The sequence below is a fragment of the Anolis sagrei genome, chromosome 3, assembly GCF_037176765.1.
Source record: "Anolis sagrei isolate rAnoSag1 chromosome 3, rAnoSag1.mat, whole genome shotgun sequence".
Classification (NCBI taxonomy): domain Eukaryota; kingdom Metazoa; phylum Chordata; class Lepidosauria; order Squamata; family Dactyloidae; genus Anolis; species Anolis sagrei.
The window spans coordinates 7,851,084-7,923,172 of NC_090023.1; the positions used below are offsets into that span (position 1 = coordinate 7,851,084).

General features: G+C 44.1%; 1 protein-coding gene across 1 annotated transcript; it reads left to right on the forward strand.

The window, feature by feature from the left end:
• Window positions 1-2,363: 2,363 nt before the first annotated feature.
• MOGAT2 (monoacylglycerol O-acyltransferase 2) lies at window positions 2,364-52,786 on the forward strand. The gene is made up of 6 exons (XM_067466213.1): window positions 2,364-2,463; window positions 15,096-15,274; window positions 45,882-46,086; window positions 47,894-48,068; window positions 48,781-48,980; window positions 51,567-52,786. The coding sequence occupies exons 1-6, from the start codon at window positions 2,364-2,366 to the stop codon at window positions 51,719-51,721; spliced, it is 1,014 nt and encodes a 337-aa protein (XP_067322314.1). The 3' UTR covers window positions 51,722-52,786.
• The last annotated feature ends 19,303 nt before the right edge of the window (window positions 52,787-72,089 follow it).

The following is a 72,089-nucleotide window of genomic DNA, read 5'->3' on the forward strand; positions in this document are numbered from 1 at the left end:
CTGAATTTTGAGACCTTCTTCAGCCATCTGCATCTTCCCCCTCTAATTTTTCGCCTCCTCTTACCTCTCTCACCAGCGTTTCTCTTTCCTCGACTCCATTGTCCATCATCCATCATGAGCCTCAATCTGAATTTAAGATGGTGATGGGGAGTCCAAGAACTGAATGGAGGAAGAGGTGAGTTTGCAGATGGCACCAAATTGGGAAAGATAGCTGATACTTCAGAGGACAGGATCGGAATCCAAAATTATCTGAACAGATTGGAAACCTGGGACAAAATTAACAAAATAAATGTCAGCAAGGACAAATATATAGTATGACACTTAGGCAATAAAAATGATATGCACAGATACAGGATGGGTAACACTCAGCTTGGAAACAATTCATGGGAAGGAGTCTTATTAGACCACAAGCTGAACATGAGCCAACAGAATGCTGCATGCAGCAGCTAAAAAAGCAAACGAGATTCCAACTGTATCGATAGGAGCATAGTGTCCAAGTAGAGACAGAAGTAACTTTTGACTATCTTGGTGTCCCTTTTCTGGATTCATTCCAACTTGTCAACATCCTTCTGAAACAGTGGTGCCCAGAACCAGGCGTCACAGAAACAGGCACTCCACTTTGGCAGGAAAAACGAAATGCAAAGATACAGAATGGGGGACAATGCCTGGCTTGAGAGCAGTACGTGTGAAAAAGATTTTGGAGTCCTCATGGACAACAAGTTAAACATGAGCCAGGAATGTGATGTGGTGGCAAAAAAAGCCAATGGGATTTTGGCCTGCATCAATAGGAGCCGAGTGTCTAGGTCCAGGGAAGTCATGCTACCCCTCTATTCTGCTTTGGTTAGACCACACCTGGAAGATTGTGTCCAATTCTGGGCACCACAATTCAAGAGAGATATTGACAAGCTGGAATGTGTCCAGAGGAGGGTGACTAAAATGATCAAGGGTCTGGAGAACAAGCCCTATGAGGAGCGGCTTAAGGAGCTGGGCATGTTTAGCCTGAAGAAGAGAAGGCTGAGAGGAGACATGATAGTCATGTATAAATATGTGAGAGAAAGTCATAGGGAGGAGGGAGCAAGCTTGTTTTCTGCTTCCCTGGAGACTAGGTCGCAATGGAACAATGGCTTCAAACTACAAGAAAGGAGATTCCACCTGAACATGAGGAAGAACTTCCTGACTGTGAGAGCCGTTCAGCAGTGGAACTCTCTGCCCCAGAGTGTGGTGGAGGCTCCTTCTTTGGAAGCTTTTAAACAGAGGCTGGATGGCCATCTGTCTGGGGTGATTGTAATGCAATATTCCTGCTTCTTGGCAGAATGGGGTTGGACTGGATGGCCCATGAGGTCTCTTCCAACTCTTTGATTCTATGATTCTATGATTCCACAAATTGGAAGACTACACTATGTAACAACCTTTGAAAGATTTTCTGTTGCTGATTTGAAAGCATTGTTTCCTATTTAATTGTGTGGTACTTACTTTGAAAGTAGTTGCTATACTTCATAAACGTTGTTTTTGTGGCTGCCACAAAGCAGGTGGAATTGACTGATACTCGATGAGATATTTATTGAAAAAGTATAGCAAACTGTACTGCAAGAAGGCAATGTTTCCCGGTTTTGAACTTCAGCTCCAAGATTGTCCTTCTGCTTGATGTCTGGGAGATCCAGGGAGTTGCAGTCCAAAGCCAGGGTCCTTTTGCATGGTAATGCACACACACACATGCCCATATTCTGCACATTAAAAAGGGGAGAGGCTTCCTCCAAACTGCATTGCGCCCTAATCTCACCTTGCCCAATGCTGCTCCTTTAATGCTGCGTCAACACTACAAAGGGCAGAGACTTTGCCCCTTTTGACTTTCTTCCCTTGGAAAGCGTCTTTGGCCTTTTGATTTTTCCAGCCACAGAACACTCAGGGATCAAGATGAAGATCGCATTCGCTCCCCGCTCGGTGCCTTTACAGAGAAGGCTGCAGACGGCTTCTGTGGCTCAATGGGTCTTCAGCTTCCTTGCCTTAGGTAAAAAAAGAGAGAGATCTTTTCAATTTTCTTAAGAACTGCCAACTTCCTGATGGTGGCAGGTGGCAAGGGAGGGGAAGGACAGAAGGCTTTGTTGAAATGGTTCCCACAATGTCTTCCATGGCAAGTGGCAAGGGATGGGTAACACCTGGCTTGAAATAAAGGGGACTTAGGAGTCTTTAAGCTGCACAGGAGTCAACAGTCTGATGAGGCACCTAAAAAAGCCAATGTAATTCTAAGCTTCATCAATAGGAGAATAGTGTCAAGATCAATGGAAGGAATAGTCCCACTCTTGTCTGTCATGGTCAGATCTCACCTGAAATATTTTGTCCAAGTTCTGGGCACCTCAAGAGATATGGGCAAGTTGGGCAAGTTAGAATGGATCCAGAGAATGGTGACCAAAATGGTCAAAGGTCTGAAAGCCAAGCTCTCTGAAGAGTGGTTGAGGAATCTGGGTATGTTTAGCTTGGAGAAAAGAAGAGGAGAGGGACATGATAGCTATGTTTAAATGTTCGACAGAGTGTCCCATTGAGGAGAATGGGGTAAGGTTGTTTTCTGCTGCTCTGGAGACAAGGACACAATGGAGCCATAGATTCAAATTTCAGGAAAAGAGACTCCATGTAAACATTAGAAAGACCTTCCTGGTGTTTAGAGCTGCTTGACTGTGGGATATGCTGCCTGGGAGCCTGGTGGAGTCTCCTACTTTAGAGGTTTTAAAACAGAGTCTGGGTGGCCATCTGCCAGGAATGCTTTAATTCTGTCCTTCCAAATGTATTAGTCCAATTGCTAACTGGAGTTGGAAGCACACCACCTTGTGTCTGCATTTTGAGATCTTATTGTGTTTGAGATCTTCTGGGGAGGCCCTTCTCTGTCTCTAACCATCCTGACAGATGCCTCTATTGGATACATAGAAGAGGGCCTTTTTCATGGTTGCTCCCAGGCTCTGGAAATCACTTTCCAGGGAGATTAGACTGGCACCTTTCTTACTATCCCTTTGCAAGTCTCTTTATTTATTAGTGAGTCTTTGAGGACCAGAAGAAAGGGCCTTCCATGCACTGTGCTTGGATCAAACCTGGATTCTCAGAAGCCAAGATGAATCAAGTGAGGCTGTTGTACTTTGTCCATATTGTGAGAAAACATGAATCACTAGGAGAAAAAGCAATGATGCTTGGTTAGATAGAGGCAGTAGGCAAAGAGGGAGACGGCATGGATGGATTTCCATCAAGGAAGCCATGGCCTTGCACTTGTTGGTCTTGAGTGGAAATCATCTATTGGACAGATGGCAAGCTATTTCACCTCAGCAGACTAAAAGCCAAAACCAAGGTTACAACAACATCTGTTATTGAACTCCAATATGGTGATGACAATTTCATCTGTCCACATTCAGAAGAAGACCTACAAGCCACTCTAAACAACTTCACAGAAGCATACAAGAAGCTCGGCCTCTCATTCAACATCGAGAAAACCAAAGTGCTCTTCGAGCAGTCACCAGCCAATCCTTCTCCAATGCCAGAGATACAGCTTTATGGTGTCACATTAGAAAATGTTGACCATTTCTGCTCCCTCCCATCTTTTCACAAAAGTCAACATTGACACTGAAATACAACACCGCCTGAGCTCTGCGAGTGCAGCATTTTTCCAAACGAAGCAGAGAGTGTTTGAGGACCGGGACATCCGTAGGGAGACTAAGGTACTTGTTTCCAAAGCTATTGTCCTCCCAACCCTGCTATATGCCTGCGAGACATGGACTATCTACAGATGTCACATGCAACTCCTAGAATGATTCCATCAGTGTTGCCTCGGAAAAATCCTGGGAAGACAAGTGGACAAATGTCAGCGTGCTGGAAGAAGCGAAGACCACCAGCACTGAAGCAATTGTCCTCCGCCATCAACTCAAGTTCCTCCAACAGGATATTACAACTTCTGGAGGAAATATACTATAGAATCTCCTGGAAGAATTCCTATTTTAGGGTAAATGAAACCATAAGAACCAGTCCTGTGGGTATAGAGGTCACAAGGCATGCTTCTGGTACAGAGCTAAGAAAGAGCTGCAGCTCTATTTGCTTTTGGTTTGAGGCTGGTCACAAAATATTGCACATGGAGGTGAATTCTGTGCCTGGCAGCCAGTAGCTGAGCAGATATTGGATCTGGGCCCAGACAGCTGGATGCCCAGAATAGTATGGATCCTGATGGCAGAAAGAACTGTGTGCGAAGCTGTGGCTCGACAGAGCAAAAGAAGCATTCTGGCTCATGCAGACAACTCAAGGGGGAAAACCGTTTGCAGTTGCCAAGGTGACGGCGTAACTCTTGGGAAAGGAAATCAGGCTGTAGGAAGCTCAAGGCATGGCTGGCAAACATCTGAGCACAGTGTTGGAGACAAAGGGATTCAGGAGAAAACGGGAAAGCGAGCAAGCTGGAGATAGGAAGAGATTATCAGTGGCCTTTTGGCCCAAGGAATCTGATTCCAATAGTCTTCAGATCACTTTGGGATGCTGCAAAACATTGCATGCCTCACACCCATTCATGCTCTTTGGCTTCAAAATATTGAGGGAAATAATTATACTATGTTGTTGTTGTTGTTCATTTGTTCACGCCAGAGCTCCCTGTCGTCCGTCACCACCCCCAGCTCCTTCAAAGTCAGTCCAGTCACTTCAAGGATGCCATCCATTAGGGCTGGGCGGTTTCATTTCGTTAATTCGTAATTCGTTAAAAATTCGTTATTTTTTTTATAACGAAGCGATAACGAACCATTCTGGAGCAACTTAAAAATGAAACGAATTTTTAAATTCATTTCGTAAATGCTTCGGATTTGTTATGTATTCGTTTCGTTATCGGTTTGAGGTCGTTTCGTTATTATTTCCGCATGTCTGGGGCAAGTTTTATAGTTGTTTTTTGTTTAATTAGTGAAAAAAAATATAATATCACACCAACAGTCAACAACAGAGGGAGAGGGAAGCTTCAGAAGTTCCCCCTGTCCCATTTGGAGGTTTTTTAGCATATTGCGCTGTCGCGTCCGCCATTAACGAATCGATTCGTTATTGTTTCGTATTTGTTTCGTTAATGTTTCATAATTTTTTTTACATTTACGAAATTTCGTAAATATTGAACTTTTTAAAAGAAAAATTTCGGAATTCTTTTAAATATCGAAACGCAACCCCCCCCAAAAAACGAATTGATTTTAGAAACAAATTTTTCCGTTGTTACCCAGGCCTACCATCCATCCATCTTGCCCTTGGTCGGCCTCTCTTCCTTTTGCCTTCCGCTTTCCCCAACATAATTGTCTTCTCTAGGCTTTGCTGTCTCCTCATGATGTGGCCAAAGTACTTCAACTTTGTCTCTAGTATCCTTCCCTCCAATGAGCAGTCGAATTATACTATGTAGCACAATTTTATTCCTGTGTTATAAATGGCATTTCCTAATTGGTTCTATCATAAAAACATGGAAAATGTTTGTTAAAGTGGAAAAAAACTTTGTTTTTGTGGGAGGACATTTTGCTATAGTTTTTCAATCAATATTTCGTCCAATCTCAACCAATTAAACATAGTTTGTAGAAGCCACAAAAGTGGAGTTTCTGGAGTATAAAAACTACTTTCAAGGTAAGTACAATATAAATAAACAGGAAATAATATTTTCAAACCAGGAACAGAACATTTTTTAGATTTTGCTATATAGCATTATTATTATTTGAATCATAACAAGATGAGTCCACAGTAAACAAGGTCACTATGCTGACTGTTGTATTGGATCACACATTGGACACTTCCCAAGTGTCTAGGACTGTGTTATGTATCGGTGAATAATGTGTGCAGATCTGAGAAGAGTGGCCTTCTGCAGCTGGCAGATGGTAATTTTGTCAGGCTGATTGTGTTTAAGTGCAGGCCAAGGTCTTTAGGCACTGCACACAGTGTGCCAATCATCACTGGGGCCACCTTTACTAGCTTGTGCCAGAGTCTTTGCAGTTCGATCTCATATCATGTCAGCTTTTCCAGTTGTTTCTCTTCAATCCTGCTGTCACCTGGGATTGCAACATCGACGAGCCGTACTTTGTTTTTTAACACGATTGTGAGGTCAGGAGTCTTGTGCTCCAAAACTCTGTCAGTCTGAATTTGCAAGTCCCAGAGTAGTTTGACATGTTCATTTTCTGTAACTTTTTCAGGCTTGTGATCCCACCAGTTCTTTGTCGCAGGCAGATGGTCTTTGTGGCACAAGTTTCAATGAATCATCTGAGCAATGGTGTTATGCCTCTGCTTGTAGTCTGACTATGCAATATTCTTGCAGCAGCTGAAGATGTGATCTATTGTTTCATCTGCTTCCTTTCATCTGTCGTCGACTTTTCAATTCTGGCTTTGATGACATTTGTTCTTATGGCTTGTTCTTGGACTGCCAGAATCAGGCCCTCCGTCTCCTTTTTCAAAGTTCCATTTGTGAGCCACAACCATGTTTTTATTTGTCAACTAGCTGTACCTGCCACATGTTGCTGTGGCCAACCTTCCCTCCCTCGTTCCTTCCTTCCCTCTTTTTTTTCCCCTTCTTCTTTCTTCCCTCTCTACCTGTTTCTTTTCTCGCTTCCTTTGCTCTTTCGTTCCATCCTTCCTTGTCTCTTTCCTGCCCAGGGGACACCTAGATGTTTTACCATCCTGTGGGAGGCTTCCCTCGTGTCTCTGTATGGGAAGCTGGAGCTGACAGAAGGGAGCTCACCCTCCTCCTTGGTCAGCAGTCCTGCTGGCATAAGGGTTTAAACCTGGGGAAATATTTCCTCCTCAAGTAGGGAAATATAGTCTACCCAGTGATTCCCAAACTCTAGTCCTCCACAAATTTTGGTCTTCAGCTACCAGATGCTGAAGTCTGCCTTGATCAATGATCAAGGGCTCTGGGAGCTAAATATCTGAAAGGTAAGAGTTTGGGAACACAGCACTCTACCACATCAGCTGGATCTGTCCAAGGTACTGAATCTATTTGGCAATAAAGTTCAATGCCTTGAATGACTGTGGCTGGATCTACACACTGAAAATGCATTATATGGGTCTAAACTAGCCTAAAAATGCACTCAAGCTGCATTATATATCAGTTCAAGCAGTCCCCATGTTACGAACAAGATAGGTTTTGTAGGTCTGTTCTTAATTTGAATTTACATGTAAGTCTTAACAGGTATGTTTTTAAAGTTTAACTCCAGGAACACATTGCCCCTGTTTCTTTTGTTATCTGGGTCCCTGTCCAGAAGATTTCCCCTCACTTTCTGTCTCTGTAACAAATGGGTTTTGAAAAAATTGGATTGTTGTGGAAACAAGGATTGACAATAAAGCTTCAGTGGACACATCTTTTCCCCATGATAACTCTCCAGGAATGACCTTCTGAGGGGAAGATTTCTCTCACTTCCTGTTGTCTCAATCCTATTCTTAACTAGGAGTCATTTGTAAGTCGGATGTTTGTAAGCCAGGGACTGCCTGTATATGTGGGGCCTTTCTTATAGCTTAGAATAAAACACACAGCAAATGTAATGTCACATTATAGAGTAATAGAATTGAAGAGTTCCAAGGACGTGCCATTAATTAAGACACAATCCAAGTGTTCTGGAACAGCTGTTCCAGGAGCTCCAGATTTATTTGCTGTGTTTAAATGTTTGTGTGCAATCCCATGCTTGGGATTTTGCAGCAGGGGGTTTCCTGTTATAATTTGCATTTATAGGGTAGGCCACCTGCCAATTATAGTTAGGATTCCTGGTCCTGCCCCTTTTTTGCTTTTTGGAGGGAAGGGAGCCTTTTCCAGTCAGTCACAGAAAGGTTAGCCAATGTATAGGATGTGTTTACTTCCCCTGTACAAAGGCTTCAACCTTTATGAGCTCCAGGGAAAGAACGCCAGGGAAGCATTCCCACAGCTTTAAGGGTCTCCTAAGAACTCCAGGGATTCCTTCCTACAGCCTTGGGAGTTTCCAGGAAGGCAGCCTTAAACTCTAAAGAACATCCACTGCCTGTCTGGTAGGTCTTCTCACTGTTTCGAGAAGCAGTTCGGCCTGGCAGAGGAGCTCACAACAGCGGGGGTTGGATTTTAGTTAGCCTTGGGAGAAGTTAAAAAGGGGAATTTTCCTTTGAAGAAAGTTATTGAAGATAGTGCCTGTTCCCTGTGGACAAGTTTGAGAGAACTGATACTTTGCCAAGAAAGCTTCATTAATAAAAGACTTTGTTGTACCTTTAAAGCCATTTGAAGATTCCTTTTGTAAAGGAAGCCTCTGAGAACTTTTCCTAGGGCCCCTGGCTTCCCGCTGGGTAAAGGTTACACATCCTATATCTAAAGTCAACTAGCTATAGGCCCAGCGGCGACAGAACACCAAGCATTCCTGGCAGATGGCCCTCCAGAACTCCAGAGAAGGATTCTATGCTGGTTTTGACCTATAAAAATCTATACGGCTCTGGTCCAGCATACCTGTCTGAACGTATCTCCTTCTATGTCCCACCTCGGAGCTTAAGATCTTCTGGGGAGGCCCTGCTCTCGGCCCCACCTCTTATCACAAGTGAGGCTGGTGGGGATGAGGGACAGGGCCTTCTCAGTGGTGGCCCCTCGCCTGTGGAACTCACTCCCCAGGGAAATTAGGTCATCAACATCCCTCCTCTCCTTCAGAAGGAAGCTGAAAACATGGATATGGGACCAGGCCTTTGGGTAATCTGGCAGACTGGCAAGGTAATGACGACCAGGATTTGGAAAGGACTATGGTAATGCTGAATGGACTTATGGATTTTAGAACTTGGTGAACGTTGGCCACTAGATTGGCTTATAGTTGTTATTATATTAATTGAATGTTTTTAACTTGTGGTTATTGTTGTTATGTATTTTATCTGTTGAACTGTTGGCATCGAATTGTGCCAGTTGTAAGCCGCCCTGAGTCCCCCCTTGGGGGTTGAGAAGAGCGGGGTAGAAGTGCCTGAAATAAATAAATAAATAAATTATTGTTCATTCATTCATTGAAGGACACTGGAACAGCCAAGTTTTCAGGCTCCTCCTGAAAACTGCCAGGGTGGGGGCTTGCCTAATTTCTCTGGGGAGCGGGTTCCAGAGCTGAGGGGCCACCACAGAGAAGGCCTGCTCCCTCAGCCCTTTCTCTGGACACCTTCCAGCTTGTCAATATGCTTCTTGAATTGTAATGCTCAGAACTGGACATAATATTCCAGGTGTACCCAGTCGCTCCTTGCCATAAGAGCTTATGCTTATTGCAGTTGAGTGTTTCAGGATTTATAATCTTTGGAACTAGGAGCATAGTGTCTAGGAGCATAGTGTCTAGATCTAGGGAAGTAATGCTCCCCATGCTCTATTCTGCTTTGGTTAGACCACACCTGGAATATTGTGTCCAATTCTGGGCACCACAATTCAAGAGAGATATTGGCAAGCTGGAATGTGTCCAGAGGAGGGCGACTAAAATGATCAAGGGTCTGGAGAACAAGCCCTATGAGGAGCGGCTTAGGGAACTGGGCATGTTTAGCCTGAAGAAGAGAAGGAGATATGATAGCCATGTATAAATATGTGAGAGGAAGCCACAGGGAGGAGGGAGCAAGCTTGTTTTCTGCTTCCTTGGAGACTAGGACGCAATGGAACAATGGCTTCAAACTACAAGAAAGGAGATTCCATCTGAACATGAGGAAGAACTTCCTGACTGTGAGAGCCGTTCAGCAGTGGAACTCTCTGCCCTGGAGTGTGGTGGAGGCTCCTTCTTTGGAAGCTTTTAAACAGAGGATGGATGACCATCTGTCAGGGGTGATTTGAATGCAATATTCCTGCTTCTTGGCAAAATGGGGTTGGACTGGATGGCCCATGAGGTCTCTTCCAACTCTATGATTCTATGATTCTAACTGACATTGCTTGTCTCTTCCTTCTGTGCCCAAGAACCAGATCCGCCAGTCAGCCTTGTGGCTGAAAGAATCCCTCTGTTTGCCTGGCAGCCGGGGCTTCTGTGCCAACCATTCTGCCCATTAGCAGATGGGCTCCGTGGCGGCCGCTGTCTGCTGTTGCCATGGCTATGGAGATGAAGCCCAGGCCTCGGAGGCTGCCCAGATGAACAGCGTGCAGGAGGAGAATGGAAGAGCTGATTCATTCTTGCAGGAGGCAATTGCTTCGCCCTCTTAGCACGCAAAGGTCTGGCAGCTGGCCTCAGACAAGCTTGTGATGTCGGGACAAGCTTGTGTTTCTGGGAAAAGCTGGCATTCTTCAGCAAGCTGCTAATGAAAGAGAGGTGACATTTCGCACCGAAATGGGCACCGAGTGCTTCTTTTGTCCAAACAGACAAAAGGAGCTTGTGTGTGGATGCCCCTCCTTGCAAGCTGGGGGTCATGTTGACATAAGAAGCAGCCACACGTTTTTAAAATTAGTTTTATTAAGTTTTCTCAAGCAATTAATGAAAAGATCTCATATAAATCTAACCCCAGGTAATTATAACATCTTCAGCTCTCTCACTCTCTCTGGGTTTCACATGAGAAAGACCTTTTAGTTAGTTCTTGTGGGTTTTTTCGGGCTATATGGCCATGTTCTAGAGGCATTTCTCCTGACGTTTCGCCTGCATCTATGGCAAGCTTCCTCAGAGGTGAGGTCAGAGGTGAGGACCTCACCTCTGAGGAAGCTTGCCATAGATGCAGGCGAAACGTCAGGAGAAATGCCTCTAGAACATGGCCATATAGCCCGAAAAAACCCACAAGAACTGAGTGATTCCGGCCATGAAAGCCTTCGACAATACCTTTTAGTTACTTTGCTACCATAACAAAGCCTATAACTCAGCCTAACAAGATAAGCCTCCATTCTTAACTAATGAGATTTGGCTCTACCAGCCTGCTACCAAGCTATTATTTGCTGTTAAGCTGCTTCAAACATCACCCAACATCTCTATTACACATAAAAGCATTAAAGCATGTGATATCTAATTTACAATCACATTATAGTGTCAAAAAAACCATATTTATTTATTTTATTTATTATTTATTTCGCTTACTTATACCCCGCCCTTCTCACCCCGAGGGGGACTCAGGGCGGCTTACAGGGAAGGCACAATTAGATGCCTAAATCACACAATATAAGTAGATAGCTTATACATTTCGGTAATTGTCATGTGTTATACAGAATGCAATGTGGATACACAGTGTTTCCTTGCTATTTCATAGAATCATTGAATCCTAAAGTTGGAAGAGACCTCATGGGCCATCCAGTCCAACCCCATTCTGCCAAGAAGCAGGAATATTGCATTCAAATCACCCCTGACAGATGGCCATCCAGCCCCTATTTAAAAGCCTCCAAAGAAGGAGCCTCCACCACACTCCGGGGCAGAGAGTTCCACTGCTGAACGGCTCTCACAGTCAGGAAGTTCTTCCTCGTGTTCAGCTGGAATCTCCTTTCTTGTAGTTTGAAGCCATTGTTTCGCGTCTTAGTCTCCAGGGAAGCAGAAAACAAGTTTGCTCCTTCCTCCCTGTGGCTTCCTCTCACATATTTATACAAGGCTATCATGTCTCCTCTCAGCCTTCTCTTCTTCAGGCTAAACATGCCCAGCTCCTTAAGCCGCTCCTCGTAGGGCTTGTTCTCCAGACCCTTGATCATTTTAGTTGCCCTCCTCTAGACACATTTCAGCTTGTCAATATCTCCCTTCAATTGTGGTGCCCAGAACTGGACACAATATTCTAGGTTCTCTTTTTGCAGACTCACTGTTTTGTGGGTTTTTGCCACCTGGCAATGATGAAGTGAGGAAAGGGGTTTCGCCCTCCCCCTCGGGAGAGAAGAAGCCAATCATAAAAAAGAGAGAGATAGGAGATACAAAGCAGTATGTAAATCATGGCCTTGTAGCCCTTCGTTATCGTTAGCAAAAAAAAAGTGTGCAGAGCCTCTAAATCTCCCCTTGCTTCTGCCTTGCCCTCAGAATGCGAGATAGAGAGATAGAGAGAGGGAGAGAGAGAGATGATAGAGATACAGATGATAGAGATAGTGATGATAGAGATAGAGATGACAGAGATAGAGACAGAGACAGAGATAGAGATAGAGATGATAGAGATAGAGATGATAGAGATAGAGATGATAGAGATAGAGATAGAAATAGAGACAGAGATGATAGAGATGATAGAGATAGAGATAGAGACAGAGACAGAGATGACAGAGATAGAGATAGAGATAGAGATGATAGAGATAGAGATGATAGAGATGATAGAGATAGAGATAGAGACAGAGATGATAGAGATGATAGAGATAGAGATAGAGATAGAGATAGAGACAGAGCCAGAGATGACAGAGATAGAGATAGAGATAGAGATAGAGATAGAGATAGAGACAGAGATAGAGATAGAGATAGAGATGTTCGTTTGTGGGATTAACATAAATCAAAAACCACTGGACGAATTGACACCAAATTTGGACACAATACACCTATCAGGGCAACGAGTGACCATCACTCATAAAAACACTTAAAAACACAGCAGAAGGGACATAAAAAGACAAAAAACTAAAAAAAAACCCATTACAATGCATGCACAAAACCCATATGTACACAAACACACATATATACACACATACACAAATATACACATCAGACGAGACTTAAAAGCCAAAAAATCAAAAAGAAGCTACAGTACATGCGCAAAAACAACTCCCCCGGCAAACAAAACATTCATTGGTATATCGACACTCTCTTCTGGACTACAACTCCCAGCATCCCCTAGACCAAGCCTTTTAGGAGAGGAGAATGAGCCAAATGCACTGCTTCCAAACTGCAAGCTTTCTTCTCTTTGGATTTCTTTGAGAGCATCCCAATCCCTGCATATTTCCAATCCTATTCGTGGACTGCAACTCCCAGCAATCCTCCAGATTGATAGAATAGATAGAGATAGGTAGTTAGGTAGACTGATGAATCAGAAGGACTGCTGGGAGTTGCAGTCCAAGAATAGGAGGAAAAGGAAGAATGGGGAGAAAGAGGAGGGGAACGAAAGGAGGGGAGAAAGGGAAAAGGAAGAGAAGGAAGGAAGGAGAGAAGGAAAGAAAAAAAGGAAGGAAAGAGAGGAAGAAGGAGAGAAAGAGGGAGGAAAGGTTGGCTACAGTAATGCGGGCTATATGGCCATATTCTAGAGGCATTTTCTCCTGACATTTCACCTGCATCTATGGCAAGCATCCTCAGAGGTAGTGAGGTCTGTTGGAACTAGGAAAATGGGTTTATATATCTGTGGAATGACCAGGGTGGGACAAAGAGCTCTTCTCTGCTGGAGCTAGGTGTGAATGTTTCAAATGACCACCTTCATTAGCATTTGAAGGCCTGGCTGAACCTGGGGGAATATATATATATATATATATATATATATATATATATATATATATATTAGCATCCCTACTACACAGATTTTCCTATGCATGGCAGGTACAGCTTGTGTGTGTGTATGTATGCATCCCTACTACGTGGATTTTCACTTTTTGCGGGTGGTCCTGGAACGTAACCCCTGCAATAAGTGAGGGAACACTGTACACAGCACACACCTGTTGTTGTTGTTGTTGTTGTTGTTGTTGTTGTTGTTGTTTATCCAAGGTATTATGGTCCTAAGATAGATGGCTCCTTTCAGATTTGGGCTAAAACCCAGAGTGGACTCTCCATCCCAGTATATAGAAGCTGCCACCTGCCATTGAGGGAATGATGTGAGATTTAATCTCTGCCTTGATTAATCATCAGTCAATTGGACTGAGAACAAGGTCATGCTATCAGCTAATAAGATGCACTTTGGGTTTTCAGCAGTCATAAAACAACGCAGCCAAAGGAACTGGCATTGAATCAATGTTTTAAATGTTACTCATCCACAATTATAATGCTTTCATGTGTTTCTGATAGCTGTGTTATCTATGTCTACATCTGCGCTGTAGAACTAATGCAGTTTGACACCACTTGAATTGCCATGGCTCAGTGCTGTGGAATCATGGAAGTTGTAGTTTTAATAGGTCTTTAGCCTTCTCTGCCAAAGAGTTCTGGTGCCTCAAACTACAAATCCCAGGATTCTATAGCCATGTGGTTTGTTTATCCTGCAGTAACATCCCCTTCGCAAGATGGATGTTGGATTTGCCTTGAGATCTCTCAAGTGCATCTACACCAGGTAAGGGCAAACTTCAGCTCTCCAGGTGTTTTGGACTTCAACTCCCACAATTCACTACTAGCTGTTATGAATTGTGGGAGTTGGACTCCTAAACACCTGGAGGGGCCAAGATTGCCCTTGCCTGATCTATGCTATAGAATGTATACAGTTTTATCGGTCCTTGAACTGAAGATACTGACCATAGTCACACAGAAGTTACTAGAGATGCTTAGAGACACAATATTAATAAAATCAGTCAATAATTAAATCTGCAACACTGGAACCTGAACATGTGGAAGACTTACTGTGTGTGTGTGTGTGTGTGTATAGTCATGCCAGGAGAGACTTGAGAAACTGCAAGTCGCTTCTGGTGTGAGAGAATTGACCGTCTGCAAGGACGTTGCCCAGGAGACACCCAGATGTTTTGATGTTTTATCATCCTTGTGGGAGGCTTCTCTCATGTCCCTGCTTGAGGAGCTGGAGCTGGTAGAGGGAGCTCATCCGCCTCTCCCCAGATTCGAACCTGCGATCTGTCAGTCTTCAGTCCTGCCGGCACAGGGGTTTAACCCACTGCGCCACAGAGGCTCCTGTATGTATATTGAGATATCTTGAGGATGGAACTCAAGTTGAGCACAGCATTCATTTATGACTCATATACAGTGTCTACATATAACTTTAGTACAGGCATGGGCAAACTCTGACCCTGCAGGTGTTTTGAACTTCAACAGAATTGTGGGAGTTGAAGTCCAGAACACCTGGAGGGATGCAGTTGGCCCATGCCTGCTTTAAGGTAATTGTATGCAATCTTTGTAATATATTGGAGGAACAGAGTTCAGGACTTTGGACAGTTCCTTCCTTTACTCTTGCTGAGAACTCCCAGAGCACTCTCTCTCACCCAATACCAGGATTTTGTCAGAAGGTGCCATGACACAAATGGCATCGAACTTTATAAGCAGATATGTCCTCGTCCACCTTGTATCAAGGACATGGCATTTTCTCAAAGACTGTCATTCCCTCAACAGCTCCATTGTGCATTGTGACCTTCATTGGCCTGGTCTTCACCCGCTTCTGGTTGATCAGTGTGCTTTACGGCGCATGGTGGGCCTACGACTGGGACAAGCCACGCAATGGTGGCAGGAAGATCAATCTGATTCGAAACTCGGCTGTCTGGAGATATATGAAGGACTACTTCCCCATCACGGTAAGCGAAACATTGCTGAATCAATGTCTTCAACCCTACCATCAGGGTGGCATAGCCTACATCTCCATTTGTGTTACGCAGTTCAAGGTTGGGTGGCAACATTTGTCATCCAATGCCCAACTGGATGCATGACTTAATATACATTTCATGACAGTCAGCTGAATGTGCAAGTGTGACAATCAAGACAAAAATGTCCCTCTTCTTGTATATAGTTTGATGTGTGTCTTCGAGCCATTTCTTTCGTGGCCTGCTCACATTTTGAGTGTTTAGAAGATGAGGTTGGGGATGCTGGAAGAGTTTCAGAGGGTCCAGAGAGAAATGTTTTGGAATCTTCCAGCAGCAATGTTTTGGTTTCACCTGGTGGTTCCCAGGAGAACAGTGAAGGCTGTTCCCATGGGTAGTTACCTGAAGTGTTGTCCAAGGAAATTGGAGAAGACAAATGTTTGTCGAGGTCAGAAAGATTGAAACAACATCAACAGGGCCAGCAATTAAGGACTCACTTCTCCCACCAGCTCAGAGATAAGGAGACCAGATGTTACTTACTTAGGCGATCCCTCGTTGTCCGAGTAGGATTGTCTTCCAAGATGGTGGAAGGGTATGTAGGTGACTGTGGAGCCCTATTTTTGATTTGCATGTTCTCCCGCAGTGAGGGCGTTATTTACTTTACGTAGGCAATCCCTCATTGTCCAAGTAGGATAATCCTCCAGGGTGGGTCCGTAGGTGACTATGGAGCCCTATTCTTGATCTGCATCGTCTCCCACACTGAGGGCATTGGTCTCCAGGTGGAAGGCAGTCCTAGTTGGAGTTGGTTTGATGTGCCTTCCTCTTGGCACATTTCTCTCTTTCGCCCTCCATTCGTACCTCTTCAAATTCTATATTTATTTATTTATTTATTTATTTTGGACATTTCTACCCCGCCCTTCTCACCCCCTAGGTGAGACGCACTCAGGGCGGCTTACATCCGGCACAATTCGATGCCAACAATTACAATAAAATGCAATAACAATAACACAATAGTTAAAAACATACAATTAATACAATATCAACTAAAAAACCGCATTCATCGAGTTCTAAAATCCGTCAATCCATTTAGCATTACCATATTCCTTTCCAACTCTAGTCATCATTACCTTTTTAATCTGCCAGATTACCCAAATGCCTGGTCCCATATCCATGTCTTCGGTTTCCTTTTAAAAGAGAGGAGGGATGTTGACAACTTGATTTCCCTGGGGAGTGAATTCCACAGGTGAGGGGCCACCACTGAGAAGGCCCTGTCCCTCGTCCCCACCAGTCTCACTTGTGATAAAGGTGGGGCCGAGACCAGGGCCTCCCCAGAAGATCTTAAACTCCGTGGTGGGACATAGAAGGAGATACATTCGGACAGGTACGCTGGGCCAGTGCCGTATAGGGTTTTATAGGTCAAAACCAGCACTTTGAATTGTGCTCAGAACTGGATCGGCAGCCAGTGGAGCTGACATAGCAGAGGAGTGGTGTGCTCCCTGTATGACGCTCCGGTGATTAAACTGGCTGTCGCCCGTTGGACTAGTTGACGTTTTCGAACAGTCTTCAAAGGCAACCCCACATAGAGTGTATTGCAGTAATCTATTCAGGATGTAACAAGGGCGTGGACCACTGTGGCCAGATCAGACTTTCCAATATCACTGCTGCTCATAGCTGACCTCCAGCTGGAGCGCTCAAGGGCCAGGGCTTCCCAGTTCTCAGTGTCTATGCCAGATATATTAAGGTTGGCCTTGAGCCCATCTTTCAATCTCTTTTCCGTTTTCTATTCTTGAGTTCGAAGTAGAGCAACTGCTTTGGGAGACGGTGGTCGGGCATCCAGACAATGTGGCCAGTCCAGCGGAGTTGATGGCGGAGCACCATCGCTTCAATGCTGGTGGTCTTTGCTTCTTCCAGCATGCTGACATTTGTCTGCTTGTCTTCCCAAGAGATTTGCAGGATTTTCCAGAGGCAGCACTGATGGAATTGTTCTAGGAGTTGCATGTGACGCCTGTAGACAGTCCACGTCTACAGTTATCAATCAGTCTTTTTGCCTCTACTATTTTTCCCTCCAATGAGCAGTCAGGCTTTATTTCCAGAAGTATGGACTGGTTGGACCCTGCTTAAGCAGCTGAGGGGGAAAAGGAAGGAGCCTGAGGCTGTTAGGAATTGTGGGAGTTGGAGTTCAGCACATCTGGAGGGCCAAAGTTTGGCTAGGCCTAGTGTAGATCCATATAGTGCAGCTTATCTGCACTGAACTGCGTTATAATAGCTACACTGACCATATAATGCTGTTCCAAACTGCATTATATGACAGTGTAGCCTCACAGCTTTCGTTTAAGGTAAAGGTTGTCCCCTGACATTAAGTCCAGTCATGTCTGACTCTGGGGTGTGGTGCTCATCTCCATTTCTAAGCCGAAGAGCCAGCATTGCCCATAGACACCTCCAAGGTCATGTGGCCAGCATGACCGCATGGAGCGCCCTTACATGAGCTTTCGTTTACCAACCGATTAATCCAAAACGGATTCTAGAACCGTGCTTTTCTCCATCACACCAGCAGATGGCACTTTCCAACTACCAAGAAACTGTATGGCATTCTGGAATGTCAACAATATCCTTTTCCAATGGCATCCCAAATACACAAAATAGCAATGCTTTTATTGGGCCAGCCAAAAATCCAGAAAATACACCATGCAAGCTTGGGAAGCTCCACCAGCTTCATCAAACAAGGGTGTTCAAAGTCACACAGGAGGTTTTGAGATATCAGAATACTGTGACAATAGTGTGAAAGACACAGTGTAGGTAGGAATACAATCATAACTCCCCAAAGTGCCCAATTCAAGATAATCTCTAAAGCTAAGCAGGTTCAGGGGTAGTTAATACATGGATGGGGGATCACCAGGGAATGAAACCAGGCAGCTCCAGCTGGCAAAGAATCTTGCCTGAAGCCAAGGAGATCTCTATTGCTGCCAGCTAGAGTTGTCAATATTGAGGCCAAAGGAGAAATTGACTGGCTCTATAATAATACACTTTATTTATATTCTGGTTTATCTCCCCGGAGGAACTCAAAGCTGATTACAATGCATATAAGGCAAACATTCAATGGTATTTTTCACAAACAATCACATACAATACACAGATAAGGTAAAGGCCATCCCCAGAGGCGGCCCTAGGTAATTTTCAATGGTAAGCAAACAGTATTTTGGCGCCCCCCCCCCAACCAAGCATTCATATATATTTTCTGTTTGTCATAGGAGTTCTGTGTGCCATATTTGGTTCAATTCCATCATTGTTGGAGTTCAGAATGCTCTTTGATTGTAGGTGAACTATGCATCCCAGTAACTTCACTTGCCACATTTGCTCCCTTGCCTGACCCGCTTTGAGTCCAGAGGCGTGCCTAAAGACCAAAAGTGTGCACCAAAAGTCACCTCTTCTCCTGACTTTCTCCTCAGCCATTGGGACCGAGAGAGAGAGAGAGAGAGAGAGGTGGAGATTCCCACCTTTCCTGAAGGTAGGTGCAAAAACAAAGGAGGGAGCGGAGGTGGGAGATACCTCCAGCCGGAGGGGCTCTCTCTCTCTCTCTCTCTCTCTCTCTCTCTCTCTCTCGGTCCCAATGGAGAAGAGACGACTTTTGGTGCGCATGCTGGGGTCTTCAGACACGCCTCCAGACCCAAAGCGGGCCAGGCACGGCGGCTCCGCTCCTTGGCCCACCAGCAGATTGGGGAGAGGAGAGGAAGTGGGTGGAGCGCCGGGGGATCGGGAAAGGGAGCCGGTCATGGGGAAGGGATCGAACGTGGAGGACGATTGAGCACCAGCTCTGCTCGCACACCCAGTGGCCAGGTGGAGCAGGAACGAGAGGGGCTAGGCGAGGCTCAAGGGCCCGGCCCCTTTGGGAAGAGGATCGCCCGGCAGCGAGACAAGAAAGCTGAGGCTCCCCCCAGACTGCTAAGGCTGTTGTGAGCTGAGGGGGTGCTCCTCAAGTGGTGGTCGAGGGGAATTTACAGAGGCACCACTGCGCCCCTGGCAAAAAAAGTGTTCTGCGACCGTTTACTTCGCGTAATGGATGAGCCGCCCCTGGCCGTCCCCTTTTTCCATCTCCGGTGTCTGGAGGTGTGTTCAACTTCCAGTCATGGGAAGGTGCTCTTGTTCCAGCCTACTAAATCATATAGTAACATTAATTTAACTCAGTGCTTTTCATGTCTATAGAGCTTTGATTCTGCTCTGAATTGTACTCTGAACTTGAACGTTTCCAAGCCTATTAGGAGGATAAGGTTTAGGACCTGGCATTCATTCATTCACTTAGCTGCTTAGAAATCTGTACTAAAATTTGGGGAGCATTCTTCGTTCTGCTAACATACCAGCCACTAGATGACACTGCTTCGTTTAAATACATACTGAATGGTTGAAACATCTTCTAGACTTCAATGGTTTCGTGCTTACCACTTAGGTGTCTACCAGAGAGACAAGAAATGCAGCTATTAATGTTCGTAATTTACGTATGTTGTAAAATAGGCTGCTGGGATTTGGGAAACCGGAATATGGCAACCCTGCAACTTTTTGTTGGAACTCAGCAGCAAGATGCTGGGGATGCTGAGGATTCTGCCTCAGAGGATGGAGGGAACGGTGGATTTTTCATTGAGTCTGTGTCAGACTGGAGAACAGACAGAAATGCAGGCCATAGATCAGAGAGAAGGGCCTACAGCTGCAGATGAAAAAGAGGATGGTTTTTTCTTGAGAATCAGCCTTCTTGGCCTTCTAAACCTTCAGAAGATGAGGCGTTGCCCTGTGATATGAGATTAGACCTCTGCTCGGAGAGAGAAAAGCAAAGGTTAACTGCAAGGTCAGATTTATTTGTCGTGTCAGGGCAACCAGTCAATTGTATTACACTCAGTTCTTGTGGGTTTTTTCGGGCTATATGGCCATGTTCTTGAGGCATTTCTCCTGACGTTTCGCCTGCATCTATGGCAGGCATCCTCAGAGGGTGAGGTCTGGAGCTGGGAAAAAAGGGGGTTTATATATTTGTGGAAAGACCAGGGTGAGACAAAAGGCTACTGTGAGATGGGCTAGGTGTGAATCTTTTCAATGGACCACCTTGATTAGCATACAATGGGCTGACTGTGCCTGGAGCAAACTCTTAATGAAAGGTGATTAGATGTCCCTGCCTGTTTTTCTCTCTGTTGTTTTAATTTTAGAATTTTTTAAAACTGGTAGCCAAATTTTGTTCATTTTCATGGTTTCTTCCTTTCTGTTGAAATTGTCCACATGTTTGTGGATTTCAATGGCTTCTCTGTGTAGCCTGACATGGTGGTTGTGAGAGTGGTCCAGCATTTTTGTGTTCTCAAATAGAATGCTGTGTCCAGGTTGGTTCATCAGGTGCTCTGCTATGGCTGATTTCTCTGGTTGGAGTAGTCTGCAGTGCCTTTCATGTTCCTTGATGCGTGTCTGGGCGCTGCGTTTGGTGGTCCCTCTGTAGACTTGTCCACAGCTGCATGGTACACGGTAGACTCCTGCAGAGGTGAGAGGATCCCTCTTGTCCTTTGCTGAACGTAGCATTTGTTGAATTTTCTTGGTGGGTTTGTAGATTGTTTGTATGTTGTGTTTCCTCATCAGCTTCCCTATGCGGTCAGTGGTTCCCTTGATGTATGGCAGGAACACTTTTCCTCTGGGTGGATCTTCATCTTTATTCTTGTGGCTTGTTCTTGGTCTTGCAGCTCTTCTGATGTCTGAGGTGGAGTATCCATTGGCCTGTAGAGCCCAGTTGAGGTGGTTCAGTTCATCTTGGAGGAGGTGGGGTTCACAGATTCTTTTTGCACGGTCTGCCAAGGCTTTGATGGAAACTCCAACCATCACCCAAGTCAAAAAAGAAGCACCATCAAAGCCTTGGCAGACCGTGCAAAAAGAATCTGTGAACCCCACCTCCTCCAAGATGAACTGAACCACCTCAACTGGGCTCTACAGGCCAATGGATACTCCACCTCAGACATCAGAAGAGCTGCAAGACCAAGAACAAGCCACAAGAATAAAGATGAAGATCCACCCAGAGGAAAAGTGTTCCTGCCATACATCAAGGGAACCACTGACCGCATAGGGAAGCTGATGAGGAAACACAACATACAAACAATCTACAAACCCACCAAGAAAATTCAACAAATGCTACGTTCAGCAAAGGACAAGAGGGATCCTCTCACCTCTGCAGGAGTCTACCGTGTACCATGCAGCTGTGGACAAGTCTACATAGGGACCACCAAACGCAGCGCCCAGACACGCATCAAGGAACATGAAAGGCACTGCAGACTACTCCAACCAGAGAAATCAGCCATAGCAGAGCACCTGATGAACCAACCTGGACACAGCATTCTATTTGAGAACACAAAAATGCTGGACCACTCTCACAACCACCATGTCAGGCTACACAGAGAAGCCATTGAAATCCACAAACATGTGGACAATTTCAACAGAAAGGAAGAAACCATGAAAATGAACAAAATTTGGCTACCAGTTTTAAAAAATTCTAAAATTAAAACAACAGAGAGAAAAACAGGCAGGGACATCTAATCACCTTTCATTAAGAGTTTGCTCCAGGCACAGTCAGCCCATTGTATGCTAATCAAGGTGGTCCATTGAAAAGATTCACACCTAGCCCATCTCACAGTAGCCTTTTGTCTCACCCTGGTCTTTCCACAGATATATAAACCCCCTTTTTTCCCAGCTCCAGACCTCACTACCTCTGAGGATGCTTGCCATAGATGCAGGCGAAACGTCAGGAGAAATGCCTCTAGAACATGGCCATATAGCCCGAAAAAACCCACAAGAACTGAGTGATTCCGGCCATGAAAGCCTTCGACAATAAATTGTATTACATTTCTAACAGAACAAAACAAACAAACAAACAAACAAACAAACACAAAACAGAAAAGTTGCAAGTTTGGTAGTTGATTAGATGTCCTTTGATCAGTATCTGGCCACTTGGAGTGCCTCTGGTGTTGCTGCAAGGAAGTCCTCCATTGTGCATGTGGCAGGGCTCAAGTTGCATTGTAGCAGGTGGTCAGTGGTTTGCTCTTCTCCGCACTCGCATGTCATGTATTCCACTTTGTGGCCCCATTTTTTGAAGTTGGCTCTGCATCTCATGGTGCCAGAGCGCAGTCTGTTCAGCGCCTTCCAAGTTGCCCAGTCTTCTGTGAGCCCAGGGGGGAGTCTCTCATTTGGTATCAGCCATTGGTTGAGGTTCTGGGTTTGAGCCTGCCACTTTTGGACTCTCGCTTGCTGAGGTGTTCCAGCGAGTGCCTCTGTAGATCTTAGAAAACTATGTCTAGATTTAAGTCGTTGACGTGCTGGCTGATACCCAAACAGGGAATGAGCTGGAGATGTCTCTGCCTTGATCCTTTCACTATTGGCTGCCACTTCCCGGCGGATGTCAGGTGGTGCAATACCGGCTAAGCAGTGTAATTTCTCCAGTGGTGTAGGGCGCAGACACTCCGTGGTCAGAAAGAATCTGTGAGAAACAATCCTTGAAACCCAGGTCCAGAAAAGTTTATTTAATGTCTGTTTGGTCAGGTTCAAGCTTTTTTTATTTATTTACTTACTTACAGTATTTATATTCTGCCCTTCTCACCGTACAGGGGACTCAGGGAGGATTACAATGTACATATACATGGCAAACATTCAATGCCATAGTCACACGGCATATATAGACAGACACTCAGAGGCTATTTAACATTCCAGCTTCTGGCCACCAGGGGAGCTGTCGCTTCACCATCCCTTTGTGAAACTAATGAAGTACTTCCTCATTCTTTGCATACTTCCTGGAGATTTTTATGGCCTCGTAAATCAGTTAAATTAGCCTCCCCACATGAGTGGTACCTAAATTTCCTACTTGACAAATGCAACTGTCTTTCGGGCTGCAAAGGTCGACAACAAGCTACACAATTTTGTTTGGAAGCTCACTCCGACCTGGGCTGGCTTCGAACTCATGACCTTTCAGTCAGTAGTGATCTTAATGCAGTTGACTCCCAGCCAGCTGCGCCACAGTCCCGGTGCTTAAATTAGGTGGTGTTTTCCTGGACTCTCCAGAGCAGACAACATTGCCTTAAAATCAAGTTCATGTTTAGCTTTCAAGTTTGCCTTTGTTCCTGAAAGGGTTTTTTGCCTGGGAAAAGTTCACAAATTTATGCCTATGCTCTTGTCTTCATGGATTTCATGTACCTTGCTACCTTGGACTTCATTTACCTTGCTACCTTGGATTTCATGTACCTTGCTATCTTGATCTATGTATTTTTGGACTATTGCTATTTCAGAGCATCTTTGCTACTGCTTGTTGGGAGTGTGTCCATTTTCCCTTTTTTATATGCTTTTCGTAAATAAACTACTGTACTTAGCTACTACTGGACTCTGTGTGATGTTGGGTGAAAAGGTGTTCCTGGCCTAGTGTATGACACTTTTCTCTAGAAAAACCCTGTTTGCTGCCTATTCTCTTGGACTCAGTGTAAGAGGAAAAGAGTGTAAACAAGATACCTTTTTGAATTCTGCATGGCGCTGGAAAGAATCTATATAAATAAAAATGTAATGTTTGTTTGTGGGATTAACAGAACTCAAAAACTACTGGATGAATTGACACCAAATTTGGACACAAGACACTCAACAACACAATGTATGTCCTTCACTCAAAAATTTTTGATATTGCCATTTGGGAGTTGCAGTTGCTGGGATTTATAGTTCACCTACAATGAGAGAGCATTCTGAACTCCACCAAGTATGGCATTGAACCAAACTTGGCATGCAGTTTTCCCTTGATCAACAGAAAATATTGGAAGGGTTTGGTGGGCAGTGTCCTTTGGTTTTGGAGTTGTAGTTCACCTACATCCAGAGAGCACTGTGGACTCAAACAATGATGGATATGGACCAAACTCTACACAAATACTTAATAAGCCCAAATGTGAACACTGGTGGAGTTTGGGGAAAATAGAATCTTGACATTTGGGAGTTGTAGTTGATGGGATTTGAAGTTCACCTACAATCAAAGAGCATTCTGAACCCCACCAACGACAGAATTGGGCCAAACCTCCCACACAGAACTCTCATGACCACCAGAGTGGGTCACAGCAACGCGTGGCAGGGAACGGCTAGTTGGAGAAATGTGGGGTGGTACTCTCTTTTATTCCCTTGTTCTTGGCAACCGGTTTCCCTTTTGTTGGCAAGGCACAAGTCTCTGAATGCATATTCTAAGTACTGTTAAATTCATGGCTATTTCAGGTGCTGGCTGTTTCCTTCTCATCCCAGTTTGTATCTGAACATACAATCAGATAGAGGATTAGAAGGGCCACTTAATCTCCAGGGAGGAGTCCCAGGAGATTAAGTGGCCCTTCTAATCCTCTCCTAATAACTCTGTAGCACAAACGAATGCATCTCAGGATAAGGAGGTAAAGAGAGCTGTCCTTCTCTCTGATTGCTGTTCATCTGGGAAGTGACTCTACAAGACAGAGAGAAACAGAAGCAAAGGAGAATGTGTGGCAGGGAGAGAAGGGTTGGCATTTGCTGCTCTGAGGATTTATTTATTTATCGTGTCATCCGCAACCAGAACATTGTATTACATTTCTAACAGAACAAAACAAACAAACAGATAAAAAAACCCACAAATTTTGCAAACTTGGTAGCTGATTAAATGTCCTTTGACCAGTATCTGGCCACTTGGAGTGCCTCTGGTGTTGCTGCAAGAAGGTCCTCCCTTGTGCATGTGGCAGGGCTCAGGGTGCATTGCAGCAGGTGGTCAGTGGTTTGCTCTTCTCCGCACTCGCATGCCGAGGATTCCACCCTGTAGCCCTATTTCTTAAGATTGGCTCTGCATCTCATGGTGCCAGAGCGCAGTCTGTTCAGTGCCTTCCAAGTCACCCAGTCTTCTGTGTGCCCAGGGGGGAGTCTCTCATCTGGTATCACCCACGGATTGAGGTGCTTTTGGACTCTTGCTTGCTGAGGTGTTCCAGCAAGTGTCTCTGTAGATCTAAGAAAACTATTTCTTGATTTAAGTCATTGGCGTGCTGGCTGATACCCAAACAGGGGATGAGCTGGAGATGTCTCTGCCTTGGTCCTTTCACTATTGGCTGCTACTTCCCGGCGAATGTCAGGTGGCGCAATATTGGCTAAGCAGTGTAATTTCTCCAGTGGTGTAGGGCGCAGACACCCTGTGATAATTTGGCATGTCTCATTAAGAGCCACATCCACTGTTTTAGCATGGTGAGATGTGTTCCACACTGGGTATGCATACTCAGCAGCAGAGTAGCATAGCGCAAGGGCAGATGTCTTCACTGTATCTGGTTGTGATCCCCAGGTTGTGCCAGTCAGCTTTCGTATGATATTGTTTCTAGCACCCACTTTTTGTTTGATGTTCAGGCAGTTCTTCTTGTAGGTCAGAGAACGGTCCAGAGTGACTCCCAGGTATCTGGGTGTGCTGCAATGCTCCAGTGGGATTCCTTCCCAGGTAATCCTCAGAGCTCGGGATGCTTGTCTGTTCTTAAGGTGAAATGCACATATCTGTGTTTCGGATGGATTAGGGATCAGTTGGTTGTCCCTGTAATAGGCAGAAAGAGCACCTAGAGCTTCGGAGAGCTTCTGTTCAACCATTTCAAAGCTCCCTGCTTGAGCAGTAATGGCATGATCATCAGCATAGATGAAACTCTCTGTCCCTTCTAGCAGTGGCTGGTCATTTGTGTAGATGTTGAACATGGATGGAGCAAGCACGCTCCCCTGAGGCAGGCCGTTCTTCTGCTTCTCTGGACCTGGAACTCAACAATAAAGCTCCTGAGGATGAAGGCAAGGAATCCATCGACTACAACTCCCAGCAAGGCGAGGAATGCTGGCAGATGTAGTCTCTGGAAGGCCAACTTGCTTCTCCATCTTGCATTAGTCCTTATTGATAGCCCCAGTTAAAGTGAACTTATTGAATCAATGGAATAATTCAACAGCAGTACATGTGGAAAAGATCTTGGAGTCCTCATGGACAGGAAGGTGGACATGAGCCAACAATGTCATGCAGCAGCAAAAAAAAGCCAATAAATAGGAGTATAGTGTCTAGATCCAGCGAAGTCATGCTACCCATGCTCTATTCTGCCTTGGTTAGACCGCACCTGGAATACTATGTCCAATTCTGGTGCCCAGACAAGCTGGAATGTGTCCTGAGGAGGGTGACTAAATTGATCAAGGTTCTTAGGAACAAGCCCTATGAGGAGCAGGTATAAGAGCTGGGCATGTTTAGCCTGCAGAAGAGAAGGCTGAGAGGAGACATGATGAGGGCCAGGGATGAAGAGGTGAGGGGAAGTCATAGGGAAGGAGGGAGAAGCTTGTTTTCTGCTGTCCTGGAGTCTAGGACACAATGGTACAACTTCCTGACTGTGAGAGCTGTTCAGCAGTGGAACTCTCTGCCCCGGAGTGTGGTGGAAGCTTATAAACAGAGGCTGGATGGCCATCTGTTGAGGGTGCTTTGAATGCAATTTTCCTGCTTCTTGGCAGAATGAGGTTGGACTGGATGGCCCACAAGGTCTCTTCCAACTCTCTGATTCTATTAATGTACTTATGGGTTGACTTTCCATTCATCAGTTAATCTCACTCAAGTTGGGAGCAACTAATAGAAGCCATCACCACACTCTGAGGCAGAGAGTTGAGAAGTTGGTATTTTATTTTAAGCAGAATTATTAAGTCAATGGCGTTTCAATGAATCACAACATGCTTACTTACAGGCTGATTCACCACTGAACTTTTGATTCAATTAATCTACTCTGGGGGTTAGTGCTCATCTCCATAGACACCTCCAAGGTCATGTGGCCAGCATGACTGCATGGAGCGCTGTATCCTTCCTGCCGAAGTGGTACTTATTCATCTACTCACATTTGCATGTTTTCAAACTGCTAGGTTGGCAGAAGCTGAGGCTAACAGTGGGAGCTCACCCTGCTCCCCGGATTCTAACCGCCAACCTTCCAGTCAGCAAGTTCAGCACCTTACTGGCTTAACCTGCTGTGTCACCAGGGTAACTGCCCAAATTTTATTTTCTGACATTAGGGTCTGGGCAGATCAATATGGCAGAGAGGCCAATGCAGATGCAGAACACAGACCATCTCTACTCTAGGCACATTCCTCGAACAACTGCGTGATAAACAGTTATTTTAGACGCATACTTATTATATAAATAGATCCAAGGCTGAAACATAGTGAACAAATCAAGCAGACAGATGAGCAACGCAGTATATAAATATGCATAATGTGTGACCAACTGGAGTACATAATTTACAAAACAGAAGAGCACGCTAAATCAGTTCCACCCGTTGCTTGTTAATAAAGGGAAGGTCAAGCAATATTTAGTTGCAGTTGGCCCGCCACATTCATGAGTTTGGAATGAGCGGATTTCATTATTTGCAAGTTTGCTGCCCTCTCTGAGGCTTTAGAAACCAAGAAAGAAATAGAAAACATCCCCAAGTGCACATAAACATTGTTGAACTTTTCAGAATGGGGTTTCTTTAAGGCCCCCATTCATAGGACTGCAAGAGTACAATGTCAATAAAGCTACTCTATTCTATACTGAAGATGGAAAGTCCTTAGAATCATAGAATCAAAGAGTTGGAAGAGACCTCATGGGCCACCCAGTCCAACCCCCTGCCAAGAAGCAGGAATATTGCATTCAAATCACCCCTGACAGATGGCCATCCAGCCTCTGTTTAAAAGTTTCCAAAGAAGGAACCTCCACCACGCTCCGGTGCAGAGAGTTCCACTGCTGAACGGCTCTCACAGTCAGGAAGTTCTTCCTCATTTTCAGATGGAATCTCCTTTCTTGTCGTTTGAAGCCATTGTTCCATTGCATCCTAGTCTCCAAGGAAGCAGTAAACAAGCTTGCTCCCTCCTCCCTGTGGCTTCCTCTCACCTATTTATACATGGCTATCATATCTCCTCTCAGCCTTCTCTTCTTCAGGCTAAACATGCCCAGCTCCTTAAGCCGCTCCTCATAGGGCTTGTTCTCCAGACCCTTGATCATTTTAGTCGCCCTCCTCTGGACACATTCCAGCTTGTCAATATCTCTCTTGAATTGTGGTGCCCAGAATTGGACACAATATTCCAGGTGTGGTCTAACCAAAGCAGAATAGAGGGGTAGCATTACTTCCCTGGACCTAGACCACGGGTCCTCAAACTTTATAAACAGAGGGCCAGGTCATAGTCCCTGAAACTGTTGGAGGGCTGGATTATAATTTGAAAAAAAACAAAACATGAATCAATTCCTATGCACACTGCACATATCTTATTTGTAGTGCAAAAAACAGTTTAAAACAATACAACAATTAAAATGAAGAACAATTTTAACAAATATAAACTTATTAGTATTTCAATGGGAAGTGTGGACCTGCTTTTGGCTGATGAGATAGGACTGTTGTTGTTGTTGTTGTTGTTGTTGTTGTGTGCTTTCAAGTAGTTTCAGACTTAGGCTGACTCTGAGCGAGGGCCGGGTAAATGACCTTGGAAGGCCGTATCTGGCCCCCGGGCCTTAGTTTGAGGACCCCTGACCTAGACACTAGGCTCCTATTGATGCAGGCCAAAATCCCATTGGCTTTTTTTGCCACCACATCACATTGTTGGCTCATGTTTCACTTGTTGTCCACGAGGACTCCAAGATCTTTTTCACACGTACTGCTCTCGAGCCAGTCATTGTCCCCCATTCTGTATCTTTGCATTTTGTTTTTCCTGCCTAAGTGGAGTATCTTGCATTTGTCCCCATTGAACTTCATTTTGTTAGTTTAGGCCCATCATCTCTCTAATCCGTCAAGATTGTTTTGAATCCTGCTCCTGTCCTCTGGAGTATTGGCTATCCCTCCAAATTTAGTTTCGTCTGCAAACTTGATGATCATGCCATCTAATCCTTCATCTAAGTCGTTAATAAAGATGTTGAACAAGACCGGGCCCAGGAGGGAACCCTGAAGCACTCAATTCGTCACTTCTTTAGAGATGAAGATGAACCCATTTAACCAATTACAGATCCACCTAACATAGAATCATAGAATCAAAGAGTTGGAAGAGACCTCATGGGCCATCCAGTCCAACCCCATTCTGCCAAGAAGCAGGAATATTGCATTCAAATCACCCCTGACAGATGGCCATCCAGCCTCTGTTTAAAAGCTTCCAAAGAAGGAGCCTCCACCACACTCCGGGGCAGAGAGTTCCACTGCTGAACATCATCTCTCTCCTTCCCAATGGAGTAGAGAGGTGGGTGGGCCAGACTCCTTTGGTCTGCCACAGTTTCTGGAATGTTAAAAGGTTTCTTATATAGCAATATATCATGGATGTTGTCCCAAAGTTGCAAATTAATGTTAGACATTTTCCATCCTGGCTGCATCTCAGTTTCCGGGCAGATGTTGACTCTTCGTAATTGGTGTTAGCAACAGCTTTCTGTTGACTTCCTTATTAACATTGTCTCCTTAACTTAAAAGAACCATTGTCTCTGGTTAATGTAAACACATTTTCCCCCAAAAGTTCATCACTTAATCATAGTCACAGTTCTTATCAGCAACTTTTAATTACATTTTAGCAAGTAGGCAGTTAGTCATTCCAGGCCTCAATCTCAGAATTGTGTCTTCTGTGAAATCATTAGCTCTCATTTACTCATTCACTAGCCGTCCCCTGCCACGCATTGCTGTGCCCCACATGGGGGTTCTGTGTGGGAGGACTGGCCCAATTCTATCCTTGGTGGGGTTCAGAATGCTCTGTGATTGTAGGTGAACTACAAATCACAGCAACTACAACTCCCAAATGTCAAGATTCTATTTTCCCCAAACTCCACTAGTGTTCACTTTTGGGCATATTGAGTATTCGTGTAGAATTTGGTCCAGATCCATCATTGTTTGAGTCCACAGTGATCTCTGGATGTAGGTGAACTACAACTCCAAAACCAAAGGTCACTGCCCACCAAACCCTTCCAATATTTTCTGTTGGTCATGGGAGAACCGTGTGCCAAGTTTGGTTCAATTCCATCATTGGTAGGGTTCAGCATGCTCTTTGATTGTAGGTGAACTATAAATCCCAGTAACTACAACTCCCAAATTTCAAGGTCTATTTTCCCCAAACTCCATCTGTGTTCATATTTGGGCATATGGAATATTCATGCCAAGTTTGGTCCAAATCCATCGTTGTTTGAATCCACAGTGCTTTCAGGATGTAGGGGAACTACAACTCCCAAACTCAAGGTCAATGCACACCAAACCCTTCTAGTGTTTTCTGTAGGTAATGGGAGTCCTGTGTGCCAAGTTTGGTTCAATTCCATCATGCTATGTAGGTGAACTATAAATCCCAGCAACCACAACTCCCAAAAGACATACATTGGGTTGTTAGGTGTCTTGTGTCCAAATTTGGTGTCAATTCGTCCAGTGGTTTCTGAGTTCTGTTAATCCCACAAACGAACATTACATTTTTATTTATATAGATTTTATACAATTCATTCAAACCATATATTTATATCTCATCCTATCATCAGGAGTGTTTGGATTGCATATTTTTGTATAACCGGGGTGGGGTGGACTTCTGTGCCCACAAAAGATCAGTTTCCTCAATGAGAAATCTCCAAGGATGCCTCCAGAGACAAATAAATAAATGTTTTGGCACATACCAAATTTGACACAGTGCAAAATTTCAATAGCTAATATTGATGCCTGATCTTATGACCAGAAGATAATGCCATTTACTTAAAGGTCTCTTTGTGTTGATATTAAATGTTTGACAACACAGACCCTCCTCCTTCTCTATTTTGAATTGAGTTCCACTTAAGTTGTCTGCGGCATGCAAGAACACGAAAGCTTATGCAAAATTGTTCCAGTTTCCAAAGAAGATTTCCATTACCGTTTCCCAAAAAGCGTGATAATCTTGTTATGCCTCTCACCAAAACACCCCTGACCATTTTAGCAGGCAGTGAAGGAGAAGAAGACTAGGACATGGAACAATGGCTTCAAACTACAAGAGAGGAGATTCCATCTGAACACGAGGAAGAACTTCCTGACTGTGAGAGCCGTTCAGCAGTGGAACTCTCTGCCCCAGAGTATGGTGGAGGCTCCTTCTTTGGAAGCTTTTAAACAGGGGCTGGATGGCCATCTATCAGGAGTGATTTGAATGCAATATTCCTGCTTCTTGGCAGAATGGGGTTGGACTGGATGGCCCAAGAGGTCTCTTCCAACTCTTTGATTCTATGATTCTAAGTCCTTTCATGGATCAAAAATGAGAACAAGAAGCCAAGAGGAAGAGGGCATCCTTCAACACTACAAAAGAGTCAATGCATTTTGATTGCTGCAGCTTAATGCTAGGGAATCCTGGGTGTTGTAGTTTGGCAAGATCTTTAGCCTTTTCTGCCTCAATGTGATAGTGCTTCACCAAATGACTCCCAGTATTCCATGGAATTGAGCCATGGCAGTTAAAGTAGTTCCCAAACTGCATTAAATCTATGGTGCAGCTCAGGCATGGTCAAACTTTGGCCCTCCATGTGTTTTGAACTTCAACTCCCACAATTCCTGCTTCTTGGCAGAATGGGGTTGGACTGGATGGTCCATGAGGTCTCTTCCAACTCTATGAATCTATGATTCTATTATAGGAGGCTTCAAGGGACTCTAAGTGAAATTAAGCAAGGGGCTTCGAATGGAATTAACAGCAAAGGAGAAACATACCCTTTCTCTGACTTAAAAAGAGCAATACGGAAGAAAATGTTTTTAAGTACAAGAGGGTACTTTCTTACACAGGATGCGTTGTGGTTAACTTCAAAGGTTGTAGCACAAGAAGGTACTTTCCATCAAAAGGTCAAGGGAGAGGGGCTGGAAAGAGTACTTTCCATGAAAAGAAAATGTTTTCTTTTGTTAAAGGTTGAAATTGTTGATGTCAGGCAGTGGTACTTTCCCTTTTTGTTTGCACTGGGCTATAAAGTTTGCAGATTTCAAGGGAAGAGCACGGCAGTCACTTGAAGGGTAGCTTCTGTGTATGTTGCCTGGTTGTCCGTCTTCTTCATGAAGAAATTAAAAATAAAACCTTGTTTTTTTATCTTTCATTGGGACTGTCCTTCCTTTCGTGCTCCCGCGACGCGGACCTACAAAGACCCAATTTAGGGTCTCTAACACTATGAATTCCTAACAGCATGGAGGGCCAAAGTTTGACCATTCCTGGTGTAGGTACACCCTTGGGAAATAGGTAACTGAATAGTCATTTCACCCAGATCCTAAAATTGTCCTATTTCGAGAAAGCAATTCATCTCAGTCTGCATCAGGCGCCTTCCGATTATGCACTTTCAGCTTAATGAGTCCTCACTTGTTGTGTTCTTTAAGGTTCCTTCTCAATTAGACCGATGGTTCTATTCCAAGGCGTTCACATTGAGATGCTATGGTGCATTTACCATAAAAGCTTGTTGCTTTGAATCACCCAAAGTCACCCCAGAAGAAAATACTTGTTAAGTTTTCAATTATCCCTGGATAATTTTTCACAGCCCTAAAGTTTACATTAGAAGTTGACCCATGTCAACATACTGCAGGACCCAGAAATGCTAGAAAGGTGTTCTCTCTAAGAATTTTATAGCACCTTTGACAGAAGTTGTGCTTCTGCTGAAAGACATTTATTTCAGTGTTATCAATAGATAATTCATAAAGTTCGAGAGGTGATGAAGTTCAGAAACAAGCCAGGGATTCAGTGTTATCAATGGTTTTGCATTTTAGGAGATGCGTATATAAGACATGCATAATGTAGCAAGGCACAATAATACTAATACTAATAATAGAATCTGAGAGTAAGAGTATAACTGCTGATCTACTGAACTTGTTGACCAAAATGTTTATTTATTTATTTACTTTATTTCTATACCACATTTCTCAGCCCTCAGGCGACTCAGGTTGGCTGTTCGAATCCGGGGAATGGGATAAGCTCCTGCTGTTAGCCCCAGTTTCTGCCAACTCAGCAGTTTGAAAATATGCAAATTTATTTATTTATTTATTTATTTATTTATTTACTGTGCTTATAGACCGCAATTCTCAGCCCTAGGGCGACTCATTGCGGTGTACAACATGAAAAAAAACACAAGTGTAATTACAAAACATAGTGCAACATAATCCACAATTCAACCGTATCATAAAAACATCATTATCAAACAACAACATTACTACCAGATTTCTACTACATTCCGAAACGTCTCATCGTCAAGCCACAATCCAATATCATTCCCGTTGTTCCATTCCTATGGTCAAGTTGCCAGTCATTGCACTTCTTGATCAAATGCCTTCTTAAATAGCCAGGTTTTTAGCTTCCTGCGGAATATTAACAGGGAGGGGGCTAGCCTGATGTCCACGGGAAGGGTGTTCCACAGCCGAGGAGCCACCACCGAGAAGGCCCTATCTCTCATCCCCGCCAGCCGTGCCTGTGACGCAGGCGGGATCGAGAGCAGGGCCTCCCCAGAAGATCTCAAAGTCCTCGTGGGCTCATAGGCCGAGAGGCGGTCAGTTAGGTATTTTGGGCTGGAACCATTTAGGGCTTTATAGGCCAATGCCAGCACCTTGAATTGAGCGCGGTAGCAGATCGGCAGCCAATGGAGCTGGTACAGCAGGGGGGTTGTATGCTCCCTGCGTCCCGCTCCTGTTAGTATCATGGCTGCCGCACGTTGGACCAGTTGGAGCTTCCGAGCCGTCTTCAAAGGCAACCCCACATAGAGAGCGTTGCAGTAGTCTAAGCGGGATGTAACCAGAGCGTGGACTACCGTGGCCAAGTCAGACTTCCCAAGATACGGGCGCAGCTGGCGCACGAGCCTAAGCTGTGCAAAAGCTCCCCTGGTCACCGCCGAGACCTGGGGCTCCAGGCTCAGCGATGAATCCAGGATCACACCCAAGCTGTGAACCTGCGCCTTCAAGGGGAGTGCGACCCCATCCAGCACGGGCTGTAACCCTATGCCCTGTTCAGCCTTGCGACTGACCAGGAGGACCTCTGTCTTGTCTGGATTTAGTTTCAGTTTGTTCGCCCTCATCCAGACCGTTACAGCAGCCAGGCACCGGTTCAGGACCAGAACAGCCTCCTTAGTAGCAGGTGGAAAGGAGTGACAAAGTTGGACATCATCTGCGTACAGATGACACCGTACCCTGAAACTCCGGATGATCTCCCCCAGCGGCTTCATGTAGATATTAAACAGCATGGGGGACAGTATTGAGCCCTGAGGAACCCCACACGACAAGGGTTGTGGGGTTGAACAGGTGTCCCCCAATAACACCTTCTGAGTAGATTTGAGTAGATCAATAGGTACCATCTTGGTGGGAAGGTAACAGCACTCCATGTAGTCATGCTGACCACATGACCTTAGAGGTGTCTATGGAAAAATCCAGCTCTTCGGCTTAGAAATGGAGATGAGCACCCCCCTCCCACCCCCAGAGTCAGAGACGACTAGACTTAATGTCAGGGAAAACCTTTACCTTTACCTTTACCTTTACCTTTACCTTTACCTTTACCTTTACCTTTACCTTTACCTTTACCTTTACTAGAGTTGAAAAAGACCCCAAGGGCGACCCATTTCACCCCCTGCCATGCAAGAAAACACACTCAAAGCACCCATGACAGATGGCCATCCGGCCTCTGTTTAAAAGCCTCCAGATAAGGGGACTCCACCACCCTCTTCTCTGAAGGTGGGGTACAATATAGTTAAAATATGTAGAAAAAGCATCATTAAAGCACATATATTAAAAGACATAGTTTTTGTCACACATAACTGTTAAAATAACAAAAATGCTTTTTTTAAAAAAAAAGAAGAAGGGGGAATGGAAATAAATAGACATGAGATGCTGATGATAGTGAAATAGAGTCAGGGGGAAATCATAGTCAGCAGAAAAACACAAACAAACCAATTGGTTTAATGGCATTTTTGAAGCTTGGACCTCTTCTGCCCTTTTTTTGCCTTCGTCAAACAGCAGACTCGGGAATTCAGATTAAATGACATGTTTTGCATAACCATTGGGGAGGTGTGAAGGGTATATTATGTAACACACCTGAGCTCTTCCTGAGAGGAGAAAGCTGGTACCATGTCAACCTCGATCCGGATGGCAAACGGGGCATGACTGGCCACGGAAAGCAAACAGATAGGGATAATGATTCAAAAGAAACATTTACTCTGTAGTCGATGCAAAGACAGTTTAGGCTGATGCGTCCGATTTTGCTGGGATAATTTACAAAGTGTTGTAGATCAGCCAGAGGCTGATGGTTTAACTGATCATTTAGAGAGGCTTTCCTGTGGCATAAAGTGATGGGCCTTCCAATCTGGGAAATTAAGGTCTGGGAAATGATGGTTCTCTCTGTGAAAAACCTGGCTCAGGAAGTGCAGGACTTCAAGGCCAGACCGAGGAGCCAGAGGGAGGAACAGCAGATAAGAGAGTGATAAGGAGGGTTCCCAGGAGAAATCACCTGTAGCTACGGAAATCAACAAAAAACTTTGTTTACAAATCAGAGCCAAAAATAGACTATGTCAGTCTGAGAGATTATGTGGGAAAGTTGTGGAGAAAATTCATGGGAGACGTAATGCTTTCATGGGTGTCTATTAAACAACAAGTTATTGTCGAAGGCTTTCATGGCCGGAATCACTGGGTTGTTGTAGGTTTTTTCGGGCTATATGGCCATGGACCATGGCCACATAGCCCGAAAAAACCCTACAACAACCCAAACAACAAGTTGTTTACCTTAAGGGCAGTTCAGGCAATGCTGCGTTAGAGTGAGAAGCTAAGCCTGAGTTCTCTGCTTCCTAGTTCAAGTCAAGCCCTGGTTTTGGATTTAATACATCCTGGAAGTTTTCTAGGTTCCTCTTCATATATTCCTCCTCAAGTTCTTACTAGTTATATCTGCTTGCTTGTGGACTTATGCAATACCTGGGCTTTCTGGCTGTCCCTGAACTTCATCACCTCTGGAACTTTATAAGACATTTGGATTATTGTTTTCTTAACACCTGTTGCTAAACCTTTTTGGATTATATTCCTTATTCTCACTTTTTAATATGCTTTTTATGTGTATTTACAATAAACTGTTGGTTTATATTCCTGGACTCTTGTGTGGTTCAGTGGTCGTAGGCCTGGTGTCAGAACCCAGACACCTTAAAGAGCCAGACTCAGGAGTATGTCCAAAAGAACAGTTTATTAAAGCAAAGCAAAAGAGACTCAGAGGCACGTACTTCAGTGCCTCTGGTCAAAACTCAAAAGTTGCAGCAATTTCCAGCTTGAAAAACAAACTAAGGCAATAATACAGATTATCCTGCAAAAAAATCCAGATTAAACAAGAGAACTTCCAAAAAACCCCAAAATCACACAGTAAATGGAAAACAATCAAACAAGAAGCTGTGAAGAAGAGCCGTCGTCCAAATGAAGTCCAAAGTCGAAGAAATCCAAGTCCAAAGATGCGAGGTTCCAAAGTCCACAAGGCAGCGTCGTTGTCAGAAATTTATTTCTTTGATGCACTTATTAACCGCCATTCTCAGCCCATTAGGGCGACTCATGGCGGTGTACAAATACATATAGAAGACAATTTACAAAGGAAACCAATTACAACAACATATAGACTATACAACAATTACAGCATTCTGTAATCAAGGAAAGGGGAAATCCGCACTCATGAGAATCCAAGCCGGTTGGTAACACGAAGGCAAACAGCAACCTGCAGATTCAGGACCCAAGCCCAACAGGAAAGCAGCAGCGACAAGACCCAAGGCACAAAACCAACACTTTGCCTACTGCAACATTCTATCATTTCAGTGCCTACTTTTATCTTACAACTCATCAGCCGATGATGAGTTGCCCTTCCACCCCATCCTCATCACTCTCAGCTGGTTTAGCTTCCACAGCTGAGTGCTAACACCCATCCCTCCAACTCTTCCACCTCTTGTCAAGATTTAGGTCTCCCCAGGATTCCACAGTATCACCAGATTGCCAGTCCCCGCCACCAGAAAACCCCGCAAATGTGTCACTAGTCGTTGGTTGAGTACACACATTCTGAACCTCTTGTACCTTGGTCCAATCCAGTGATTCCTCCTCATCCCCGTCACTCCCAGACCCATCATTCCCAGAAAAACCCATGAAATCCTCTTCTTCCATGGGAGCAGTAAGTATATCCCGAATCTTCTTTCTCTGACACTCATCTGACTCCTGCTCCCGAGTAATCCTCTTAGTTCCCCTATTCACATCCACTGTATCTCCTTCCTCCTCCTCACTCATTTCACTCTCGGAGAACCCTTCGAAGGACTCTTCATCAGTGGGAGACATAAGTATCTCCCGGATCCTCTTCCTCTGCTGTTTCTCATCCAACACCTGAGCACCTCTTTTCCCTCCTCTGCCACTCTTACTACCAGTTGCAGCATTGCCAACAGACTCTACTACAGTGTTTCTCAACCTGGGGGTCGGGACCCCTGTGAGGGTCGTGAGGGGGTGTCAGAGGGGTCGCCAAAGACCATCAGAAAATATAGTATTTTCTGTTGGTCATGGGGGTTCTGTGTTGAAAGTTTGGTCCAATTCTATCGTTGGTGGGGTTCAGAATGCTATTTCATTGTGGGTGAACTATAAATCCCAACAACTACAACTCCCAAATGTCAAGATCTATTTTCTCCAAACTCTACCAGTGTTCACATTTGGGCATATTGGGTATTTGTGCCAAGTTTGATCCAGATCCATCATTGCTTGTGTCCACAGTGTTCTCTGGATATAGGTGAACTACAACTCCAAAAACACAAGGTCAATGTCCACCAGACCTTCCCAATATTTTCTCTTGGTCATGGGAATTCTGTGTGCCAAGTTTGATTCAATTCTATCATTCATGGAGTTCAGAAGGCTCGTTGATTTAAGGTGAACTATAAATCCCAGCAACTCCAGCATTACCAAATGACAAAATCAATCACCTTCAACCCCACCAGTATTCAGATTTGGGGTGTATCGGGTATTTGTGCCAAATTTGGTCCAGTGACTTAAAATGCAACCTGCATATCAGATATTTATTACAATTCATTACAGTAGCAAAATTACAGTTATGAAGTAGCAATGAAAATAATGTTATGGTTGGGGGTCACCACAACATGAGGAACTGTACTAAGGGGTCATGGCATTAGGAAGGTTGAGAACCACTGCTCTACTACAACACCTGGAGTGCAACACAAAGAGGAACTAGATATTCCAATGGTGCATCTACACAGCAGAATTTGACACAACTTTAAATGCCATGCATCAGAACTATGGAATCCCATGTGCATCATAGATTTCTCCATGTCTTTTGATGGTCTTGGCTCATGTTGAGCTTGTGGCCTACTAAGACTCCTAGATCCCTTTCCAATGGACTGTTTCCAAGCCAGGGATCACCCATCCTATATACCTGTGTTCCATTTCTATTGTCAAAGGGTAGTCCCTGTTGGCATTCATTCTGTCCATTTGGGTCCAGCTTTCTCATCTGTTCAGATCATTACCAGTCTGCGCCATGTTTCTCGTCTGATCACGCTTCAATGAGAATGATTGTGGGTGAGAATCCAAAATTCCAAAACCAAACAACTCTAGAGAAAATTCACCATGGCATCCGGTGAGGGCACCATCCATCAAATGCTGAAGGTTCTTGATGGGCATAAAAAGTGTATCTATCCTCTCCGGTCACGATTTGAAAACTCATGATGTTTCCTGTGTTAAATTAATTTTTAGGAACAAGAAGTTCCCTAGAAATCGGGTGGGAGGGATGGCTAATAGGGTATGATTTTCTAACACTTTGATTTCCCAAGTTACAAAGCTGGAATGGTCATAATGTGGACCGCAGGCCACATCTGGCCCGCAGTGCCCTATTTGCGGTCTCCTAGGATTCAAAACTTTTGTGTGTGTTCCCAAATGCCTTCTTTGTAAGCAAGGAAGACTAGACTCCACAAAAGGGATGCAGATGAGCATTGAGATCAAAACTGAGACCAAGAACATGTACCCTTCTTACACTTTGTATCAGATATTTATCTATTTACTTACCGTAATATACAATTTAAACATTTAGCATATAATATAAAAACCATAAAAATATTAAAAAACATAAATTATCAGCGTCTTCTTATTAAAATCATTATCGAGTCGCATTGTCCAGTCATTCCGTAGTTCCATATTTACCTGTTACTCGAAGAGCCAGGTTTTGACTTTTTTACGAAATGTCAGGAAGGAGGGGGCCGATCTAATATCCCTGGGGAGGGAGTTCCACAACTGAGGGGCCACCACTGAGAAGGTCCTGTCTCTCATCCCTGCCAGACCCATCTGTGAAGGAAGCGGGAATGAGAGCAGGGCCTCCCCAGATTATCTTAGATTCCTAGATGGTTCATAAGGAGAGATTTGTTTGGACAGGTAAGCTGGGCCAGAACTGTTTAGGGCAATGGATCTCAACCTGGGGTCCCCAGATTTTTTTGGCCCACAACTCCCAGAAATCCCAGCCAGTTTACCAGCTGTTAGGGTTTCTGGGAGTTGAAGGCCAAAAACATCTGGGGACCCCAGGTTGAGAACCACTGGTTTAGGGCATTATTGGCTAAAGCCCAGTAGAAAACTGGAAGCCAGTGGAGCTGGTGCAACAGAGGAGTTGTATTTTCCCTGAATGTCGCTCCCGTTGGCAACCTGGCTGCTGCCTGCTGGACCAATTGAAGCTTTCGAGCAGTCTTCAAAGGCAGCCCCACGTAGAGTGTGTTGCAGTAGTCTATATGGGATGTAATCAGAGCATGGACTACCATGGCCAAGTCAGACTTCCTAAGGTATGGGCACAGCTGGCGCACAAGTTTTAACTGTGCAAATGCTCCTCTGGTCACTGCCGACACCTGCAGTTCCAGGCTCAGCGATGAATCCAGGATCACTCCCAAGCTGCGAACCTGCATCTAATTATTGAAGAACCCAGTCACATGGCTTTTGGAGGTTCGCTTTTTTCTCTACAAGGTTTCTCTGTGTCTTTTGATCACTCAAGGTGACACATGCATAAGTGAGCAAAGTCACATGCGCCTTATCCTGGCATCACAAGAATCCATGTAGTTGATCCAAAGTGGATTTAAATTATAATACGACTAGTATTCATGGTTTCGCATCCTCTTTGAATTTCTTCTTTACTAAACAATTGGGAAAATCGGATTGGAGGAGAAGAAACTATACCTCCTAGGCTTTATCAGCAAGCAAGGTCATGTTGGCTCTGGTTTTGGGAGTTGTAGTGTTCCTTTTCCAATCCTCTCCCAAACTTCGTGAAATTGTGCATTTGAGCAAAAGAAAATGGATTTAGAGGAGCATTTCCCAAATTCTGAAATTGATAGATCAATAGGTATTGCTCTGGCGGGAAGGTAATGCCGCTCCATGCAGTCATGCCAGCCACATGACCTTGGAGGTGTCTATGGACAACGCCAGCTCTTCAGCTTAGAAATGGAGATGAGCACCAACCCCCAGAGTCGGACATGACTGGACTTAATGTCAGGGGAAAACCTTTACCTTTAATCCCTGATAATAATCAGCCAATGCAGTTGAAGTTTTGGGTGGTTAATGTCCAAAACACCAGGAAAACTACAGTTTGGGAGCCACTGCTTTAGGTATTTGGAACCCATGGCTCTTTGAATACAGCTCCCATCAGCCCCAACAGTGTGGGAGAGGGTGTGAGTTGCAGTCAAGCCATATAGGAACGATCATACGACACCTGCTCTGGTGTCAGATGGCTAAGTTTACTTAAGAGGGATCCGTGATGGAAAGCAAAAATGGTCCACGTTGGAAATTATGGAGCTCTTATCCCTCGGAGAACAGAGGTCATCAGCAAATCTAGCCTCTCTGTTGCACTGAAGCAGCAAAAAGAGACACTTTGTTCTCAGCTTTAATTCATTAGGAGAAGGTGCTTGATGAGTACAGTCAACACTCGGCGCTCGGGACCAGATGGAAAATCCACGGCAGCAAGAAAAACCTTAAGGACAGGACCTGCCTAATAATAGCTGCTCCATCCACGGTTGCTAGTTTCAAGATAGATTGCAGTAGCTCACATGATGATGATGCTGTTGTTTTTTATAGCTTCCCGATATGGGCAACAGCCTCATTTTTGCAGCCTCCAAAATATAATTTTTTTTCATGCCATCTCTTTTCTCTTTGGCCCAAATAAAGTAAAGAAAAGTACTTGTCAACAGTGCGATTTCGGTTCCAGAATCTACAAAATTACATTGCAGGGAATGATAACTGGCCCCAAATGTCACATCACTTACCGCTAAGGTTGCTAGGCCTGTCCTCAAATGTGCCGTCGCGCCTGGGGGCTATAACTCTTAGTGAAAGAGGCATCTTTCCCCAGGAGATTGCTTCTTGCCCTCCTATAGGAAACTGGAACTCCCAAAGACCAAAACACAACAGATAACTCAAAATGGTATTTATTGTTCACAATGAGTTATCTTTCTCAGGAATAAGCTTGATGTTTCAACAGGGATAAAGGAAATATACTTTACAATCTCTAAAGTCCAAGGAATTTGCAGATGAGAAGCTTTTCCTGTTTCCTCTTTCCTCAATGGCTGTGAATATCGGAATAAACACAACCCTAGATCAATGGCCTATGTTGAAGGGACAACATGGGGGGACCGGTTTAAAGGCGCTTGGGTCTCCTCAATGTTGTCCAGGACGATCTGGACATAAAGCATGAGTCCCAAGGGTTAAAAACCTTAGAACTGGTGCTGAGAGGTAATTTAAGCAGGGGCTTTTAGAGCCAAGTCTCTTACTCACATCCATCCGATAGAAACTCTGATGGCAGAATTAAAAAGGGGAAGCACTCCCCTCCTCCACGAAGAGGTGGAACCAAAACAATTGAGCTTGAGAAAGCAATTCAACTGGTGCAAACAACACTGATTGACAGCTATAAATAACCAATCAATCCAACTATACATAAGCAGGGTAAAAAGGCAGGATTAAGCATGATACAACAGTTTAAATCTTGCAACTAACAGTTCTACACATAGGTGGTGCCACTCGCGCCGTAACATCAAAGCAGAAGGGAGTGTCATTATGACTCCCCTCAGTCTAGATAGGTAAAGGTAAAGGTTTTCCCCTGACATTAAGTCCAGTTGCGTCCGACTCTGGGGTGCAGTGCTCATCTCCATTTCTAAGCCAAAGAGCCGGCGTTGTCCATAGACACCTCCAAGGTCATGGGGCCAGCATTACTGCATGGAGCGCCATTACCTTCCTGCCGGAGCGGTACCTATTGATCTACTCACATTTGCATGTTTTCAAACTGCTAGGTTGGCAGAAGCTGGGGCTGACAGCAGAAGCTCACATCGCTCCCCGGATTCGAACCTGCGACCTTTCGGTCAATAAGCTCAGCAACTCAGTACTTTAACCCACTGTGCCACCAAGGGCTCCTTCAATCTAGATACTAGACTCCTATTGATGCAGCCTATTTATTTATTTAGTTACTTACAGTATTTATATTTCACTCCGCAGTTGTAGTGGTTCAGCCTGTGATTGTCACTTTGCCACAGGACTCAAAGGAGAATGATCATGGCCCTTTAGAGGTTCCCATGTCTGACTTAAATGATCAGGTTCCTGTTGATTCTCAGGGGGTTGTGAATGCAGATGAGGACAAAGACAATTCAGTTAGCCAGAGTGAAACTGAGGATTCTGGGATTGTTGGTTCACAAGGCAAAGATGTCTTGAGAAATAGGCTGAAGACGAACAATCAAGGTTAGATAGAGATAGTGAAAGGAATTGACTAATGAGCAAACCAGAGGAGGCAATCTTTGATTGCAAAGGCCAAATTTATCAGGATCGCCACCTGGATTTAGGGAGGAGGCGTTCAGCAAGATTAAGAGAAAAAAGGGGGTCAGGGAGAGGTTTCCCAAGGGAAATAGAATGCTTTAGCTATGGCTTTCTGAATAAATATAGGGCCTGTGAATCTATACTCTTCAGTGAGTCCAATGTTTAGTTTTCATGCCTGCTCCATGCCTTCTTGTTCATAGAATCATAGAATCATAGAGTTGGAAGAGACCTCATGGGCCATCCAGTCCAACCCCGTGCTAAGAAGCAGGAATATTGCATTCAAATCACCCCTGACAGATGGCCATCCAGCCTCTGTTTAAAAGCTTCCAAAGAAGGAGCCTCCACCACACTCCGGGGCAGAGAGTTCCACTGCTGAACAGCTCTCACAGTCAGGAAGTTCTTCCTAATGTTCAGATGGAATCTCCTTTCTTGTAGTTTGAAGCCATTGTTCCATTGCATCCTAGTCTCCAGGGCAGCAGAAAACAAGCTTGCTCCCTCCTCCCTGTGACTTCCTCTCACATATTTATACATGGCTATCATGTCTCCTCTCAGCCTTGTATTGTTCAGGCTAAACATGTCCAGCTCTTTAAGCCACTCCTCATAGGGTGTGTTCTCCAGACCCTTGATCATTTTAGTCGCCCTACTCTGGACACTTTCCAGCTTGTCAATATCTCTCCTGAATTGGGGTGCCCAGAATTGGACACAATATTCCAGGTGTGGTCTAACCAAAGCGGAATAGAGGGGTAGCATGACTTCCCTGGATCTAGACACTATGCTCCTATTGATGCAGACCAAAATCTCATTGGCTTTTTTTGCTGCCACATTACATTGTTGGCTCATGTTTAACTTGTTGTCCACAAGGACTCCAAGATCATGTATAATTTTGCTTCATATCCATGTTCTGTCTGAGATTTTTTTTAAGTTGTGTTATCCTGATTTCAAGCTCTTGCATTTGGATTGTTTGGTTCAAGTTTGCTCCTGTTTCTTCAAGGGACTTTGGTCTTTGCAAACTTTTGGACTGAAAGACTATTATCCTGTAGACTTAGTCATTTGGATTTTGGGACTATTCTGTTTCCTGACTTGGATTTTGCCTGGACATCATTACATTGTTTATTGGATAGTTTTGTGGACATTTTCCTATTTCCTATTCGAATGCTTTTTACCTTTTTGACAATTGCTATTTTAATCTATATAAATAAAAATGTAATGTTCGTTTGTGGGATTAACATAATTCAAAAACCACTGGACGAATTGCTGCCAAATTTGGCCACAAGACACCTACCAACCCAAGGAGTGACCATCACTCAAAAAATTGATTTTGTCATTTGGGAGTTGTAGTTGCTGCATTTATAGTTAGCCTACAAGAAAAAAGCATTCTGAACTCCACCAATGATAGAATTGAACCAAACGTGGTACACAGCACACCCATGACCAACAAAAAACACTAGAAGGGTTTGGTGGCCATTGACCTTGAGTCTGGGAGTTGTAGTTCACATACATCCAGAGAGCACTGTTGACTCAAACTATGATAAATCTGGACCAAACTTGGCACAAATATTTCATTTGCCCAAATATGAACACAGGTAGAGACTGTGGAAAATAGACCTTGACATTTGGGAGTTGTAGTTACTGGGATTTACAGTTCACCTACAATCAAAGAACATCCTGAACCCCACCAACGACAGAATTGGGACAAACTTCCCCCATGACCAACAGAAAATACGTAAGGCCATCCAGTCCAATTCCCTTCACCAGGGCAAGAAAACATAATCAAAGACCTCCTGACAAAAAACCATCCAGCCATATATATAGATAGATATATGATTCACACACACACATATCGTATTATAGATTTGAAGGACAATGATATGTTATATGTTCCAGAGTAGGCCAACCAAACAATCTCTACATCAACACTGACAAAGAAACAGCAAGAAATACTGTTTACAAGCATAAATAAATTACTTATATTGGAAACCAACAATTTCTCGTTACTTTATTTTCCGGATCAGCAGACTGGGCCACAGCAACGTGTGGCAGGGGATGGCTAGTCTTCAATAAACTGCTTTGCTTATTAAAGAACATTGGTGTGTTTGTGGGTTCAAAGGTGCCTTGGTGTACAACAGCAGGGACTCAGGGTGGATTACAATGCACATATACATGGAAAACATTCAATGCCAGTTAGACATACAACATATATAGACAGACACAGAGGCAATTTAACATTCCAGCTGTGCCCAAGCTTTTTCCAGCTTCATGAGGGTATGATGGATTCCAGCTCGATTCTGACTACAGGGGGAACTACCGCTTCACCATCCATTGTGACACCGAGTCCCTTGATGGAGTACTTCCTCATTCTTCAGCATGCTGCTGGAAGGTTTTTATCACGTCGTAAATTAGTTAAATTAGCCTCCCCAAATAAGCAATACCTACATTTCCTATTTGACAGATGCAACTGTCTTTCAGGCTGCATAGGTAGACAGCAAGCTAGTCGAATGGCCAGAAGCTCACTTTGACCCAGGCTGGCTTCGAACTCATGACCTTTCTGTCAGTAGTGATTTAATGCAGCTAGCTCTCAGCTAACTAACTACCTAACAGCCCTAGAATAGGGTTGGCATTTTTAGCTGCTGCACTACACTGTTGACTCATGTTCACTTTGTGGGCTACTAAGACTCCTAGGTCCCTTTCACGTGGACTGTTTTTAACCCATCCTATATCGATACAGTACAAGCATCCAATAATCCAATAATTGTGTGGATCAGCCACAATTTCTCCCACCTTTTGAAGAAAATGTGTTCCAGTGGGTAAGTGTCCACTTTCTCCACAGAGCCTGAAAGAACTGAACATGGTCTTTGCTCTTACAGTTGGTGAAAACTGTGGATTTGGATCCTGCCAAGAACTACGTCTTTGGCTTCCATCCCCATGGGATCCTGGTGGCCGGAGCTTTTGTCAACTTCTGCACTGAAGCCACAGGATTTTCCAAGATGTTTAGAGGCCTGAGCCCTCACCTGATGCTGTTGGATCTTTGGTTCAGAGCCCCATTCTTTCGAGACTATGTCATGAGTGGAGGTAAGGCATAACAGAGTTGGAAGGTGTAGCGAGGGAGGGAGACTATTTCTTTATTTAAGAAAAACCTCTTTACTCTTATAATGATTCAGTTTCTTCTTTTATCTTGGCTGGGACTTTCTGTGTACTGTTTAACCTTTGTACAGACAATGAGACACTCTTCTGTATAACCAAGTAACACAGTTTATTTATAACTTCTGGCTCCAACGCTTGTGGTTACATTTGTGTTTTGAGGCTTGCAGTCAGTATAGTATACTTGGTTTACTTTTCTGAAATAGACTTTCAATGACTGCATAGAGTACCATTACCTTCCTGCCGGAGCGGTACCTATTGATCTACTCACATTTGCATGTTTTTTAACTGCTAGGTTGACAGAAGCAGGGGCTGACAGCAGAAGCTCACGCCGCTGCCTGGATTTGAACCTGCGATCTTTCTGTCAACAGGTTGTTTATGTTTGTTTGAGCAGCAGGCAGAAGACAGAAGGTTGTGCACCTGTATCCCTTGGATAGGCTTCTTCCTTTCTGGCTTGCTGCACCATATTCTTGGAATAGCCTCCCTGAGCATTTATAGACTTCTTCCCTCATTATATGGCTTCAAACTGATGATTGTGAAGAACTATGTTGCCCTTGTTTTGTGTGTCTGTCACCATTTCATTCTACTTATTGCTCTCTTTTCAACTCTTAATTGGGTTGCTGTAGGCCTTTTGGGCTATATGGCCATGTTCTAGACGCATTCCCTCCTGACGTTTCTCCTGCATCTATGGCAGGCATCTTCAGACCTCACAACCTCTGAGAATGCCTGCCATAGATGCAGGAGAAACATCACAAGAGAATGCTTCTAGAACATGGCCATATAGCCTGAAAAACCTACAACAACCCAGTGATTCCAGCCATGGAAGCCTTCGACAATACATTTTAACCCACTCCGCCACTGGCTAAAGCAATCCCAAAAGACACTCATCCAACCTGTTTAAAAGACCCTCAAAGAAGGAGAATCCAATCCCAACCAAGAAATACTTCCACATATTTAGGTGGAATCTCTTTTCATGCATTTTAATCTATCAGTTTATTTTCCAAAGCAGCAGATATGAAGCTAGCTCCATCTTCAACATGGCATCCCTTCAGATGTAAATGTCCCCTCTCCATTTTTTCTTCTTCTTTATCTCATCTGAGAAATGGAGAAGATATATTGTCGAAGGCTTTCATGGCCTGAATCACTAGGTTGTTGTAGGTTTTTTCGGACTATATGGCCATGTTCTAGAGGCATTTTCTCCTGACATTTCCCCTGCATCTATGGCAAGCATCCTCAGAGTTAGTGACGTCTGTTGGAACTAGGAAAAAGGGGTTTATATATCTGTGGAATGACCACGGTGGGACAAAGAACTCTTGTCTGTTGGAGCTAGGTGTGAATGTTTCAACTGACCACCTTGATTAGCATTTGAAGGCCTGCCTGAGCCTGGAGCACTGCCTCTCAACCCTCTCAACAAAAGTTTGCTCCAGGCGCTGCCAGGCAATCAAATGCTAATCAACGTGGCCAGTTGAAACATTCACACCTAGCTCCAACAGACAAGAGACCTTTGTCCCACCCTGGTCATTCCACAGATATATAAACCCTTTTTCTTAGTTCCAACAGACCTCACTACCTCTGAGGATGCTTGCCATAGATGCAGGCGAAACATCAGGAGAAAATGCCTCTAGAACATGGCCATATAGCCCGAAAAAAACCTACAACAACCCAATGGAGAAGATAGTTCAGGCCCCAAGTTCAGCTTGAACACTTTGCTCTCTGTCTCTTGCATTTCCTAACCCAGGTTTGGTGGCCTCTGAGAAGGAGTCTGCTGCCCACATCCTAAGGAAGCCCGGAGGTGGGAATGTGCTCATCATTGCCGTCGGAGGAGCGAGGGAAGCCTTGGACGCTCGGCCTGGAGCGTTCACCTTACTGCTGGCCAACCGGAAGGGCTTTGTCCGGCAGGCCTTACAACATGGGTAAGGTGGCTAAGGGAGGACCATCTCAGGACCTAAGATTTCAGGGCCAAAATGTGAGACCTAAGGAGGACTACAGGTGACATCACATACGTTACAACTGCTGAGGTCATTCAGAAGGACATATGGAGCATCAACTAGAGTTGATGGGTAACGATTTTGGACACATATACTTCAACGATTTTGGACACATATACTTCAACCCTGTGGGATTAATGCAGTTTGGAAGCACTTTGACTCAATGCCATGGCTCATTGCTATGGGACCTTGGGATTTGCAGTTTGGTGAGGCACCAGCACTCTTTGGCAGAGAAAGTGAAAGGCTTTGTAAAACTATAACAGTCCCAGGTTTCCATAGCATTGTGCCAAGGCAATTAAAATGAGTTAAACTGCATTTATCTACAGTGTAGATGCACCCTTAGTTAAGAATGACATCCCTGTTTTGGACTGTAGATTCCAAAATAGTAGGAAATTGTAAGCACAGAAGTGACTTTTCCAAGCTGTGTTCCTCAGACACCATAGCATGAATTTTCTGTGAAACACATTTCTTTTCTCTTCTTACCTTCTTTTGTTTTTTCCTTCCTCCCTCCCTTCTTTCCTTCCTCCCTCCCTCCCTCCCTCCTTTCCTTTCTCCCTTCCTTCCTTCCTTCCTTCCTTCCTTCCTTCCTTCCTTCCTTCTTTCCTTCCATTTCTTCCACTTCTTCCGCTTCTTCCAGTGCCTCGCTTGTCCCAGTCTTTTCCTTTGGAGAGAATGAGTTGTTTGATCAAGTGGAGAACCCTCCAGGTTCCTGGCTGAGATGCACACAAGAAGTCTTGCAGCGGTTCATGGGCGTCTCCCTTCCACTCTTCCACGCCAGAGGAATCTTCCAGTACAGCTTCGGCTTGCTTCCGTATCGGAAACCAATCTTCACCGTGGGTAAGCTTTCTGCACTTGACAGACTTAATTAGCATTGAATGGCCTGCCTAACACCTCCCAACAAAGGATTCCCCCCCAGGCAGGAAGCAGCCAGGCTTTGAAGCTGCAAGGCCATTCAATGCTAATCAAGCTGGCCAATTCTAACATTCACACTTGACTCAAACAGACAAGAGTTCTTTCTCCCACCTTGGACATCATTCCACAGATATATAAACCCCACTTGTTCCAGTGTGCCTTTCCAGAATAATGATCCCAACGCATTTTGTCCTCCAAAGCACTTTATATTGTTTTAGGTCTGCTTGTATGTTTCCACAAACGCCCCATCACTTTTTCACCCATGTCCAGCATTATTTTTTAAATTTTTAATTACATTCGGCCTACCCATAGATTTTAAAGTGTGTTGTCCTACTTATGTTATGTTATTTTATTGTTTTGTTTTATTTTAATTGCTTGTATTTTTGTTGTTATTGCTTTTATTGTTGTATTATGGGCTCGGCCTCATGTAAGCCGCACCGAGTCCTTTGGGGAGATGGTAGTGGGATATAAATAAAGATTATTATTATTATTATTATTATTATTATTATTATTATTATTAGCCATTCCCTGCCACGTGTTTCTGTGGCCCACATGGGGGTTCTGTGTAGGAGGTTTGGCCCAATTCTGTCGTTGGTGGGGTTCAGAATGCTCTGTGGTTGTAGGTGAACTACAAATCCCAGCAACTACAACTCCCAAATGTCAAGGTTCTATTTTCCCCAAACTCCACCAGTGTTCACATTTGGGCATATTGAGTATTCGTGTAGAGTTTGGTCCAGATCCATCATTGTTTGAGTCCACAGTGATCTCTGGATGTAGGTGAACTACAACTCCAAAACCAAACAACACTGCCCACCAAACCCTTCCAGTATTTTCTGTTGGTCATGGGAGAACTGTGTGCCAAGTTTGGTTCAATTCCATCATTGGTGGGATTTAGAATGCTCTTTGATTGTAGGTGAACTATAAAATCCCAGCAACTACAATTCCCAAAGGACAAAATCAATTCTTTGAGTGAAGGACATACATTGGGTTGTTAGGTGTCTTGTGTCCAAATTTGGTGTCAATTCGTCCAGTGGTTTTTGAGTTCTGTTAATACCACAAATGAACATTACATTTTTAATGTATTGTTGAAGGCTTTCATGGCTGGAATCACTCAGTTCTTGTGGGTTTTTTCGAGCTATATGGCCATGTTCTAGAGGCATTTCTCCTGACGTTTCGCCTGCATCTATGGCAAGCATCCTCAGAGGTGACCTCACCTCTGAGGATGCTTGCCATAGATGCAGGCGAAACGTCAGGAGAAATGCTTCTAGAACATGGCCATATAGCCCGAAAAAACCCACAAGAACTGAGGATTACATTTTTATTTATATAGATTACTTGCCTACTTTCCAACAGGCCTCACAACTTCTGAGGATGGCTGTCGTAGATGTGGGTGAAACGTCAGGAAAGAATGCTTCTGGAACATGACCATATAGCCTGGAAAGCTCACAGCAATCCAATTAATGATCCTATTTTGTGCATCTTTGTGTGCATGTGTATGCTGAATACCAACATATCCTTCAAATAGTATGGGAATCCAGATCTATGCTGTATGTTCAAATAATAGGGATCCAGTTTATTGCATTCCATGATTCATCTTAACAACCTAGGTTCCCAGTTCCTTGCAGAATATACACTCCTTCCTGGACAATCTGGGCCCTTGTTTTACTGCTGGATATCCCCCAACATTCCCAAACAATCAGGGATCCTACTTTTGATACTGAAGCTAACAGTTCTTCTGCATCCTCTAGTATTTGGTTGCAGTGAACAAGTTACAGTTTGGCAGACATGGCTGGGACAAATCCAGCCAGTCCTTTTCAACAAGTTAATTCAAAAAGGCAGGTCTCTACAAGTAAAGTCACCTTCTCTGATGGGATTTGACAGGCGGCGATTACCTGTAATTGTTTGACACCTTGTTTGGACCGTCTCAGTGCTTTTACTTACTTTGGTCACCCTTGTAGCAGAAGACCTTTAATGAGATAGATCAAGGTTGGCCTCAAATAGTGGCAGCCTGTGGTTCTCTGACAAACACAATTAGTATGAAGTTTCAGCAAGAAGGGAGACAGATAACCCTTAGTGTTGATTTGGAAAAAGATTTCCCCATCATGGATTTTCTTTCCTATTTTGATATAGATATATAAAAATGCAAAACCAGAGTTGAAGAGATGCTATTAGGAGGCCATCATTAGTCAATACAAAATAACAGTAACCGTATGATCTAGATCAGGAGTGGGCAAACATGGGCTCTCCAGGTGTTTTGGACTTCAACTCCCACAATTCCTAACAGCCTAACAGGTGTTTGGGAGTTGAAATCCAAAATGCCTGGAGAGTCCATGTTTGCCCACTCCTGATCTAGAACCATGGAATAGAAGGGGGTTGGACTGGATGGCCCTGGGATTCTCTTCCAGCTCTATGATTTTGCTGACGTGCACCATAAAAGCACCATGAAGGATCTCAACCGATGTTTTCTTTCTTCCTGCTTATCTCCCCTGTTCACCCAATTCCTCCTCCCAGTTGGCAAACCCATCAGCGTTGAGAAGAATCCCAACCCCAGCCAAGAAGAAGTGGACGACTTACACCAGTTGTACATGGAGGAGCTGAGCAAGCTCTTTGAAGACCATAAACTGAAGTACAACGTTCCAGAGGACAAGCATCTCTCTTTCGTTTGAAGTCAGAAAGCCATGATCTGCATCGACTCCCTTGTTTACACTGGGTTGGATCCCCCCAAAAGTGGGAAGAAGCCATGAGTACAGCTGTATGAGCAATTGCACAAATACTGATGGAGTGCTACAATGTGTACAATTCTTATTTGCTCTTCTGCTGTTGCACTCTAGCCTTGGAACACTTTTTCACCCAGCACCACACCAAAGTCCCAGTAGTACTAATTACAGCAGTTTATTAGAAAAAGCATGTACAAAAGGGGGAAAGGGCATTCCCCAAAATGCAATAGAGAAGGAGCTATAACATAGCAGTAGTCCATATACAAAAGAACAGCCATCTATATACAAAAGAACAGTAGTCCAAAATAGCAAGGTCATGCTCAGGGATCTATGCGATCATAGGCATAAATCCCTAAGCATGAAAACAGAAACTTTTTCCAAGGCAAACTCCTTCAGAAACATAGACAAACACAAGACACTTGAATCATGAGCTTGAGATCTGAACCAGGAACTTGAATTGATGGCAACGTTGTCTGCTCTGGAGATACCAAGTAAGCATCACTTAATTTAAGATCAGGCCCAACCAAGAAGCCAGATTATGCCTCTAACACCTGGGTTTCAAGGACTTCCCAGAGTCTTTCTGAATGCCTAATTAATCTATCCTTCACTCTCTCTGTGCGGAGGCCTAATCTGATATCACAGGAAAACTCCCCATCTGCTGAAAGCCGATTCCCATGAGAAATGAACTAAGGAACGAACACTGGAATCCAAAACATCCTCAGGCTCATCTTCAACTGCCTGCATTTCTCACTGATCTAAGGCCTGCAAACCACCCTGATCACACACAGACTTCTTAGTGGAAAACCCATCATCCCCCTCGTCCTCTGAGAAATCCCCAGCCTCTTGTTGCTGAGCCCCAACATCTGCGCCCAGATGCATACAATGGTGTGAAAGCAAAGAACATATTTGACTGATTTTTTTTGCACAGATTGTTCTTGCTTGAGATCTAGATGTGCAACAAATTTGGTGTGGATAGACAGATACCTTTGAGTCTGATCTACTTGGTGTTGGCACCCATCTGAATACAGTAGACTCTCAGTTAACTCGTGAGGGCTAGTAGAGGCTAGATAAATGTAGTTTTTGGTTTGTTGAAACTTACTAATAGGTCTAATACTATGCCCCATCCTGTACCGTACCGTAAGCTCTGTATTAATGATATCAATATTGAATTACAGTAATTAAAAGCAAATTAAAACATGAAATACAGACATAACTCAATGTAATACAGCTTTACAAAACATCAAATCATTTGGGTGTCCCCTGGGCAACGTCCTTGCAGACGGCCAATTCTCTCACACCAGAAGCAACTTGCAGCTTCTCAAGTCACTCCTGGCACGACAAAAAAAGCGTTTACTGTATTATTACAATAGTACTGTGAATAAAGTATGCAATTAAGTGGCAGTTAACATTTATTTTATTTTTATTCTTATTTAAAGTATTATTTCTTTGATATTCTGACAGTTGCTTGTGGGTCCTGGTTGCTTGAGTTCTGGTTAACTGAGAGTCTACAGTATGCCAAATTCATCAGGATGAGGGCTTGCACACAATATACAAACAGGAACAGGAACTTTGGGTGTTTTCTTTACAGATATAAAGAAAGGAAATGGGGAATGCAAAATTAACAAAACAACGTTGAATCTGGAAAAATCTGCTTCAAGGTCGAGCTGAGAGTCATAAACCTCCTTCTTTTCACGTTCAATGATCATAAACATTTTTGGAACCCCGAACATTTGCCTTTGCTTTTGCCCAGTGTAACAAGGGGAAGGACTACACAAATTGTGTGGTTCCAATTGGAGTGGGAGGAATCAGGCTATGGGTGCCTCTAAACTGTAAAATTAATGCAATTTGACCCAACTTTAACAGCCTTGGTTCAATGCTATGGAGTCCTGGGAGTTATAGTTTGATGGGGGGCCCAACACTCTTTGCCTGAGAGGACTAAGACTGCAACCTCCTTGATTCAATAGCATAGCAGTTAAAGGGATGTCAAACAGCATTAATTCTACAGTGTAATATCAGAGAGGTGCAAACTTCGGCCCTCCAGTTATTTTGGACTTCAACTCCCACAATTCCTAACAGCTTCGGGCCCTTTCCTTTCCCCCCTCAGCCACTTAAGCCACTTAAGTGGCTGAGGGGGGAAAGGAAGGGGCCTGAGGCTGTTAGGAATTGTGGGAGTTGAAGTCCAAAACACCTGGAGGGTCGAAGCTCGCCCATGCCTGGTGTAGATGCACCCCTTGTCCTTCCTTGTGCCTTGTTTGTTATTTTTAATTAAACATTTTTGCAAAAACAAGCATAGTATTCTCTCTCTCTTCAAAGTCTTTTTGTTTTGGCTTGTTTGACTTTGTACATATTTGGGAGAGTAGGGTGGCATACCTTGCAGCAATTCACAGAAGAAAACTGGAATACTGGTGACCAAGTAGAACCCAATAATTGAGGAGGAAACACAAAATTGAAGCGGCACAACATTGTGCATCCAGAGAAATGCAAATTCAACTCCCTTCCCTTCCGCTCCTGAATTAATTGGATGCAATTAATTTTTGCACTTTGAACTCAGTTTGCAGGAAATAAAATAAGCTGAGGAGGAAGGGGGAAAGCAGAAGGGAGAGAGAAACTGGAACACTTTAAAACCAGCTGAAAAAGTCGAATGGTGAAGGAGTAATTGGATATTTTTGTAACAAATCTGGACACTTAAAATGGGAGTCCCTGAGCTAAGAGGGCCCTGATTCTTGAACACTGTCTCCCACCAAAGAGCCTGAAAATATAATAATAATAATTGTGCTGTCGCGCGCTGGGCCTATAGCAATTGGCTTTTGAACAGGACGTGCTCTTTGTGCCCAGCAGGAAGCCGGGGTGCCTCGGATGAGAGGCCCTATGGGTTTTCCTATACAAAGTCTTTAGAGGCTTAAAAGTTTAACAAAGTTCTTTATTATTGCTTACATCTTCAACAAACCACCTGAGATCTTCAACAAATCAAACAAATGCTTCTTAACTTGTCTACAAAGGACAGGCAACTTGCTTGGAGAACTATTTCTTTCCTTTACGAGGAAAACCCTTTTTAACCCCTCCCTGGGCAATCTGCTTTCTAGGCTTTGCTAGTGTGGGCTCTACTCCTGGCTCCAAAATGCTTCTTGGGTACCCGAGTAGACCTACCAGCCAAGGCTCTGAAGAATTTCCAGCTGGAGCCCTTAGGGTTTTTCCCATGAAAGTTGTAGGTCCGTTTCTCCAACCCCAACAGGGGTTGTGCTGTAAAGCTGTTCTCTTAAAGGCCTTTCTTTAGAGACTGTTCTTAAAGCCGTGAGCGCTCTAAATTCCCCAGCTAGAGCTTTTGGGACTGTTTTCTCCAGGATTTTGTAAGAAACAAAGCTTCTCTACAGGTAGAAAACTTTCACATCCTGTAGCTGAGCTTCCAACTGCAAGACTGAACTAAAATGGTTCCCTTTCCCTCCTGAACCTGGAAAAAAGGGTAGAACTAAAACTTAATGATAATAGACAGGTGGCTAGCCCTGTGACTGCAGCCTAGCAGGAACCATCCAACTGCAACATGCATGGCCAGAACAAGCACATACAAACGCTCAAAGAACGAAATAATAATAATAATAATAATAATAATAATAATAATAATAATAATAATATACTTTATTTATATTCCACTCTATCGCCCCAAGGGGACTCAGGGCAGGTTACAGAACACATATACGACAAACTTTCAATGCCATTATTCATTAACAAGGACAGACAATACATAAACAGAGGTAAAGGCTTTTCCATTTTTTCCATCTCTGGCATCTGGAGGCTATGCTCGACTCCAGCCATGGGGGTTGCTGTCGCTCCATGTTCCATGCCTAGGAGCTTTGTTGTCTGTAGATGTCCTCCGGATCAATTTGCAAGCATGTTCTTATGGCTGCCTTTTCTTACCTCCCCACTTAAAGCAGTACTTTTTATTACCTCCCCACTTAAAGTGGAACAATTTTAATTAAATGCTTATATGCTTAGATTGTTTCTATTCTTATGAGATGTGTTTTATTGTTTACCTGTGCGGTGTGGCATCGAATTTTTGCCGGATTTGTAAGCTGCCTTGAGTCCCCTCTCGGGTTGAGAAAGGTGGAGTAGAAATGAAATAAAGAAATACTTGTTTATTTACTCATATTCCTGTTTTCGATCTGCTAGGTGAGCAGAAGCTGGGGCCGATGGTGGGAACTCACCCTAACCCGGGCTTGAACTGCCAATTTTCTGATTAGCTAGATTTTCTGCAGCTTGGCAGTTTAACTTGCAGTGCTAAACCTGGGTTTTCCAAAATGCTTTATAGATTGAGCATCCCTCTTCCGAAATACTTGGGACCAGAAATGATTTGGATTTTGGATTTCTTCATATTTTTGGAATACTTGCATACACAAAAGGAAATGCTTTGGAGCTGGGACTTAAAGTGAAAGCACATAATTCATTTGTGGTTTATATATACATAGCCTAAAGGTTATTTTGTATATATATTTATAATAATTATGTACATGAAACAAAGTTTGCATACCATCAGAAATGAAAGGTGTCACTCTCTCGGCCACCCATGAGTACAATTTTGAGACATTATGGATTTTGGAATTTCAGATAAGGGATACTCAGCCTGTTTTGCAAAAGTTACAAGCAATTATAAACACAGGAAAGGGTTTTAGATAATTAAAAATACAATTGTAACATAATCAAAACATTTTCATTTTTAGAAAGTAAAACAGAATGCATTGATAAGAGTAAAATCCATCAAAGGAAAAGATCTTGACTAGCTTGCAGAAAGAGAATGGTTGGGGAAATTTATGTATTTCGGAGAGCTGCTTTCTGAGGAGTCCATTTTGAGCAAAACCCCAGAGAGAAATACATAAAACAAAAAGCACTTAAAAGTGGAATATTGTTTTGCTGTCACCAACGAACGACCACAGTGTAACCTTGAAGCAAAAGCCAAGTTTTCCAGCTGAAATGATAAAGAATGGCAATGGAAATAGAGCCAGCCTTTGGCCGAATGTCCTCAAAAGGTCTAGCTGTCCTGTTTTGAGTGGCGAGAGCCAAAGAGGACAATCCAGAACATGTGTTTCAAACATTTCAACACACTGTTTAGCTGTAATCCCATTGAAGGATGGAGCACTGCTCTCCGGGCATCATTTCTTCCCTGGTGTCTATTAATAGCAGGCTGGCTGGAGCTTTAGATTAAAGAAGGCTGGGAGACGCTCAACGCTGCAAGAAGATTGAATGCGTCGCTGGAGGGAGAAAAGCAAAGCAAGCATTCTTGACTCCTCTTGGATCTTTCTTCATCCTCTTTGGCATGTGCTTGGAAACTCGGGCATCTGGTGGTCCGGGGCCAGATAAAACCACTCTAGCTTGTAGTCTGAACTTTAAAGGAGTGAGGTTGGACCTATACTGACATATAATGCAGTCTACATTATATGGTAAATGTGTGTCTATGTGCTGGTACGGCTGTACCAGGAGCTTCAAATTTATTTGCTTTGTATTAAATGTTTGATTGCAGTCCTAGGTTTCAGGGGTTCTGCAGATAGGTGGCTTCCTTTGGTTGCAGTCGTAGGGCAAGTCACCTGTCCAACATCGTTAAGTTTTGGTTCCGCCCCTTGCTCAGGCCAATTGGGAAGGGAAGAGAGCCATTTTTAGTTAGTCTCAGCAAGGAAAGCTAATGTACAGGACGTGTGCAAGCTTGCCCTGTACAAAAGCTTCAGCCCTTAAGACTTTCCGGGGGAGAACAGTCTTAAGAGTCTCCAAAGATTCTAAAGATTTCCAGGGAAACAGCCCTAAAGCTTTGAAGAATTTCAGAGGGTAACAGTTTGGAAGACCAAAGATCTCCAGCTGGATAATATCCAAGCCTTTACTGGTAGATCCACTCAGTGCTCGAGAAGCAGTTTGACCCGGTAGCAGAGCCCACATCAGTAAGGATTAGATTACAGTCAGCCTGGGAGAAGTTAAAAAGGGGATCTTCCTTTAAAGTAAAGAAGAAGTTATTGAAAACAGTTCCCTGTCCGTGGGCAAGTTTGGGAAGCCACCAGTTGCATAAAAGCCTGGGAGCATTTGGTTAACTTTATTGAAGACAAGAAAAGTTTCTGTTTGATTGTTCATTAATAAAGGACTTTGTTATACTTCACAAGCCATCTAAAGATCATTTTTGGTGGAAAATCTCTGAGAACTTCTCTTTGGGCCCCCTGGCTTCCCGCTGGGCAAAGGTTGCACGTCCTGTTCTAAAGGAAATTCTTTACAGGCCCAGCACGCAACAGAACAGTCTAACTACATTTAAACTGTATTATATGGGTATACTCAACAAATATCCCACTTATACAGAAAGTAGAAAATAACTGAATTCAGCATATGGTTGTATAAACTTGTTATACTGTTCAAATTCACAGTAATCACAAACAATGTTATACGGACACGGAAAGGATTGACAGATCAACAGCTCTTTCTCAATTCTGTGGGTGGAGGTACATGGAATACCTGGCCGCTCTTAATGAGTTCAAGTCCCCAGGGCCAGATCAACTACACCCAAGAGTATTGAAGGAACTAGCAGAAGTCATTTCGGGACCATTGGCAACCATCTTTGAGAGTTCTTGGAGAACGGGAGAAGTTCCAGCAGATTGGAGGAGGGCCAATGTGGTCCCAATCTTCAAGAAGGGAAAAAAGGACGACCCAAACAACTACCGTCCTGTCAGCCTCACGTCGATACCAGGCAAGATTCTGGAAAAGATTGTTAAGGAAGTGGTCTGCAAACACTTAGAAACAAATGCAGTCATCGCTAATAGTCAACATGGATTTATCAAAAATAAGTCATGCCAGACTAATCTGATCTCTTTCTTCGATAGAGCTACAAGCTGGGTAGATGCAGGGAATGCCGTGGATGTAGCGTACCTGGATTTCAGAAAGGCCTTCAACAAGGCCTCCCATGACCTTCTGGCAAACAAACTAGGCCAATGTGGGCTAGGCAAAACTACGGTGAGGTGGATCTGTAATTGGTTAAGTGGACGAACCCAGAGGGTGCTCACTAATGCTTCCTCTTCATCCTGGAAAGAAGTGACAAGTGGAGTGCCGCAGGGTTCCGTCCTGGGCCCGGTCCTGTTCAACATCTTTATTAATGACTTAGATGAAGGGTTAGAAGGCAGGATCATCAAGTTTGCAGACGACACCAAATTGGGAGGGATAGCCAATACTCCAGAGGACAGGAGCAGGATTAAAAATGATCTTGACAGATTAGAGAGATGAATGGCCAAAACCAACAAAACGAAGTTCAACAGGGACAAATGCAAGATACTCCACTTAGGCAGAAAAAAATGAAATGCAAAGAGACAGAATGGGGGACAATGAGGCCTGGCTCGAGAGCAGTACGTGTGAAAAAGATCTTGGAGTCCTCATGGACAAGAAGTTAGACATGAGTCAACAATGTGATGTGGCGGCAAAAAAAGCCAATGGGATTTTGGCCTGCATCAATAGGAGCATAGTGTCTAGATCTAAGGAAGTAATGCTACCCCTCTATTCTGCTTTGGTTAGACCACACCTTGAATATTGTGTCCAATTCTGAGCACCACAATTGAAGAGAGATATTGACAAGCTGGAATGTGTCCAGAGAAGGACGACTAAAATGATCAAAGGTCTGGAGAACAATCCCTATGAAGATCGGCTTAAGGATTTGGGTATGTTTAGCCTGAAGAAGAGAAGGCTGAGAGGAGATATGATAGCCATGTATAAATATGTGAGAGGAAGCCACAGGGAGGAGGGAGCAAGCTTGTTTTCTGCTTCCTTGGAGACTAGGACGCGGAACAATGGCTTCAAACTACAAGAGAGGAGATTCCATCTGAACATGAGGAAGAACTTCCTGTCGGTGAGAGCCGTTCAGCAGTGGAACTCTCTGCCCCGGAGTGTGGTGGAGGCTCCTTCTTTGGAAGCTTTTAAACAGAGGCTGGATGGCCATCTGTCAGGGGGGATTTGAAGGCAATATTCCTGTTTCTTGGCAGAATGGGGTTGGACTGGATGGCCCATGGGGTCTCTTCCAACTCTTTGATTCTATGATTCTATGATTCTACAACCTTTGTGTTGAATGGCAACATGGATCATTGGCATACTCAAGCAAACTTTCAACACACTGCACAACACAATACATGTGCACCTTTACACGCTACGTCACCACATGCACAAAGATGCTTCTGTAAGCTTGGACATCCCATGTTGGACCAAAATGTCCAGTTGTTTTCGAAAGGGAGCCCAGACACGCTGAAAACACCCACAAGGTTGCAGTCTTAGAATAAGCAAGAGGGAATTCCTGTCCTGTTGGCAATAGGAGAGAAAACTGTGCACATTTCTGCATTCGCCCACACCTCCTCACACGCCTCCTTGCCTTGCTTCATTCTCCGCAAAGTCATCCATTCCTTTGTGCTAAAGAGATGTCTCTCTTCATGCCAGAACCTATAACTAAGGCATTGGCTCAATGGTTCCTAGGATTGGCCTATAATTCATGTCCAAGGGTCATCTAAAAATACACGACTTTTGCAACTTTAAATCCTCTTTCTGGGGATGTGGAAGAGATAAAAAATAATGACCTCTGCGCCAGTAAATCCACTATTTGGGAGTGAAATGAGAGCTGGCTTTGGACAGCCACCAAGAGACATTCCTGCCCATAATTCTGAGGACACCATGAGTTTCCCCATTTGTTCCAGGCTGGTCATGAGATGTTCTGAGGGTGAGTCTATCCTGATGCTAAATGTGTGGCCAATCTGGAGCATAACTGATATAACCACGGAATCATAAAGTTGGAAGAAACCCCAGAACCATCCACTCATTGGATCTTAGAATCCTAGAGTTGGAAGAGACCTGGTGGGCCATCCAGTTCCACCCCATTCTGACAAGAAGCAGGAAAATCACATTCAAAGCACCCCCAAGAGATGGCCATCCAGCCTCTGCTTCAAAATCTCCAAAGAAGGAGCCTCCACCACACTCCGGGCAGAGAGTTCCACTGCTGAACAGCTCTCACAGTTAGGAAGTTCTTCCTCATGTTCAGATGGAATCACCTCTCTTGTATTTTCTATGCTGATGATTGTGCCATCACCACTCAAGCAGGATGCTTTGAGATGGTTGAACAGAAGCTCTTTAAAGCTCTAGGTCCTCTTACTGCCTATTACAGGAAAAGCCAGCCGATTCCTAATCCATCTAAGACACAGACATGTGCTTTTCATCTTCAGAATCATAGAATCATTGAATCCTAGAATTGGAAGAGACCTCATGGGCCATCCAGTTCAACCCCATTCTGATAAGAAGCAGGAAAATCACATTCAAAGCACCCTCAACAGATGGCCATCCAGCCTCTGCTTCAAAATCTCCAAAGAAGGAGCCTCCACCACACTCCGGGGCAGAGAGTTCCACTGCTGAACAGCTCTCACAGTTAGGAAGTTCTTCCTCATGTTCAGGTGGAATCTCCTTCCCTGTAGTTTGAAGCCATGGTTCCATTGCGTCCTAGTCTCCAAGGAAGCAGAAAGGAAGCCTGCTCCCTCCTCCCTATGACTTTCCCCCAACCCCTTGATCTATGGCCTCATGTCTCCTCTCAGCCTTCTCTTCTGCAGGCTCAACATACTCAGCTCTTTAAGCCACTCCTCATAGGGCTTGCTCTCCAGACTCTTGATCCTTTGAGTCACCCTCCTCTGGACACATTCCAGCTTGTCAAACATCTCTGTTCAATTTTGGTGCCGAGAACTAGACAAAGTGTGATTCCAGATGTGGTCTGACAAAGGCAGAATAGACAGGTAGCATGACCTTCCTGGATCTAGGCACTAGACTCCTATTAATGCAGGCCAAAATCCCATTGGCTTTTTTGCAGTCCAATCCCCTTGTGCCATGCAGAAAGACACAATCAAAGCACTCCCAAGAGTTGGCCATGCAAACTCTGTTTGAAAATTGAAAAAGAAGACTCCACTGGATTCCCAGGCATCCTATTCCTCTGTCCTAAGGTTTATGGCCCCCAGGTGGTGCAGCAGCATAAACTGCTGATCTGCGGAACTTGCTGACCGAAAGATTGGCACCTTGAATCCAGGGAGCGGGGTGATCTCCCTTTGTTAGCCCCAGCTTCTGCCAACCTAGCAGTTCGAAAACATGTAAATGTGAGTAGATCAATGGGTACCATCTTGGCGGGAAGTTAACTGCGCTCCATGTAGTTATGCTGGCCACATGATCTTGGAGGTGTCTATCTACAATGCTGGCTCTTTGGCTTAGAAATGGAGATGAGCACCACCACCCAGAGTCGGACAAGACTAGACTTAATGCCAGGGGAAACCTTCACCTTTAGTAAGGTTTGGGTTGCAGATCCATTAATCTGCATCCTAGTTTTTAGAGCAGCAGAAAACAAGCTTGCTCTTTCCTCAATGTGACATCATTTCAGATATGTAAACATGGCTGTCATGCTGATGTCAAACATGACCCCCCCCAACCCCCCCAAAAAAGATAGTAACTTATAGTTTTGCTACGGACAAGGACACCAGAGTGGATAATAAGGGTTAAGCCTAGGTCAATTTACTAAGACGCTAACAACAACAAGGACCCTTCCCATGTTAGATAATGTGTACATTTAATCAAGGTTTTATGCCCTAGGTTTCATATACAGCAGAAGGTAGCACATTTATTACTGACAAACCACCTCCTTTACACTTATGTGCTCTCTTGAACTTCTATGGGACTCTGGTAGGAGGGATAAGTGGGTATGTTTTCTATAACATGATTTCTATATTTCTATATTCCTCCTTGTGTATCTGACCTTTTCCTGACCCTTTTGCCCAATTCCTCTTTATTGAAAAATGTATAAAAATACAAGGCAGCCACCCCTGCATGACCCTGGAAAGAAGGAAATCTCCAGTGGAAAAAAGATCCTTATCAAAAGACACTATTTGCATGGACAATAACATAGGACCATGACTTCTGGGCTCGGAGTTAGTCCCCCAGAGGAAGCGGTCATTTGGCAATTATGATCATATCTCAATAGGATGAAGGGGGCCTTCGGAAAGCCACACCTCATCCTAATCTGTCACCCATTCAACTTTTCTTTCACTAAGGACTTCAGCCAAAGTTCCCTATTGTTCCCATATCTCCACACTGGAAAAATCCGGATCTTGGCAGGATCGCCAAACATCAATGTTTATTGCAGCCACTCAATGACAATAGGAATGGCTGGCTCGCAGGCCCCAGGACTCGCTGGCCGCATGGACATTTCCTACCTCCATAATCCTCTCAAGAATCCATTGTTTCCCTCTCGTCCCGCCTCCCTCTCTCTTGATTCATCAGGACGCCAAGGCGGCAGAAGCCCAGCGATTGGCCCAGGCGCTCAGGAGGTGGCCAAGCCTCCACCTAACTGTAGAGCGCCAGCCAATCATCGTCGAGCCAGCAGAGGGGTGGGGAATAGGAGATTCAAACCTGGCAACTCTGTTTCTGTATAGAAAAGGCTTTTATTTGTACACATGTTATGCTCAGCTTGGCGAAATATTGCTGCTTTGCATCCTTTTCAGCTGAATCGCAATAAAATCATCTCGGTGGCGCTTCCTTCAACTTTGGAGAGGTTTTTTTGGGGGGAACTTAGGAAAAACCTTTTAAATTGGGCTTCTCTTTGCTCACCATTGTAGCGAGCCCTCTTTGGTGGGTCCGCAGGGTCTCTCCTTCAGGGCCAGACCCTTTTAAATTCCTCCATGATTTCAATGCCCCTCTCAGGGCCCTTCCACACAGCAATTTGTATCAACACCTTGTTTCACAGATAGATGCAAAGCTCCATCCAAGCTCCTGGCTGTTGTGGGCATTTTTTCGAACTGAGGAAGAAGAAGAAGGGGGGACAATATTGGGCACGATCCATCCCCTTTTGCCTGCACCAATCTGGAGTCCCATCTGGATAATTGGATGGCCAATGGCAATGTGTGCAAAGTACTTTGAGCACCAGGACATGCTAAACACAATGGTGTAGCTACAGATTTGGGGTGTAATGAAGGTGTGTCACCCCTCCTAAAAATAAGAATTCTGCCCCACTATCCAGTGCAACTGTTGAGAATTTACCAGCTTACCTGTCTGAACGTATCACTCCTTATGAATCATCTAGGTCTCTAAAATCATCTGGGGAGGCCCTGCTCTCAGTCCCGCCTTCTTCACAGATGTGTTTGGTGGGAACAAGAGAACAGGGCCTTCTCAGTAGTGGCCCCTTGGTCATCCTGTGGAATTCTATGGTCTTTTTGTGCTGGATATTGTTCATTTCAGTAGGGTTTGCTATTATTTCCACTGGCTACCTGCTAGGAATAATGGGAGAAGTCCAAAACACCTGGAAGGCCAAAGTTTGCCCATGCCTGGTTTGACCTGACCTCCACAGTGAGTAAGAGAGTAAAGCAAAGAATCCATTAAGGACCCTTCCACACAGCCATATAACCCAGAATATCAAGGCAGAAAATCCCACAATATCTGCTTTGAACTTGGTTATCTGAGTCCACACTGCCATATATCCCAGTTCAAAGTAGATAATGTGGGATTTTATTCAGTTGTGTGGAAAGGGCCTTCATCTGAATTGTATAAAAGAAGCCTTCCAAGTACTGAAGCATGTGCTCTTATTTCATGGAAGATGAATAGGTCTTGCTAAACAATTTGGAAAATGAGTTGGATAATCTAATGGCCAAGGCCACTCCTTCCTTTCCTTTGGTTTCTTAGAATCTTCCTCTTCCTGGAAATTAATTTATCATGGCTGCATCATGAGCTTTCAGATTTTGTTCAGAGATGATACACTTGTCATGTCCTTCAGCTCTCACCTGGAATAACCCTGCATCCAGTTCTGGGCAAAGCAATTAGAGAAGGAGATGGACGGGATGGAAGGTGTCCAGCGGAGTGTGAGTTAATGGTCAGACAACTGGAAACCATGAATCCCAGTGAGGAGCAGCCGAGGGAGCTGGTGATGTTAAGCATGAAGGAGTGAAGGTTGAGAGGGGACATATAGTAGTCATATTTAAATAGCACAGGGTTTTAGCCTACCCAGTTTCCCCGAAAATAAGACATCCCCTGAAAATAAGACCTAGTAGAGTCTCCAGAAAGGTGTGGGAGCCAGGTACTTTGCAGCCCTTATTTTTGTGGCCCTGTGTGTGAGGGCCACTGCATTTATTGTATACTGTCAACTAGTGTATAGTATCTAATAAATGTTCATGTTTTTGTTCATCAATAAATGTGAATTCTTCTTCATGGAAAATAAGACATCCCCCGGAAATAAGACCTAGTAGAATCTCCAGACAGTGTGAGGAAGCAAGGTACCTTACAGCCCTTATTTTTGTGGTCTTGTGTGTGAGGGCCAGTGTAATTAGGACAGGGAAAGCCATCTGACTTTAAACACCACACTGTTGGATGGAAAACAATCCTTTTATTGAAGATAATTAAAAAGCAATAAGGTAAAAAACACTTTAAAGAAATAGGTAAATCCAATTAGGTAGGAAGATAAGCAGGAACAAAGTAGTCCAGGGAAATAGTCCAGCAAAGTCCATAAAAAAAAACACACAGCAAAACTTTCCAAATAAAATGCAAAGAATCAGGAAACATGAACCCAAGGCATGAATATAGAGCATAAAATTCAAGAATCAAAGGCACTTAAAATATGAATTTCCCAAGCAAAACTTCCATGAACAAGAATGAGATCTTGACTTGATTCCAAACAATGCTTCATCTGACTACATATCCTGTACTTGGGACTTTATCTCCTCATTAGCTAAGTCTCTAGCATTCAGAAATTGGTTTTGTTTTAACTGAGAACTTCTTATCTCTTTCTCTCGAAGCCTGGCAGACCGCCGAAGCCACTGTTCGGCTCTCCTGTTTTGACTAATCTCCTCACATCTATCTATTTGCTCATTATCCATTTGTCCATTAATTTCTGCAGCTGGTTCGGGTGCCGAACTGTTTTCATGTTCCCTATCATGAGAACTTTCTGGTAACAATTCTGAAAGTACACCATCATGCCCACACCCGTCAGGGACATTCTCGTGGGAAACTACACTTTGAACAGGGATCTCCTGGTCATTATCTGCATCAAGATCACAGACCAAATCATTGCCATCTTGAAACTCATTGACATCACTCCCCACATCCAAAGCCCCCTGATCCTGGAACACAATCACAGGCTAAGCTCCAATACTGACAACTAGTGTACAGTATCTAATAAATGTTCATTTTTTGTTCATCCATAAATGTGAATTCTTCTTCATGGGAAATAAGGAATCCCCTGAAAATAAGTCCTGGTGCATCTTTGGGAGAAAAACTTAATATGACACTGGATAGTAGTCTATGAAAACAGTACATATAAGATGTCATGGCTCGATGCTATGGAGTTTGGTGAGAGGCCAGCATTCTTGGGCAGAGAAGACTAAATGCCTTGTGTGCTGTCACACACTGAGCCTATGACAATGTCTGTTTACGGGACGTGCTTTCTGTATGCCCAATGGGACGCCGGGGTGCCTCAGCTAAAGGGTCCCATAGGTTTCCCAACACAAAATTCTGTAGAGGCTCAAAATAGGTTCAACAAAGTTCTTTATTAAGGCTTAAATCTTCGAACAAACAAATTAAATGCTTTATAATCTTGAAAAACTAGTAGCTTTCTCGATCTGCCGACAAGGGTCAGGCAACTGCTTGATAAACTGCTCCTATCTTCTTTAGGGAAACCTTCTGACCCCTCCTTGGGCAATCTTTCTTTACCCTGCTGGCGTGAGGCCTCAACTCCCGGCTCCAAGCTGCATTATGGATAGCCCGAGCAGTCCCTTACCAGGCAATGGTTGCTGTAGATCTGCCAAGCTGGTGTCCTGTAGATTTGCCCTATGAAGGCCATGGAACCATTCCTTTATTTTCCAGCAAAGGCTGGCTGTATTCCCCCAGCAAAGCTGTGGAACTGTAACTTTACTCACCAGCAAAGCTGTAGAGGTTTTCCTTTTTTCCCCCAGCAAAGCTGTGGAACTGTAACTTTATTCCCCAGTAAAGCTGTAGAGTTTTCCTTTCCCCCCAGCAAAAGCTGTAAGAATTGAAGCTTTTTGCAAGTGGGACAGAGAAAGCCCACACGTCCTGCTGTAAGGCTCCAAACTGTGAGACTGAACTAAAAGTCCCCTTTTCTCTCCAAACCTGGGGAAAGGGGCGGATCTAAAGGCTCTAATAGTGATTGATAGGTTGTTGGCCCTATGATTGCAACCTGGGGAAAGCTTGAAGTGACTGGACTGACCTTGAAGGAGCTGGGGGTGGTGACGGCCGACAGGGAGCTCTGGAGTGAGCTGGTCCATGAGGTCACGAAGAGTCGGAGATGACTGAACAAATGAACAACAACGACAACAGTGCAAGAAAAAGAAATTCAAATCTCCTGGCACAGCCGTGCCAGCACACCTTGTAAACTACAACTCCCCAGATTCCATTGCATTGAACCATGGCAGAATGGTGTCAAACGGAATTAGTTTCAAAGAATTATAGAGCAATAGCATTGGAAGAGACCACATGGGCCATCTAGCCCAATTTAGATGTGTAGATGCTCCTTTGCAGTGGCATCACTTTTTGTTATGCTGGCATGAACACTTTTGAAGACAATGCACAAGGAGACATTCAGCAAAAGAGCCAAAGGTTAACCCTGCTTCCAAGGCATCCCAAGTATGTATGCCAATTGAGATTTACAGTTTGCAAGCCGGCCAACCAGATTTGGGCCAGAATTTGGAAAAAATGATACGGCCCCCAGGGAAAGCCTTCTTAACCTTTATGACAGAGTTCATGTGAGAAAGGGGGCAAACGGGCAAGCAGGCAGATCAGCTTGCCTCATTAGCATTCAATGCCTGCCAGCTTGCTCTGGCTCAATGTTCCAAGTCTCCGTTGCAACACAGCCGGCTGGAGAAATACACTGTAAGAGGCTTTCTTACTCTTCCCAAGGGATAAGGAATAGCCAGATGGCAGCTAAGGATGGAGGAAAGGAGGATGAGGAGTATCAGGTTGGAGAAAGGAAAGGAACACACTTTATGGCTGTTCCTTCATTCTGCTTGGACCAGAAGCATTTCGGAGAGCTTTGGGCTTGGAATACCTGTGTTTATGTGCATGTCAATCATGACGAGGTGTGCTGTGGATTTTGGAAATTTGCATATTTATTTATCGTGTCAGGGGCGGACCAGACATTTGCATTGCATTTTTCACAAACAAACAAACAGACAAACAAAACACAAAGTTTGCAAGCTTGGTGGTTGATTAAATGTCCTTTGACCAGTATCTGGCCACTTGGAGTGCCTCTGGTGTTGCCGCAAGGAGGTCCTCCATTGTGCATGTGGCAGGGCTCAGGTTGCATCGCAGCAGGTGGTCAGTGGTGTGCTCTTCTCCACACTCGCATGTCGTGGATTCCACATTGTAGCCCCATTTCTTGAGGTTGGCTCTGCATCTCGTGGTCTGTTCAGCACCTTCCAAGTCGCCCAGTCTTCTGCGTGCCCAGGGGGGAGTCTCTCATTTGGTATCAGCCATTGATTGAGGTTCTGAGTTTGAGCCTGCCACTTTTGGACTCTTGCTTGCTGAGGTGTTCCTGCAAGTGTCTCTGTAAATCTTAGAAAACTATTTCTTGATTTAAGTCGTTGATGTGCTGGCTGATACTCAAACAAGGGATGAGCTGGAGATGTCACTGCCTTGGTCCTTTCACTATTGGTTGCTACTTCCCAGCGGATGTCAGGTGGTGTAATACCGGCTAAGCAGTGTAATTTCTCCAGTGGTGTAGGGCACAGACACCCCGTGATGATGCGTCATGTTTCATTAAGAGCCACATCCACTGTTTTAGTGTGGTGAGATGTGTTCCACACTGGGCATGCATACTCAGCAGCAGAATAACATAGCGCAAGGGCAGATGTCTTCACTGTGTCTGCTTGTGATCCCCAGGTTGTGGCAGTCAGCTTTCGTATAATATTATTTCTAGTGCCCACTTTTTGCTTGATATTATTTGCATAATAAGATAAGATGATTATGAATTCTGGGAGCTCTATTCTGACCACATTCGGAGGCTATTTTATCCATGCTTCTGTGCTATACCTTTTGCACAAGATGAGAGCAAAGTTAATTGTTTGTCTCTTCAAACTTTTTCGAAGGATAAGGATTGCTTAAAATTGTCAACCCTGATGCAAGAAATAGCCCCTTTTTTGTCACACTGGTTCTATTCTTATCTGCAAACAAAGCAGCAGGGAAAACGACAATGTAGGTGAAAGGTACCTCGGCACCCGAGGGCAATTGTTAGAGATTCCTGAGAGACAGGCTTTGGAAATGGAAACGTGGGTTATTATGGCCACGTCCCTAAGGTGTGGACCAAGTGCCAAGTTGGACAGAAAAGCCCAAAGGGCAGGCTCGATTGCAAATCTAAGAATAAGGCCAACCTTTGGACTCTTCAGTTATTCTGGTATTATCATATGGAAGAAAAGTGCCAAGGCAATCTTCACTTGGCGCCTTTTCTAAAAATATATTCCCAATCATAGAATCATAGAATCAAAGAGTTGGAAGAGACCTCATGGGCCATCCAGTCCAACCCCATTCTGCGAAGAAGCAGGAATATTGCATTCCAATCACCCCTGACAGATGGCCATCCAGCCTCTGTTTAAAAGCTTCCAAAGAAGGAGCCTCCACCATACTCCGGGGCAGAGAGTTCCACTGCTGAACGGCTCTCACAGTCAGAAAGTTCTTCCTCATGTTCAGATGGAATCTCCTCTCTTGTAGTTTGAAGCCATTGTTCCGCGTCCTAGTCTCCAGGGAAGCAGAAAACAAGCTTGCTCCCTCCTCCCTGTGGCTTCCTCTCACATATTTATACATGGCTCTCATCATATCTCCTCTCAGCCTTCTCTTCTTCAGGCTAAACATGCCCAGCTCCTTAAGCTGCTCCTCATAGGGCTTGTTCTCCAGACCCTTGATCATTTTAGTCGCCCTCCTCTGGACACATTCCAGCTTGTCAATATCTCTCTTGAATTGTGGTGCCCAGAATTGGACACAATATTCCAGGTGTGGTCTAACCAAGGCAGAATAGAGCATGGGGAGCATGACTTCCCTAGATCTAGACACTAGGCTCCTCTTGATGCAGGCCAAAATCCCATTGGCTTTTTTTGCCGCCACATCACATTGTTGGCTCATGTTTAACTTGTTGTCCACGAGGACTCCAAGATCTTTTTCACGCGTACTGCTCTCAAGCCAGGCATCCCCCATTCCCAATAATGATTTGATCTTGCCTCATGACAGAGTGGGCCAATATGTAGCTATGGGGTGGGGTTCAAGTTAGGGTATTGCCCCTCGAATAAGAATTCTGTCCCCCAAATTCCTAGCATTGTAGCAAGTGAGGTCCCTTCCACATTGGACTGGATTATATGGCAGTGTGGACTCAGATAATCCAGTTCAAAGCATATATTTTGGATTACCTGCTTCGATATTCTGTCTGTGTTGATGTGGAGATTGTCTGGTTTTCCTACTCTGGAACACACAATACATCCTTGTCCTTCTTTAGGGGTCCCTTTCAAATCTATGATACTATATATGTGTGTGTGTGTGAATCATATATATCAATCTATATCTATGGCTGGATGGCTCTTTGTCAGGAGGGCTTTGATTATGTTTTCGCTCCGGTGAAGGGAGTTGGACTGGATGGCCCTAAGTATTTTCTGTTGGTCATGGGAGAACTGTGTGCCAAGTTTGGTTCAATTCCATCGTTGGTGGGGTTCAGAATGCTCTTTGATTGTAGGTGAACTATAAATCCCTGCAACTACAACTTCCAAATGTCAAGGTCAATTTCCCCCCAAACTCCATCTGTGTTCATATTTGGGCATATTGAGTATCTGTGCCAAGTTTGGTCCAGATCAATCATTATTTGAGTTCACAGTGCTCACTGGATGTAGGTGAACTACAACTCCCAAACTCAAGGGCAATGCCTACCAAAGCCTTCTAGTGTTTTCTGTTGGTCATGGGAGTCCTGTGTGCCACGTTTGGCCCAATTCCATCATTGGTGGAGTTTAGAATGCCATTTGATTGTAGGTGAACTATAAATCTCAGCAACTACAACTCCCAAATGTCAAGGTCTATTTCCCCGCATACTCCACCAGTGTTCATATTTGGGCATATGGAGTATATGTGCCAAGTTTGATCCAGATCCATCATTGTTTCAGTCCACAGCACTCTCTGGATGTAGGTGAACTACAACTCCCAAACTCAAGGTCAATGCCCACCAAACCCTTCTAGTGTTTTCTGTTGCTCATGGGAGTCCTGTGTGCCACGTTTGGGCCAATTCCATCATTGGTGGAGTTCAGAATGCTCTTTTATTGTAGGCTAACTATAAATCCCAACAACTACAACTCCCAAATGACAAAATCAATTTTTTGAGTGATGGTCACTCCTTGGATTAGTAGGTGTCTTGTGGCCAAATTTGGCGGCAATTTGTCCAGTGATTTTTGAGTTGAGTCAATCCCACAAACGAACATTACATTTCTATTTATATAGATTTGTATCACAAAGGTTCCTACGTTGCTTGATGGATCTGAACCAAACTTGGCACACACATCCTTCATGTTCTAGTTGAAAACACTGGTGGAGTTTGGGTTTATATATCTGTGGAATGACCAGGGTGGGACAAAGAACTCTTGTCTGCTGGAGCTAGGTGTGAATGTTTCAATTGACCACCTTGATTAGCATTTGATGGCCTGGCAGTGCTTGGGGCAATCTTTTGTTGAGTGGTGATTAGATGTCCCAGATTGTTTACCCTCTGTTGTTTTGCTGTTGTGATTTTAGAGTTTTTTAATACTGGTAGCCAGATTGTGTTCATTTTCATGGTTTCCTCCTTTCTGTTGAAATTGTCCACCTGCTTGTGGATTTCAATGGCTTCTCTGTGTAGTCTGACATGGTGGTTGTGAGAGTGTTCTCACATAATATGTTGTGTCCAGGTTGGTTCCTCAGGTGCTCTGCTATGGATAACTTCTCTGGTTGAAGTAGTCTTTCATGTTCCTTGATTCGTTTTTGGGCAACGCTGTGTTTGGTGGTCCCTATGGAGACTTGTCCACAGCTGCATGGTATATGGTAGACTCCTGCAGAAGCGAGAGGATCTAGGTTCTTGTGGGTTTTTTTGGGCTATAGAGCCATGTTCTAGAGGCATTTCTCCTGACGTTTCGCCTGCATCTATGGCAAGCATCCTCAGAGGTAGTGAGGTCTGTTTGAAGTAGTCTTTCATGTTCCTTGATTCGTGTTTGGGCAACGCTGTGTTTGGTGGTCCCTATGGAGACTTGACCACAGCTGTATGGTATACAGTAGACTCCTGCAGACTCTTTAGCCTTTTCTCCTGAAG

Bases quoted from the DNA above. Each gene is read 5' to 3' on its own strand.
- MOGAT2 (XM_067466213.1), top strand. From the start codon at position 2,364: ATGGGCAAGTTGGGCAAGTTAGAATGGATCCAGAGAATGGTGACCAAA. The intron at 46,087-47,893 runs GTAAGGCATAAC...TTCCTAACCCAG, and splicing joins AGACTATGTCATGAGTGGAG to GTTTGGTGGCCTCTGAGAAG. The intron at 48,069-48,780 runs GTAAGGTGGCTA...CGCTTCTTCCAG, and splicing joins CGGCAGGCCTTACAACATGG to TGCCTCGCTTGTCCCAGTCT.